This window comes from Daucus carota, chromosome 1 (genome assembly GCF_001625215.2).
Source record: "Daucus carota subsp. sativus chromosome 1, DH1 v3.0, whole genome shotgun sequence".
Lineage (NCBI taxonomy): Eukaryota > Viridiplantae > Streptophyta > Magnoliopsida > Apiales > Apiaceae > Daucus > Daucus carota.
The window spans coordinates 22,443,010-22,515,098 of NC_030381.2; the positions used below are offsets into that span (position 1 = coordinate 22,443,010).

Consider the following 72,089-nt stretch of genomic DNA (forward strand, 5'->3'; position numbering starts at 1 on the left):
TGAAAATAATACTTAAAATCATTTTTAAATTGCGAATGATTAAAATAATCACTTGCAAATTTCAAATATTTTTAAATCCGACAAAAAGATAAAAATACCAAGATTTGAATATTTTGCCAATTTAAATCGGATAAAATCCCTTTGGCACAAATAAAAATAAATATTGAGATCAAAAGACAATTTTGATTTATAAAAAAATAATAATAATATACATCAAAATTCTAAACATCCCACTCGGATAGAAAATATACAATTAAAAATTGCTCATTTAACATGTACCACAATTAAATCAAATAATCACATAATTGTAATAACTCACAAATTTGTTTTCAAAATCCAACAAATTGGAATAAACTATAAAATTTTATTCCTTCTCTTTTTATAAAATCACCAACAAAATAATAAATAATTAATAAAAACCCGAGTCGTTACAGCCATCACTCTTGTCAAAACCCGTAGATGGAGAAACATTATATGTCTATTTGGCTATCTCTGAGAAAAGACTGAGTGCGGTCTTGGTTCGTGAGGATCGAAAAATCCAGAAACCCGTATACTATGTTAGTAAGATTTTGCATGGAGCAGAACTCAACTATTCTGTGATTGAGAAGTTTGCCTTACCCATGATTATAGCTTCAAGAAAGCTGAGACCCTACTTCCAGGCCCACAAAATTGAAGTCTTGACAGACCAGCCCCTTAGGAACATAATGCATAGCCCGAAGGCTAGTGGGAGATTAATCAAATGGGCAGTAAAGCTCGAGGAATTTGAAATTCGATACTAACCACGGGTGGCAATCAAGGCTCAAGCTCTAGCTGACTTCCTCGTTGAATGCACCATCGACAACCAGGAAGTCGGGGGGCAGGAGAGTAAGATAGAGGAACCTGAAGAAGAGGAGAAACCTAAAGAGTATTGGTTACTATTTTTTGACGGAGCTTCAAAAACAAAAAATAGTGGGGCAGGGCTAGTGCTCTGAAGCCCAGATGGGTTCACGGTCGAGTACGCGATCAAGTTAGACTTTCCAACTGCCAACAATGAAGCTGAGTATGAGGCACTTATAGTTGGATTGGGATTGGCGAGAACCCTGAGGGTTAAAAACCTGAAAGTCTATGGGACTCAAGACTTGTGGTGTCACAGGTTAATGGAGAATTTGAGGCACGAGAAGAAACAATGCTGAAATACTTGAGGATTGTTAAAGCCCATATGACACAATTTGAAGAATGTTTGGTAGAACATATACCCAGGGAAGAGAATGCAAAGGCTGATGCCTTATCCCAGTTTGCATCCTCGGAGAATGAGGTGTGCTCGGGAAGTGTTTACTATCAGGTTTTGAAAATCCCAAGTATCAATGCCAAGCTGGTAGCCCCAATTAACATGGGGGCCACTTGGATCGATGAAATCAAATCATATCTCGAAACTGGACGCCTACCACCTGATGCTGGGGAAGCACGAAAACTACGGGTAAGAGCTTTAAAGTATGCACTGATTGAGGGGATTCTCTATAAGAAATCTTTTGTTATACCATATTTGAAGTGTTTAAGGCCAGATGAGGCCCGGGAAGCCCTGAAAGAGGTCCATGAAGGAATTTGTGGACAGCACCTAGGTGGGAGAGCCCTTGCTCACAAAGTTACTCGTCTTGGATTCTTTTGGCCTAATATGCTGAAGGAGGCGAAGGATTATGTTAAGAGATGCGATCGATGTCAGAGATTTGCGCCTATTGTGCGCCAGCCCCCAGAGATGCTGACATCCATTAACTCCCAGATTCCCTTTGCTATGTGGGGGATGGATATCCTAGGGCCGTTTCCACTCGCTAGTGCTCAAAGGATGTTTTTGATAGTGGCTATTGACTACTTTACCAAGTGGATTGTGGCCAAACCCCTGGTCAAGATAACCACCAAGCAAGTTGCTCAGTTCTTCTGGGAAAACTTCATATGCAGGTATGGCATACCCCGAGTCTTGGTTACTGACAATGGAGCCCAGTTCAACAATTCAAAGTTTGTAGGATACTGTAACGACTATAGAATTGAGCTACGATTCACGTCGGTTGCCCATCCTCAAGCCAATGGGCAAGCTGAAGTAGACAACAGGATAATCCTTGATGGACTAAAGAAAAGAGTCGAGAAAGCGCATGGGTCTTGGGCTGAAGAGATTCTCCCTATACTATGGGCATATCGAACAACCTGCAAGTCTCCACCGGAGCAACCCCGTCCCAGTTAGCTTACGGAGCTGAAACCGTGGTGCCACTTGAGATAACTCATACCTCCCCCAGGGTCCAGCAGTATGAGCCCGAAGCCAATGAGGAAGGAATGAGAGTCGCACTCGACATGTTTGATGAGGTCCGAGATGAGGTTAACGCCAGGATCGTTGAGAGCCAAAAACGAGCTTCCTATTATTATAATCTCCGAGTCAAGGAGCGATTCTTCAGAAAAGGGGATTTAGTCCTAAGGAAAGATGAGTCCTCAAGAGTTGGTCCCAAGGGAAAGATGGCCCCAAACTGGGAAGGTCTGTATCAGGTGAAGGATGTTATTGGTCGCGGCTCGTACAAACTTCAGACCCTGGATGGAGTTGAGTTTCCAAGGAATTGACATGCCACCAACTTAAAGATTTATCATATTTGATTATCTTAGTAAGTAGATGACCATTGAATAAGGTCTGATAAACCACTGTCAGTTAGTTTATAACTTAGTTGATATTAGTTGTTTATCTCTTCTACTATAGTTTCAATAAAATTTCTTGAGGATTGCTCCATATCTCATGTTTTTAATGTTTGCCTTGAGTTTTTGTTTGCCTACCATGAACGGATCAACCCAAAACATAGATTCAAACGCAAATAAGTTACGATTAACATTGATTGAGTTCAAATTACAAGCTAAGGCTTGATAAGTCCGATACTACGAGTTAAGGCTAAATAAGTCCGATATTATGAGTTAAGGCTAAATAAGTCCAATACTACAAGTTAAGGCTAGATAAGTCTAAATAAGTAGACCACGCAGGGTCCTTAATAAATCCTACTCATCGGACTCGGAATCAACCTCCGAGCTATCTGTAGACTTGGACTCCCCAACCGGATGCTTTTCAATAACATCCAAAGGTTCGAATTCCTCTTCGACAGGACTATGAGAGTCAAGAACAATCCTCATGGGACAGATATACTCCACGCTAGGGTCGAACATGTCCGAATGATCCTCATGAATGCTCTTAACAGCATCGTTCCACCCGATACTGTAATCCTCTGGAAAGGTGATCTCATTGTGCTTCTCCATCAGCTTTCTGAACTCATCAGAGTCCATATAGTCGTCAATGATGGCATCCTTTCCCTTTCGAGCCTCGACTAGCTCGCTTCGAGCTTCCACCAGCTCCGATTGAGTCTTAGCCACGATCTCGTCCTTTTCCATATCCTTGATTCGAAGGGCCTCCATGCTTTCTTCCAAGGATTCCTTAGCCTTCTTGTGGTTCTCAGCTTGTTTTTTCCAAGCTTTAGCCTGATGAAGGGCAGCCTGGAATTGAGCATTGGCCTGAGACAAGTAGACAAACGGGTTAAGGAAGACTCAAGAACCTAAACAATAAGTGTGTAAAGATACTCACACTAGCAAGGGCTTGAGAGCCAAGGCCATCAATCCCCTCGATCTCCGACTGTAGCACCACATCATGGTAGTCGGCAGGGGTAATAGAGTGAAGGGACTAATCAGAGGCATGAATAGTCGATCCCAGCACCGAATCAGTCCTTCGAAAACCCCAAGTCGGTTTAAAGGTTTGAGACTTGGAAGCCCGAGGCTGACTAGATAATCCGCCCTCCGCCGAATGAGGTTGAAGGAAGGCGGGCAACTCCCGAGGAACCCGAGGGTCCTTAGCCAACCTATGCCGCTTCATCCGCCCCGTCTCCTCTTGGAGGGGCGCATTCTGCTCATTGATTTGTGTGGCAGCTGCAAAAGGGAAACAAGAAATAAATTAAGTCATGAATAATGGGGTAGACCCGAGAAAAGTCCTAGGTGTAAAAAAAGGTTTATACCTTCATCACTAACCCTTGAAAGACGAAGCTTTCTAAGATTAAACTCATCAAAGAGATCCCAGCATTTGGATTGGCCATTGTCTTTGACCAATTCAGCATAGGCTGCCTTCTCGACATCCGATAGGTGGATGGAGTCGACACTCCCATCAACGACCTTACAAAACTTGGATCTGAATAGCGTTCCCCAATCTCCCGCTTCCCAGTGTAGCTTGAAGAATTCTTTCTTCCAACGAGGGTTGATATCCGGAATGGAGGAATTGTTGAAAATATGAGGCTGGTCAGGCCGATGACTAATAAGAACCCAACCCGTAGAATCCGTCGGGTAGTTCTTGAATTGGAAAATCTTACGAAACAATGTGACAGACATGGAAAGGCCTTTAGATAGGCATTGAACCATGAAACGATGGATTATACGCCAAGCATTGGGCGTCAATTGGCAAGGATTGAGTCCCACATCAGCTAAGAGCTTAGGGATGAAGGGATGCAGGGGAAACCTAAGTCTAGCTAGTAGAGCATGCTTATATATAAACAATTGCGTAGGATCCTAATGACAGTACCTATCCCCGGGTTCGGCCCGGACCAGGGAATAAGCCTTGGGGAAGTTAAGCAATCTATGATAGACCTTAGCCAATGAAGGCGAACAATCGGCGCATAGCCATAAGAACCTAGCTCAACTAGAGAGGGGTATTCATCCCGCATAATATTGATCAAATCAAGTTAAGATGAACAAGAAGAGTTTATAATTATAGGAGTACCTCTCTTGGACTTGGAGGAGGTGCCCTTGGCCTTGGAGATCTTGGCCAAGCGTGATGCTTCCCGATCAGCCATTTGAGCTCGAAAGAACCTTGGTGGTGAAAGCTTGAGGCTTGAGAGAATTCTAGAGAGATGTTGTAAACTTGTGGAGTGAGAAGTGAGAAGTGAGAAATGAGGATGCTCACTTATATATAAGATGGCCAACAGGTCATCTAACAGGTCAACAGGCCAAGTGACCTACTACTACAGGTCAACTAGCCCAAGCCCAAGAAAAAACCCATAATCTAGAAGGTTCTAGAAAGATCTAGATTTTCCTAAAACCTGAAAATAAATGAAAATACAATATTTATACATGTTTACATGTATAAAATGTGTATAAAACTCAATAAAACCCTAATCAAGGGATTAGCCTAGAAAAGGCCCCTAAAACCTTTATTAAGGCCTAATCTTATCTCATACCATTAACAAGTCATAATCAAGCATGATTACACTTAATGGTTGTATAATCCATGTTTAAACTATGTATAGTCCCAAAACGCTCGAGAGCGCCCGTGAAGCCCCCTAGGAGCGCCCTATGAGCGCCCCAGGAGCAGCAAGAGCGCCCGAGGTGCGCCTGAGGACCTCACCAGCGTCGACCTGGGCACCCAAGACGCCCTAAATCGACCTGGGTGAGGTCGACAATTAACTTGAGTGTTAAAAAACACCCAACGCTCGAGAGCGCCCTGGGTTTATAGAATTATAATAGGAATTGGAGATGGGTTTTGTGTTTATATAGGGATTTGAGAGCTGAGTTAGGGCTTTGGAGGATATATTTCGGGCTAGGCATGCAAAATTAGGATTGTGGGCTTTTAAAAACGGAAAATAAAATATTTTTGGGAGAAATTCGGGATCCTGGGCAGTCAGTAGCGCGGCCGCGCTAAGTGTAGCGCGGGCGCGCTGTACACTTTAGCGCGGGCGCGCTGGACACTAGCGCGGGCGCGCTAGTGTCTGCAGCCCAGGGCCGAAATTTCTCGTTTTTTGCGTTTTTGAGGTTTACAACGGTACAATGTGGTTCCAATGCGCGGGTTGCCTCCCACGAAGCGCTTGTTTAACGTCGTTAGCTCGACGTGAAGTCCAGAATTAATCCGATTCCGATGAAGTATCCTGTGGAGGATACCTCGTTCCATAACCAAACGAATCCCAAGTAACATTAACATCTAGTGCTAAGAATGCTTCAGCAAGAGAGTCCGTTAATATATCAGCAAAGCGACCAATTCGTTCTTCCACCGCGTCAATACGCCTGATTATCCTTCGGTACTGTGCTTCATTCAATGTTGAATCAGCAGGTGATTGAATTACGGATTGGTTACTCGCATTGGTAGAAAGTAGAGGACAAGTGTCTCCACATGCATTAGAATTTGAGTCTGAGTGAGCTCTAATTCTGTGCCAATTAGTCATCTGAATTTCCTGAGTGACTTCGACCGCTTCATCATCCTCTGATTCTTCCTCTTTTGGAATTTTCCACATTAGGTCTCTGTGCTCAGCCGCAGCCAGGTTCTCTATCAGTTCGTAAGCATCATCGAAGCTCTTGCTCCACAGATTTCCTCCAGCTGCCACGTCTAACACTGCTCTACATTGACCATTAAGACCCCTGTAGAAATAATGAATTGCCATTCCAGGAGGCATGTCATCTTCATTAAGATTTTCGAGAATCTTCTTGAACCGGTCCCAAGCTAGACAAAGATATTCTCCCGAGAATTGAGAGAATTTACTTTCTGTGTTTTTGATAGCTGATACTTTAATTAGAGGATAAAACCTTGTGCAGAATATTTTCTCCAATTTGTTCCAGCTATTAGTAGTGCTTGCCGAGAGAGAGATAAACCACGATCGTAGCGTGAATGGAAAGAGTCTCAGCTTCACCAGATCCTTAGGTCCGATATTGAAATCCAATGCAATAATGAATTCCTCGAATTTCCTTAGATGCAGGTTTGGGTCCTCAAGAACAGATCCCCCAAATTGAATAGTATCCTGCAGCTTGAGAATGATTGATGGCTTGATTCGAATACCACTGGCTGATATCGCTGGCTCAATTGTGTCAGCCATTGATTTTCAACCGAGAAAATTCATGTGACGCCTCAGCAACTGCTGTCCTTGCATATTCCATTGTTTCAGAATCAGAAGAAGAAGATGAATCCATTGCTTCCTTACGAGCTTTAGAACGTGTTAGCATGAACGCGATCCAAGTACCTGAAATAAAGAAAAGAAGAAAAGTGAGAAGAGAATAGAATCCTAGTCAGTGAATTTTAATGCACACTGATGACAAGTACATAAACTAATTAATTAACACCGAGTCCCCGGCAGCGGCGCCAAAAACTTGTTCGCAAAAATCTACACGCAAGCGCACGTGATCATAAGTAATATATTTGTTCGTTCCCACAGAGACTGGTGAATTAAGAATACGCACCTATGCAACAATGTATGAGTAATTTTCACTGCCAAGACAATTAACAAGGATGGGTTCTTTTATACTAATAACTAAATTTATTAATCAAATTCAGAATAGGAAAACACATGGGATTCTAACTTCATTATCGAATTCATCTAGAATTGAAATTACTGATTAACATGCGACTGTTGATCCTAATCAGACAACACGAAAGTAATACATGACAACTCTCGTTGCACACATATCATACCAATCAAAATCCGCAATTAAGACAGAGATTTCATGGACACCAACAAAGCTCAGACCCTATATCTCTATAGCGGTAGTGTAAGCAGAGAGGTTTAATAACAGGTCGTCTATCGTGATTACACAGGGTGATAAAAATAGTTCAAGTCTACCACAAATTATGTTTCATTCACATAATCCTATGTTTACATGGCATAGTTCTAAATTCAATCATCCACTCTCGCTTCAGAAAGAATTAACAAACAACTTAGAAGTTAGCTACGCTCCTAAGAAGAATAAGCACGGCTCATGCAAAGAAATCAACGTACGTCACACAATCAAGCAATTAATATTCGTTACTAGACTACATCGATAAATCCATTAGAATCCCATGAAGGCGGTTAGTTCATAATCGAACTAATCGACATCATGGGTTCTAATGAAAACATGATAAATAAATTACGAGAATTAAACGGAATAAAAATACTTGAATTAATAATAAAGAACGATCCAATACAAACTGATAATGTGCTTGATTACAAAAACTAAACTATGATATTGTTCTATGATACAAGTGAGGCTAGGGTTTTTTTCACATGAGAAATTAAAATACATTGACCAAGTCAACCGGGCCTCGACCGCTGCTAAAATCCATCAGAAAAGCTTCAAAAATCAGCCCGGAACAACTCTGTTGGGCGCAGCCGCGCTAACCAAGCGCGGGCGCGCTAGTGGAACAGGCTGTAGCGCGGGCGCGCTAGGCACTAGCGCGGGCGCGCTAGTGTCTGCCCCCGGATGGCCAATTTCTCCAATTCCGCTCGTTCTCGCGTGCTTGTCCTTCCTCGCTCTAGTACCACTTCCGTAGGTGATCACGGTTGCATTTAGCACATGCAACAAGCCCTTTAAACCCCTAGATAGCTCTAGTGGACGAGTGTGTTCTCGTGAGGGTTTGTAGAAGATGTACCCACAAAATCCCAAGTCGTGATGAATCCACAATTCTCCATTCTTGCAAATAATGCACCAAAAACAACCTAAAATGATAGAAAATCACTTCATCGCCTCAACTCGTGACCTGCACAGAAAAACACTAAAAACACATCAAAAGACACTAAACACTTAAGTACAACCAACCAATTTAAGTGGAAATGAAGGCCTATAAGTGTGTATAAATACCACTTATCACACCCCCAAACTTAAATTGATGCTTGTCCTCAAGCGTCAACGACACTATACAACAATACAATGCAATGCATGAATGCAACTACGTGATGAATGAGTAAATTATGAAGTAATTGCCTTGCCAATTATAATACCTCAGATTGTGCTAATGTTCTCGAATTTCATCTCTCTCGCTACTAAGTCAATTACTCTTCTATTTACAAGCGTGGAGTGCCAGTGTGTGCACGCATGCTCTTTTATTGAGACAAGATAAAAACTACTACTCCCACAGAATTCCAATCAAGAATCGTAAAAGTTTAAAACTAACACCCCGTCACTCAAGTCCAACTAAAAGCCAAGGTCCCAAAGAATGTCCACACCCTTCTATTTTATTCACTATATATTTTTTATTTCTTTTTATTGGTGATTAATTGCTCGGTCTAAGGTCAGAGCGCTTCGCAGTGTAAATGCGTCACGAACACCACAAGACTTCACACACCAATTATTCACTTTATTCTAGTGGTTTATTTAACCGTGCAATGATTGAGATCCCTAAAGATTTATGCACTAGTACCCATGTAGCGAGCGTTGGGTCAACAATCCCAAACCACGAAGGGCTTTAGGTTGTTAGGCACAAAGTCCCCTCAGACTTAATTGCTCGAGTACTAATGAGCTCAACCTAGTTAATTCTACCACTTATTTTTTTTTTGGTGAATTTATTTACTACTATTTTTTTCTCTTTTTTTTTTCTATATATTTTTTTTCTAGAAAGGTATATCTACTCCTCAGTTCCCCCAAACTTAAGATTTACAGACCTAAGCTGAAGGGTGCTCAATTCAATCCTAGAATTCATGGAATTTCGTCTAAATCCTATCTCAAGAACATATGTGAATTACAATTTCCAACACAAGCAATTTCCAAGTACTAACCTAGCATTGCAATTGAAACTACTAATCAAGAACTACGCACATAACTCATCATAGGCAATTAACTTGGCTTAACTTCATAATTCATGCAAATGCTCGTGATACTAACTACGACAATTACCACTAAACATGTAAAATAAAAAAAATGAGAAAAATAGAAAGAAAACATGAGAAAAATAAAAAAAAAATAAAAAAAAACGTGAGAAATAATCAACGCAAAATAATAATAAAAAAACGTGAACTACATGAACTAACTAACACATGCAATAGTAAACAAAATAAAATAACATGCTCTTCCTTAGATTACCACCCCCAAACTTAAAATTTTCAATGTCCCCATTGAAAGCGGTAAAAAGGCTAGAGCACCCACATACCTACTCGGAGTCCGAGTCCTCCCCCTCCTCCACTGGAGGTGAATCAGGTGGAGGATACTGCATCCCTGCTCCGAATACTGGCCACTGAACTGTGACCCCCTGTGCCTGGAAAGCACTACCAAGAGCCTGTGTCAAGTCAAACGCAAACCTCTGGTGGATGTCATGCATAGTGTCCATCCGTCTCGCTAGTCGGCGATAATGAACATCTCCCATCGGTTCGGAGCTCCTCTCCGTCTGAGAAGTACCAGCTCCAGAAGCTCTAGTCTGCTCCCTCCTAATAAATCTGGGACGTCCCCCTGGCATCTCATCATATAAGTATCCGAGGCCTCGAGGGTGGGGAACTCCTCCATCCCACTCCGTCATCCGACTGATCGCCGAATGATCAATAGGTGTTGCTGGCAACTGTAATTGCTCGTTGGCTGGCCAACGAACACCACTTGCTCGACATAGCTTCGTAACAATTGTGCCATATGGAATGGCACCAGTGGTTCCTCCCTGTAAGAACCTCAGAATCCCCTGATGAATAACATGTCCCAGATCAATATACTTGCCCGAGACAATCCCAAAGAGCAGAATAGCTCTATCCACCGTCACCTCATGCCCATGTGAAGATGGCATGATGTTAGCACAGATGAAGGCGTTCCACGCCTTCGCATACCGGTTCAACGCGGCTGCTGGAAACGAAACATGTGCCGGCAAAGGAGGTGCCGTCATCTTCCAAGTCGTATCCGGCACACACATATCATACACCAACCGCTCAAGATCAACCGGATCATCATCAAATCGGCGTTTAGCACGCCCGATCCTCTCAACAACCCAATCTTCTTCATTACGGCGCTTGGCACGCCCCCCAATCACTCTACGGATCGCCTCCGCACTATAATCCACACGGATTCCTCGCACCACCGTGAACCCATCGCGATTCTCCTTGGCATTAGCATAGAACTCACGAATAATAGCCAAGGGAACCGCCTCCGGAGCCTCGCAAAAAGACTCCCATCCCCGTTCTTGAATCATGTTCAAGAGCTCACCATCTTCCGCCGTGGGTAAGAATCCCCTCTCCTTAACTATCGACTTATTCATAAGCCGTTAAAACTCGGTTCGTGCACCATCGGAAGTGAATTCAACCTCACCCATCGAGGAAGAATCGCTAGATGTAGGGGCTTGGGTGCTTGGTCCTTGTGATCTTCGGGCTCTTTTGGGTGCCATTGATAGAGATTTAGAGTTGCAAGAGATTTGTGTGTAGTGGGTTTGAGAGATTTGATGGTGGTTGTGTGTATGGATGTGTGTATATATGTGTAGGGTTTATAGAATTATAATAGGAATTGGAGATGGGTTTTGTGTTTATATAGGGATTTGAGAGCTGAGTTAGGGCTTTGGAGGATATATTTCGGGCTAGGCATGCAAAATTAGGATTGTGGGCTTTTAAAAACGGAAAATAAAATATTTTTGGGAGAAATTCGGGATCCTGGGCAGTCAGTAGCGCGGCCGCGCTAAGTGTAGCGCGGGCGCGCTGTACACTTTAGCGCGGGCGCGCTGGACACTAGCGCGGGCGCGCTAGTGTCTGCAGCCCAGGGCCGAAATTTCTCGTTTTTTGCGTTTTTGAGGTTTACAACGGTACAGTGTGGTTCCAATGCGCGGGTTGCCTCCCACGAAGCGCTTGTTTAACGTCGTTAGCTCGACGTGAAGTCCAGAATTAATCCGATTCCGATGAAGTATCCTGTGGAGGATACCTCGTTCCATAACCAAACGAATCCCAAGTAACATTAACATCTAGTGCTAAGAATGCTTCAGCAAGAGAGTCCGTTAATATATCAGCAAAGCGACCAATTCGTTCTTCCACCGCGTCAATACGCCTGATTATCCTTCGGTACTGTGCTTCATTCAATGTTGAATCAGCAGGTGATTGAATTACAGATTGGTTACTCGCATTGGTAGAAAGTAGAGGACAAGTGTCTCCACATGCATTAGAATTTGAGTCTGAGTGAGCTCTAATTCTGTGCCAATTAGTCATCTGAATTTCCTGAGTGACTTCGACCGCTTCATCATCCTCTGATTCTTCCTCTTTTGGAATTTTCCACTTTAGGTCTCTGTGCTCAGCCGCAGCCAGGTTCTCTATCAGTTCGTAAGCATCATCGAAGCTCTTGCTCCACAGATTTCCTCCAGCTGCCACGTCTAACACTGCTCTACATTGACCATTAAGACCCCTGTAGAAATAATGAATTGCCATTCCAGGAGGCATGTCATCTTCATTAAGATTTTCGAGAATCTTCTTGAACCGATCCCAAGCTAGACAAAGATATTCTCCCGAGAATTGAGAGAATTTACTTTCTGTGTTTTTGATAGCTGATACTTTAATTAGAGGATAAAACCTTGTGCAGAATATTTTCTCCAATTTGTTCCAGCTATTAGTAGTGCTTGCCGAGAGAGAGATAAACCACGATCGTAGCGTGAATGGAAAGAGTCTCAGCTTCACCAGATCCTTAGGTCCGATATTGAAATCCAATGCAATAATGAATTCCTCGAATTTCCTTAGATGCAGGTTTGGGTCCTCAAGAACAGATCCCCCAAATTGAATAGTATCCTGCAGCTTGAGAATGATTGATGGCTTGATTCGAATACCACTGGCTGATATCGCTGGCTCAATTGTGTCAGCCATTGATTTTCAACCGAGAAAATTCATGTGACGCCTCAGCAACTGTTGTCCTTGCATATTCCATTGTTTCAGAATCAGAAGAAGAAGATGAATCCATTGCTTCCTTACGAGCTTTAGAACGTGTTAGCATGAACGCGATCCAAGTACCTGAAATAAAGAAAAGAAGAAAAGTGAGAAGAGAATAGAATCCTAGTCAGTGAATTTTAATGCACACTGATGACAAGTACATAAACTAATTAATTAACACCGAGTCCCCGGCAGCGGCGCCAAAAACTTGTTCGCAAAAATCTACACGCAAGCGCACGTGATCATAAGTAATATATTTGTTCGTTCCCACAGAGACTGGTGAATTAAGAATACGCACCTATGCAACAATGTATGAGTAATTTTCACTGCCAAGACAATTAACAAGGATGGGTTCTTTTATACTAATAACTAAATTTATTAATCAAATTCAGAATAGGAAAACACATGGGATTCTAACTTCATTATCGAATTCATCTAGAATTGAAATTACTGATTAACATGCGACTGTTGATCCTAATCAGACAACACGAAAGTAATACATGCCAACTCTCGTTGCACACATATCATACCAATCAAAATCCGCAATTAAGACAGAGATTTCATGGACACCAACAAAGCTCAGACCCTATATCTCTATAGCGGTAGTGTAAGCAGAGAGGTTTAATAACAGGTCGTCTATCGTGATTACACAGGGTGATAAAAATAGTTCAAGTCTACCACAAATTATGTTTCATTCACATAATCCTATGTTTACATGGCATAGTTCTAAATTCAATCATCCACTCTCGCTTCAGAAAGAATTAACAAACAACTTAGAAGTTAGCTACGCTCCTAAGAAGAATAAGCACGGCTCATGCAAAGAAATCAACGTACGTCACACAATCAAGCAATTAATATTCGTTACTAGACTACATCGATAAATCCATTAGAATCCCATGAAGGCGGTTAGTTCATAATCGAACTAATCGACATCATGGGTTCTAATGAAAACATGATAAATAAATTACGAGAATTAAACGGAATAAAAATACTTGAATTAATAATAAAGAACGATCCAATACAAACTGATAATGTGCTTGATTACAAAAACTAAACTATGATATTGTTCTATGATACAAGTGAGGCTAGGGTTTTTTTCACATGAGAAATTAAAATACATTGACCAAGTCAACCGGGCCTCGACCGCTGCTAAAATCCATCAGAAAAGCTTCAAAAATCAGCCCGGAACAACTCTGTTGGGCGCAGCCGCGCTAACCAAGCGCGGGCGCGCTAGTGGAACAGGCTGTAGCGCGGGCGCGCTAGGCACTAGCGCGGGCGCGCTAGTGTCTGCCCCCGGATGGCCAATTTCTCCAATTCCGCTCGTTCTCGCGTGCTTGTCCTTCCTCGCTCTAGTACCACTTCCGTAGGTGATCACGGTTGCATTTAGCACATGCAACAAGCCCTTTAAACCCCTAGATAGCTCTAGTGGACGAGTGTGTTCTCGTGAGGGTTTGTAGAAGATGTACCCACAAAATCCCAAGTCGTGATGAATCCACAATTCTCCATTCTTGCAAATAATGCACCAAAAACAACCTAAAATGATAGAAAATCACTTCATCGCCTCAACTCGTGACCTGCACAGAAAAACACTAAAAACACATCAAAAGACACTAAACACTTAAGTACAACCAACCAATTTAAGTGGAAATGAAGGCCTATAAGTGTGTATAAATACCACTTATCACACCCCCAAACTTAAATTGATGCTTGTCCTCAAGCGTCAACGACACTATACAATAATACAATGCAATGCATGAATGCAACTACGTGATGAATGAGTAAATTATGAAGTAATTGCCTTGCCAATTATAATACCTCAGATTGTGCTAATGTTCTCGAATTTCATCTCTCTCGCTACTAAGTCAATTACTCTTCTATTTACAAGCGTGGAGTGCCAGTGTGTGCACGCATGCTCTTTTATTGAGACAAGATAAAAACTACTACTCCCACAGAATTCCAATCAAGAATCGTAAAAGTTTAAAACTAACACCCCGTCACTCAAGTCCAACTAAAAGCCAAGGTCCCAAAGAATGTCCACACCCTTCTATTTTATTCACTATATATTTTTTATTTCTTTTTATTGGTGATTAATTGCTCGGTCTAAGGTCAGAGCGCTTCGCAGTGTAAATGCGTCACGAACACCACAAGACTTCACACACCAATTATTCACTTTATTCTAGTGGTTTATTTAACCGTGCAATGATTGAGATCCCTAAAGATTTATGCACTAGTACCCATGTAGCGAGCGTTGGGTCAACAATCCCAAACCACGAAGGGCTTTAGGTTGTTAGGCACAAAGTCCCCTCAGACTTAATTGCTCGAGTACTAATGAGCTCAACCTAGTTAATTCTACCACTTATTTTTTTTTTGGTGAATTTATTTACTACTATTTTTTTCTCTTTTTTTTTTCTATATATTTTTTTTCTAGAAAGGTATATCTACTCCTCAGTTCCCCCAAACTTAAGATTTACAGACCTAAGCTGAAGGGTGCTCAATTCAATCCTAGAATTCATGGAATTTCGTCTAAATCCTATCTCAAGAACATATGTGAATTACAATTTCCAACACAAGCAATTTCCAAGTACTAACCTAGCATTGCAATTGAAACTACTAATCAAGAACTACGCACATAACTCATCATAGGCAATTAACTTGGCTTAACTTCATAATTCATGCAAATGCTCGTGATACTAACTACGACAATTACCACTAAACATGTAAAATAAAAAAATGAGAAAAATAGAAAGAAAACATGAGAAAAATAAAAAAAAAATAAAAAAAAACGTGAGAAATAATCAACGCAAAATAATAATAAAAAAACGTGAACTACATGAACTAACTAACACATGCAATAGTAAACAAAATAAAATAACATGCTCTTCCTTAGATTACCACCCCCAAACTTAAAATTTTCAATGTCCCCATTGAAAGCGGTAAAAAGGCTAGAGCACCCACATACCTACTCGGAGTCCGAGTCCTCCCCCTCCTCCACTGGAGGTGAATCAGGTGGAGGATACTGCATCCCTGCTCCGAATACTGGCCACTGAACTGTGACCCCCTGTGCCTGGAAAGCACTACCAAGAGCCTGTGTCAAGTCAAACGCAAACCTCTGGTGGATGTCATGCATAGTGTCCATCCGTCTCGCTAGTCGGCGATAATGAACATCTCCCATCGGTTCGGAGCTCCTCTCCGTCTGAGAAGTACCAGCTCCAGAAGCTCTGGTCTGCTCCCTCCTAATAAATCTGGGACGTCCCCCTGGCATCTCATCATATAAGTATCCGAGGCCTCGAGGGTGGGGAACTCCTCCATCCCACTCCGTCATCCGACTGATCGCCGAATGATCAATAGGTGTTGCTGGCAACTGTAATTGCTCGTTGGCTGGCCAACGAACACCACTTGCTCGACATAGCTTCGTAACAATTGTGCCATATGGAATGGCACCAGTGGTTCCTCCCTGTAAGAACCTCAGAATCCCCTGATGAATAACATGTCCCAGATCAATATACTTGCCCGAGACAATCCCAAAGAGCAGAATAGCTCTATCCACCGTCACCTCATGCCCATGTGAAGATGGCATGATGTTAGCACAGATGAAGGCGTTCCACGCCTTCGCATACCGGTTCAACGCGGCTGCTGGAAACGAAACATGTGCCGGCAAAGGAGGTGCCGTCATCTTCCAAGTCGTATCCGGCACACACATATCATACACCAACCGCTCAAGATCAACCGGATCATCATCAAATCGGCGTTTAGCACGCCCGATCCTCTCAACAACCCAATCTTCTTCATTACGGCGCTTGGCACGCCCCCCAATCACTCTACGGATCGCCTCCGCACTATAATCCACACGGATTCCTCGCACCACCGTGAACCCATCGCGATTCTCCTTGGCATTAGCATAGAACTCACGAATAATAGCCAAGGGAACCGCCTCCGGAGCCTCGCAAAAAGACTCCCATCCCCGTTCTTGAATCATGTTCAAGAGCTCACCATCTTCCGCCGTGGGTAAGAATCCCCTCTCCTTAACTATCGACTTATTCATAAGCCGTTAAAACTCGGTTCGTGCACCATCGGAAGTGAATTCAACCTCACCCATCGAGGAAGAATCGCTAGATGTAGGGGCTTGGGTGCTTGGTCCTTGTGATCTTCGGGCTCTTTTGGGTGCCATTGATAGAGATTTAGAGTTGCAAGAGATTTGTGTGTAGTGGGTTTGAGAGATTTGATGGTGGTTGTGTGTATGGATGTGTGTATATATGTGTAGGGTTTATAGAATTATAATAGGAATTGGAGATGGGTTTTGTGTTTATATAGGGATTTGAGAGCTGAGTTAGGGCTTTGGAGGATATATTTCGGGCTAGGCATGCAAAATTAGGATTGTGGGCTTTTAAAAACGGAAAATAAAATATTTTTGGGAGAAATTCGGGATCCTGGGCAGTCAGTAGCGCGGCCGCGCTAAGTGTAGCGCGGGCGCGCTGTACACTTTAGCGCGGGCGCGCTGGACACTAGCGCGGGCGCGCTAGTGTCTGCAGCCCAGGGCCGAAATTTCTCGTTTTTTGCGTTTTTGAGGTTTACAACGGTACAGTGTGGTTCCAATGCGCGGGTTGCCTCCCACGAAGCGCTTGTTTAACGTCGTTAGCTCGACGTGAAGTCCAGAATTAATCCGATTCCGATGAAGTATCCTGTGGAGGATACCTCGTTCCATAACCAAACGAATCCCAAGTAACATTAACATCTAGTGCTAAGAATGCTTCAGCAAGAGAGTCCGTTAATATATCAGCAAAGCGACCAATTCGTTCTTCCACCGCGTCAATACGCCTGATTATCCTTCGGTACTGTGCTTCATTCAATGTTGAATCAGCAGGTGATTGAATTACAGATTGGTTACTCGCATTGGTAGAAAGTAGAGGACAAGTGTCTCCACATGCATTAGAATTTGAGTCTGAGTGAGCTCTAATTCTGTGCCAATTAGTCATCTGAATTTCCTGAGTGACTTCGACCGCTTCATCATCCTCTGATTCTTCCTCTTTTGGAATTTTCCACTTTAGGTCTCTGTGCTCAGCCGCAGCCAGGTTCTCTATCAGTTCGTAAGCATCATCGAAGCTCTTGCTCCACAGATTTCCTCCAGCTGCCACGTCTAACACTGCTCTACATTGACCATTAAGACCCCTGTAGAAATAATGAATTGCCATTCCAGGAGGCATGTCATCTTCATTAAGATTTTCGAGAATCTTCTTGAACCGGTCCCAAGCTAGACAAAGATATTCTCCCGAGAATTGAGAGAATTTACTTTCTGTGTTTTTGATAGCTGATACTTTAATTAGAGGATAAAACCTTGTGCAGAATATTTTCTCCAATTTGTTCCAGCTATTAGTAGTGCTTGCCGAGAGAGAGATAAACCACGATCGTAGCGTGAATGGAAAGAGTCTCAGCTTCACCAGATCCTTAGGTCCGATATTGAAATCCAATGCAATAATGAATTCCTCGAATTTCCTTAGATGCAGGTTTGGGTCCTCAAGAACAGATCCCCCAAATTGAATAGTATCCTGCAGCTTGAGAATGATTGATGGCTTGATTCGAATACCACTGGCTGATATCGCTGGCTCAATTGTGTCAGCCATTGATTTTCAACCGAGAAAATTCATGTGACGCCTCAGCAACTGCTGTCCTTGCATATTCCATTGTTTCAGAATCAGAAGAAGAAGATGAATCCATTGCTTCCTTACGAGCTTTAGAACGTGTTAGCATGAACGCGATCCAAGTACCTGAAATAAAGAAAAGAAGAAAAGTGAGAAGAGAATAGAATCCTAGTCAGTGAATTTTAATGCACACTGATGACAAGTACATAAACTAATTAATTAACACCGAGTCCCCGGCAGCGGCGCCAAAAACTTGTTCGCAAAAATCTACACGCAAGCGCACGTGATCATAAGTAATATATTTGTTCGTTCCCACAGAGACTGGTGAATTAAGAATACGCACCTATGCAACAATGTATGAGTAATTTTCACTGCCAAGACAATTAACAAGGATGGGTTCTTTTATACTAATAACTAAATTTATTAATCAAATTCAGAATAGGAAAACACATGGGATTCTAACTTCATTATCGAATTCATCTAGAATTGAAATTACTGATTAACATGCGACTGTTGATCCTAATCAGACAACACGAAAGTAATACATGCCAACTCTCGTTGCACACATATCATACCAATCAAAATCCGCAATTAAGACAGAGATTTCATGGACACCAACAAAGCTCAGACCCTATATCTCTATAGCGGTAGTGTAAGCAGAGAGGTTTAATAACAGGTCGTCTATCGTGATTACACAGGGTGATAAAAATAGTTCAAGTCTACCACAAATTATGTTTCATTCACATAATCCTATGTTTACATGGCATAGTTCTAAATTCAATCATCCACTCTCGCTTCAGAAAGAATTAACAAACAACTTAGAAGTTAGCTACGCTCCTAAGAAGAATAAGCACGGCTCATGCAAAGAAATCAACGTACGTCACACAATCAAGCAATTAATATTCGTTACTAGACTACATCGATAAATCCATTAGAATCCCATGAAGGCGGTTAGTTCATAATCGAACTAATCGACATCATGGGTTCTAATGAAAACATGATAAATAAATTACGAGAATTAAACGGAATAAAAATACTTGAATTAATAATAAAGAACACAACGTTACAGAATTGATGTTCACGATCTCGCTCGAAACTGTCACTTCCTCGCGAAGAACGATCCAATACAAACTGATAATGTGCTTGATTACAAAAACTAAACTATGATATTGTTCTATGATACAAGTGAGGCTAGGGTTTTTTTCACATGAGAAATTAAAATACATTGACCAAGTCAACCGGGCCTCGACCGCTGCTAAAATCCATCAGAAAAGCTTCAAAAATCAGCCCGGAACAACTCTGTTGGGCGCAGCCGCGCTAACCAAGCGCGGGCGCGCTAGTGGAACAGGCTGTAGCGCGGGCGCGCTAGGCACTAGCGCGGGCGCGCTAGTGTCTGCCCCCGGATGGCCAATTTCTCCAATTCCGCTCGTTCTCGCGTGCTTGTCCTTCCTCGCTCTAGTACCACTTCCGTAGGTGATCACGGTTGCATTTAGCACATGCAACAAGCCCTTTAAACCCCTAGATAGCTCTAGTGGACGAGTGTGTTCTCGTGAGGGTTTGTAGAAGATGTACCCACAAAATCCCAAGTCGTGATGAATCCACAATTCTCCATTCTTGCAAATAATGCACCAAAAACAACCTAAAATGATAGAAAATCACTTCATCACCTCAACTCGTGACCTGCACAGAAAAACACTAAAAACACATCAAAAGACACTAAACACTTAAGTACAACCAACCAATTTAAGTGGAAATGAAGGCCTATAAGTGTGTATAAATACCACTTATCAGGGAACGCCCTATGAGCGCCCCAGGAGCGCCAAGATCGCCTGAGGACCTCACCAGCGTCGTCCTGGGCACCCAAGATGCCCTAAATCAACCTGGGTGAGGTCGACAATCAACTTGGGTATTAAAAAACCCTAATGCTCGAGAGCGCCCTAGAAGCGCCCAGGGAGCGCCCTATGAGCGCCCCAGGAGCCCCAAGATCGCCCGAAGAGCGCTTGAGGACCTCACCATGGTCGACCTGGGCACCCAAAACGCCCTAAATCGACCTGGGTGAGGCCGACAATCAACTTGGGTGTTAAAAAACCCCCAATGCTCAAGAGCACCCGAGAAGTGCCCTTGGAGCGCCCCATGAGGGCCCAGGAGCCCAAAGATCGCCCCAGAACACTTGATGTACCCCAAAATGCCTCGGATCGACTGAGGAAATTCCAGAATCGGCCCAGGTGGTTGACTTTACTCAGAATAGGCTCGAGAAGTACTCTAAAATGCTCTAAAACTTTAGAAAAGTTTCTATGAAACTTATCCAAAGTTGGGGGCAAATGATATGGGTCTGAAATTGGCTCTAAAAATTATTGGGTTATTTTGAGCCCGGATCTTATTAAAGGCCTGAGTATGAGGCCCGGATTCTGGGTTTAACACCCAAAATACATAACTATCATATTGAAGTTATAAAAAGCCCGTTGGGCATCCACGTTTAGGAAACGTGGGCTGCCCAATCTCAAGGCTCGAGCCCCCAGCCCGGCCAGGGCCTAGAACTCGAATCCTAGTCCTACTAGGAGTCTGACTGATGAGTCCAGTACTCCGAGAGTCCTACAAGAACTCTGAATTTTGTGGATAACTATCTAGAGTCCTAGATAACCTCCAGCAGCTCAAGATAAGGATCAGGGATCAGTCCTATCCTATCTCTGACTCAAATACCTATTTCTACTAGGACTCTAACACTAGGGATCCTACTTCTAATCAGTCTCTAACCCTGAGACATCTATATAAAGGGCTCTACCCCTCCAAACTAGAACTACATTTTTTGACTTGATTCTTCACCCAGCTGAGGATACGTAGGCACCTCGTAAGGACCCGTCTGAGTTCTGACTCACGAGATCAGTCAAAAAGCACGAAGCTCACCCCTCGATTTTTGATCCATAACAGATACTATGAATAAAATTCTAGCCACAGTATCATCGGAAAATTTCTTAAACACATATCCACCTTTGTCTTATCTTAAAATAATTCAGTTAAAAAATTTTACTATGAGAGATGAGAGCTATGAGAGATTTGCAAGGAAAAATCCGCATGGAGATGGAAAAGTGTACACTGATAGTCAGATGCTGATGAAATATTGATAGAAGATCAGTTATAGATGAATATTCCTGACGAATCCTGACGAAATTACTGATACTGATGATTTTCTACTGACTGTTAAAGAATCAATGGCGTGATACAATTCAGATTTTGATTCTTTCAAAGACAATTTATCAAGTGGAATTTCAAGTTATCAATGATAGTGACTACAAAATCAAGAATGCATGACATCGAATGACAAATGCTATGGAATTCTATGAAGAAACTCTATCACATATAGATTGCTTATTGAGGAAATCCCACAAGAACCTTCACTTCAAAGTAGTGGAGTAGATCAAGTCAATCCTCAAATCCCACAAGAAGCTATGTCTCAAAGTGATGTGCAAATAAAGCAGATGTTGGAGTATGCTATGTTGGACTCTATTAAAGAGAGGTTGGATCAACTGATGGCAAGGAAATCTTCCTCAACTTCACAATCATCAGCCACTGTAGTTCTAACTTCTTTCCCAACAACAACCACAATTCTCAAGGTAATCACACCTGAGATTGTAATTCCATCAAAAAGGGGGAAGGGTGAGCCATCTATCTTTAATGAATTTAAAGCCACCTTCTTTCTTTCCAATTCTGAGTACACAAGGCCTGGGAAAGAATCAAGCTCAATATACTTCCCTCCAGCCAGGCCATATAAGAATGAATATAAACTTTTGGGCCAAGAAATCAAAAGCTACAAGGACAGTGCAGATGAAGCTCTCAAAACTCATTTTGCCATCATCTTCAGAGAAGGCTAAAAGTTATTTATTGGAGCTGGCCACCCATATTACTCTTTTGCAGAAGCTGAGGAGGTGGCCAGAGAATGTGAAAAAAAAAAAAGAAAAGTAATCACAACTTGCTGTTGGCAAAGAAATAGAAGTTGATGAAAGATATGCTATAGAGCTTATGGAAGAATTGGAAGCTGAACTGCAAAATGAGAATAAAGATTCTCCCAAGCAAGCTCCAAAAAAGAAGCCAAGACTAAAAACTAAGACAAAGATGCCTGATGCTGCCAAGAGAAGAGAATAGGAACCAGTTCATTCAAACATCTAAACCTTCATCTCCAATCAAGGCAACTACAATTGAATATCCAGAGGTCAACTTCTTTGAAGAGCCAATCATGCCAAAAGAGGAGCCAATTGATTTTGATAACATTCCAATTCCGACTTTTCTTGTCAAAGAAACAGCAAAGCCGAAGAAAAAGGGAAAGACAATGGCAAGAAAGCTGGTGAATGCTCCGAAGCCACCAAAGGAACCAGAAAACAAAGATGACTATCTCTTCATTACAAATATTGAAGAATTTTCAGAGCTTGAGCTGGATTTGGATGATTTACAAGAAGTGAGAGGAATTGATCAAACATCCAAGCTACCTGAAAGACTTGCTTTTTCATACAAGAGTAAATGAGATGTTGTCTGGCCTATTCACAGAGTACTCAAGACTGAAGGATTCAGTTCTCTCACCAAGATCTTCGCAGCAATGAAAAGAACTTGAGGTTTTACACCCCTACCCAAGCAGATGGAGCTGAAGAGAATTCAAGAAATCAGAAATGAGTGGAATTCTGATGATAGCTTGCCTAGAAAACTGAAAATTTCCTACACTAGAAAGATGATTCATCATGAGCCAACTCCTATCATGGATTTTAGGGACAATCAAGGTGTTAGGAGATTTTTCAGACCTAAAGATCAACTTAAAGCTGCTAGCATCAAAACTCTGAAAACTCTATAGTCCAAACTCAACAGACAAGACAGTGATGAAGAATGGTTCTACAGGATCTTCCAGAAACAGATTGAAATTCTTGAAGAAAAACTTAAGTCCAGAAGAAGATCTTCTAGGAATAAGTGAACTGCTCAGTGTAGAGGAGCAATATCATCTGTAAACTTTCTATCTCTTGCATTTAAATTTTGTACTTTATTTTATTTTGTGTTTTGTTATCATCAAGTGTAAAATTTATGTCTACATCTTTTTCAGTCATAAACTGGGGGAGATTGTTAGGAATCAATAATTTGGATGATAACATAAACACTGTGTAACATGTTTAAATTGGAATCTTTATCATTTTGTCACTTGTAATTGTTATGTTACTTGTCTTGGGAATTATCAACGGATGGATAGAATAGGATGGCTAATTTTAAATATCCAATTCCATGTAATTTTGTCTAAGTGAAGGATATTCAACTGATGAGTTGTATCAATTCAACTGATGAAGAGTGCATTATGTTTCAACTGATGAAGACAAAACTTTCAACTGATGAGACTAAAATAGTGTTCAATCGATAAAGTCTGTAATTCATTCGATGGATGAGGGAACTTTCAACGGATAAAGCAAATAGCCATTGAAAGTGACAAGAGCTCAATTCTGACAAGTCATATGGATCGAATTACACTAAAATGGACATGATAGCCTGATTAGGACAATAAAGAAGAACCAAAAACATACTTATCTTATGCAATGCAATCTGGATCAAATCAAGAAGATTGTCAAATATGAAGACATCACAGAAGACATGCATAAGACAAAGTTGTGCATCATAGTTTCGTTTAGAGTGCAAATTTTGTATTCTAGTTAAACTTTGTAAGCTTAGAGTATATAACCAAGTTAGTAGTATCAGTTGAACTTGTTCAAATATTCTTGTAAGAAAAACCTGAGTGTTAGAAACAGTTCGAGTGTTGAACCTGCAGCTGTGAGAATTGTAATCAATCCACAGATTCTTCTATATAAAATCTCACGGGTGGATCATTAAATCCACCCGTATTTTTAAATACTTGGAGTTTTTCTATATTGTTGTTTTGAGTGTTATTGTTCTTGAATCTTTTATATTTGTAAAAGATTGTATTCAACCCCCCTCTACAATCTTTGTGATTGTCAGTGTAACATAAACATTCTTGATTAAATTAATGTTGTTTGTCGGTTTCAGTGCAATTATGACGGATACTTGGAGATCGCCTAATAATTGAAAATTTTAAATTTTAAGCGGTTAGTTCGTGAAATCTGTAATGAAATGAATAGTAAAATTGCGCAATTTAGTATACAGCTGGTTACCAATCTCGACTAAATTATGTTGTCTGTCGGTTTCACTGCAATTATGACGGATACCTGGATCTTTATAGATCGCCTCGTAACTGAAAAATTCAAAATTTAAATTGTTAGTTCGTGATATCAATAATATTATAAATAGTAAGATCCGGACAATCTAGTATATAGCTGGCTAATAATGTCGATTAAATAATGGTGCTTGTCGTTTTTAATGCCATTATGACAAGTACCTGAATCTTTGGAACGCCCGCTAACCGAAAAAATTCAAAATTTAAGCGGTTAGTTCGTGATAGCTGTCATTAATAATACTGACAAAATACGTTACTAAATCGGATAGGCTATTATAAACTTTAAAATATTAACCATATTTTGACAAATGATATATAATATTAAAATTTTAAAACAACTTTGTATAAATGTATTAGCCGGGCACCTAGGTAGTTCATTATAAGTTAAAAAAAATGATTTCCAATTATAATTCAAGCAGGTTAATAATATTTACGCCATGTTATCTATTTAATTGGTCCCAGGCTTATTTTAATAAAATTAAATTAATGGGTATTGGACTTATATGCATGGCCCAACATTTTACTAATATTTTCCATCGAAAGTTTGAAGGAGGGCCCTCCCGCCTATAAATACAATAGTGTGTGTGGACACACACACAAAACAATATTATAGCCGTATTGTCTCTCTGGTGCTCTCAACATTTCCCCTATATCTTTGAGCTTGTTTTCTTCACCCAAATTCAGTGCTCTCGGAGCTCTGAACACGTGAAGTAAGCTCACATATCCATTGCTCTTATATATGTTTGTGTTTATGTGGGTGTGTGTGTTTCTTTGTGTGTATTCGTTGGTTTCTTGTTTGATCTTTATGTTTTGATTGTTCATAAAAATCCCATCTTTGTGTAAAAGATTTATCTGTGTTTTGTTGGTTATTTGATTTTGTGGGGAGGTGTTTATGTGTTTAGATCTTTGTTGTGTGGTCTTTTTTAAAAGTTGGTAGCTTTTTGGTCTTAGAGGGGCTGAATTAAGGTGTTGGAAGATTGTTTTTTGTTGTGTGCAATCTTGTTTTGTGTGTTGGTGGTGATTCTTGGTCAAATTTTTGGATTTTGCAAACAGGGATGCTATTCTTTTCGAGAAATATTTGAATACATGATTTGTTGTTGTAGTTGTGTAGATTGTTGTCTTGATTGAGATTCTGTTCAAGTTTCAAGAATTTCATTAGAATGAGGAGGCATGTTGATACTTGTTACATGTTTTAGATTTAAAGATTGAGAATTTGATTGTGAAATTGGTCTATGGACTTATGTGTTGTGAATTATATAACAACTCTGTTCAATTCAATGATTTCATTGAATTAAATGAACATGGAGGCTATTCACAACAATTTTAAGTGCAATTAAACTAATTGTTGTTGTTAAATGTTTTAGATTAAAAGATCGAGAATTTGATTGTGAAATTGGTCTGTGGACTTATGTGTTGTGAATTATATTACAACTCCGTTCAATTCAATGATTTCATTGGATTAAATGAAAATGGAGGCTATTCACAACAATTATAAGTGTAATTAGACTAATTGTTTTTGTTACATGTTTTGATTAAAAGATCGAGAATTTAATTGTGAAATTGGTCTGTGGACTTATGTGTTGTGAATTATACAACAAATCTATTCAATTCAATGATTTCATTGAATTAAATGAACATGGAGGATATTCACAACAATTATAAGTGTAATCAGACTAATTGTTTTTGTTAAGGTCAATTAGATATTGAAATCCTCACATAGCCATGCCTCCATTAAGGCTGAACCCTCCACCTCTTGTTACCAAGAGAAGAGGGGTTTCTGTGCGGCTACAGTGCTACGGATTGGAGTGATTTATTTAATGTGTTTGTTGTTGTTGCTCGTTCATTTGTGTTAAAGAAACCTCGTTTATTTTGTAGTTAAAATCTCTGACTCTTTTAATTGTTTACTTATTTTGTTGACTCCTAGATAAATCTAATTGTGAGCGATTAGCCTCATGCTGATGGAAAATTAGTTTTGCTTGTGCAAATTCTGCTGAACAAAGCTTGTTGATGCATTAGATATGTATATAGCATCTATTTTCAGTTTTCGATTCTCTTGTACATTTATATGGCATGTATAATGAACACATTGCAGAATTATTGTTTCTGTTGTTAGCTTTGCTTTTTATCATTCCTCGAATTTGTCACTTAAGCGTATTCTTTCATACACAAATGTGAATGCATATATTAATTCCTTTATTAAAAATGCAAGTATACCACTAGAAATGAAATACAGAGTATAATGTTGACCTTTACTACTGGCATGTGAAATAGTTATGTAACTGTATTGCTTAAGTCGAATATCATGTTATGTTAAACCTATTTCTAATCTGGTAGCTTTAGATTTATGAGTTTCACTAACATCATGGTGATTGTTTTGGTTGCAGGCAAGCCAATATTCTGAAAAAGATACAACAATGAACAAAGAGAATATAATGGCTTCTAACTCTGAACAACCCAATGTTCGAATTACAAGAGTAAGAGCTAAATCATTGGGGACTGTAGGAGGATTACCTGCTTCGAAGCCTCCCGTGATAAATGACCAGAACAAAGTTGCAGGACCAGATTCAGAAAGAGCAGCGACAGATGGCAGCAATGCCACTGTTGGTTACACTGCTTGTCCGCAGGATAAGAAAAGGGGTGCTCTCCAGGATGTCACTAATATGTGCCACAAAAAGTACAATATAGACGGAAGCGGAGCTCAGGTAATGATAAGCTTAAATAAAAACTCAGTGTAATTATGTTGACCATTATGCCTTTGGTATCAACTACATCTTTACTTTATATACATCATCATTGGATTTTGAGATACTCATATTTTGTAACAAGCTTATGATACTTTCTATGATATTTGAGATAACTTACTGTTAATTTTTCTGGTTTAGCAATCCTATAACCAGGCTGGAAATGGTGTGGCGGAGAGGAACACCAAGCCTGTAACTGGAGTTTTCAATCATCCTCATATTCAACAGGGTAGAGAAGCTCGTGTAACCAAAGAAAGTACACAAGGAGTGCAAAAAGTTGGTAATTTGGCAGTGCACGGGCATGGTTCAGCTGATCCGATGGCTTCAAATCAAGCTTCTGTTTTGCAGGCTCAATTTGGGAGACCTTTGAGACAAGGTGGTTAGTAATTCTGTTATTTTATTTATTGTCTTATAGCCATGCTGCACACATCTAGACAGTTTCCAGTTCAAATACTTGTAGAAATCAACTGTAATAGTCCTCAAATCTCAAGTTCTTATACTAGAATGAAGTGTCAAACACATTAACATTATTCAAGCATATAGAAAGTGTTTGACATGGATATCTAGGAAAAACTTATATTCTGTATTAACCAAGTCTTAACGAAACTTTGTCTATATTATGCAGAGGTGGTTCGGCAAGGGATCAAAGGTGAATCATCTAATGGCCTGCATGTCACAGATATTGATTCAAACTACAAAGATCCTGAGATGTGCGCCATTTATGCCCCAGCTATATATGAAAACCACCGTGTGAAAGAGGTTCGTATAGCTAGTACTTGATAGAAGTAGCCCATAGCTGTTTACATGATATAACAGGGTACGGGTCTGGAAATTATTAGTGTCTCTTACACCAATTGGTTTCACACTTATTAATATTTGTTGCATCTACGTAATACTTATAAATGTAACCCTTATCTTTATTATATCTCAACTGATTAGTAGTTTGACATTACAATTTCTCTCATTATTCGATGTACTTGCTAGTCATCTGTCATCCATTAATTCTTTCCTTCTTCTGGAGTAACAGTAGACTTGCATAGGTTTATTCGATTATTTTTGTGGTTACTTGAAAGCTGAGACGAAGTCTTTTTAACTTCTTTCTCACAAATAATAATGTTCTGCCTTGTGCTAATCTGCTTAATTTGATTGATACTCCTCTTCTCAGCTTGACCGCAGACCATATTTTGGTTACATGGAGATGCAGCGAGATATCACCCACGTAATGCGAGGTGTTCTGATCGACTGGCTTGTGGAGGTTACTGCTCACACTTTATTGGCAACTGTTGGATTTTATATTATATGCCATTTTTTTTGCAAGAGGAAAAGATATCTAATTTTAGGGTTTAACAGATTGTTTACAGTGATTTGATATAACTTATAAGTTACTATGTGCACCCAACAGTTGTCTTTCCACTGTGCTCAACTACATCTATCAGTTTGGTGAAACATGACATCTATGATTCTTTAAATCAGATGTGTTTGTAGAAACAATCTATGAGCTAAACAATTTCTTGGGGCTTTTGCATGGTAAATCTGGAAACATATTTACAGTGTTTTTGGTGAATCCAATTAAGTGCGTGTAAAATGCCACCACTTGTCCTAAACAGCTTAGAGAATATTATGGTTTTGCGCTAGATTTTCATTATATTATATATCTACTGGTGTGCTAATACCTTTGGCTATATCTCTGTGTCTGACGATTTTGTGTCATTCCTTTTCTCTTTAGACAAAGTTCTTTTCATATATTATCCATAAATAGCATTTGTTTGTTGTACATAAAAGACCCCCTGCAAGTGCATTAAAATGCAATCCTTATGTCTTCGTGATGACTGTGTTTTTATTGCTATATGGTCTAATGAACACTTGGAAACATAAGAGTGTCTGCTATGGCTTATATGTTTTTTAACCTTCATCTTCATCATATTCATTTTCAGGTCTCGGAAGAATATAATCTGGTACCAGACACACTTTATCTGACTGCTAATCTCATTGATCAATTTCTCTCCAGAAGTTTCATTGAGAGACAAAGACTTCAGCTGCTTGGTGTTACGTGCATGCTAATTGCTTCGTAAGTTCTGATCGCTCTTTACAACTTTTTTTTTTCATAGTGAAAGACCATCGAACACCACTTCTTTCTGTAAACAAGACTTTTCATTATCTGAATCACGCTTGCACGGGAATTAGACAATGTGAACAATATAACAGTTACTACTTAGAACAGTGAATATTCTGAAGTCACCCAAATTAGTTTAATTCATGTAAATACTGTCTTTTATTGTAGATTATACATGTAGTGCCCTCCAATTATTAACATATGTGAACTGGCAAACTATATGAGTGCGACTAGACTCTTCCTAAAGTCTGTAAACTTATCTATGGATAATTACTTCCTTATATTTTTAGTTTACTTGTTTTATAAGATTAGTTAAGAGATTTGGAACTTATTCGGGTAGCCAAAAAGAATTCTCTATAAAGTTTAAAAGTATACTGCCTAACTTTTAATGTTTTACTAATTATATTTGTAATTTACACATACTCATGCCTCCATTGAGGCTTGAGCCCTGACCTCTTATTGCCTACAGGAGAGGTATTAATTAGGCTGAAGCCAAGGAATCATTTCCAAGATTCAGGAACCTTTGTTGTCTGGTGTATCCCCAATTTGTCTGTGGTGTACTAGTCATGTGCTATATATGCTTGAAATCATCCTTTGTAGGTGTATTCCATGCACAAGCATTCATGCTTTACTTGATGAAAACGATTACTTTGAAATTCAATTGGCTGTTTTAATGTTTTACTTGATCTTCTGACATATCCTTGTTTACTTGAAGAAAATTTGAAGAAATTTGTCCACCCAGTGTGCGAGAATTTTGCTACATCACCGACAACACATACAAGAGGGATGAGGTTTGTCTTTAGTTATTCTTTAAAACTTAAAATCATTGTTTTGGATGGTATAATACTTTCTAGAAAAGAGAAATTGTGGGGAGAAACAAGGGGGTTCAGGAATTAAGGCAGCTTCTAGCTTTGTTGCTGAGGCTGAAATTGGTCTATTGATTTTTCTGAAGCATGAGTCAGCAATTGAATGTATTTATCTGCAATTTCATTTAACTCTTTTCTGAAGTCATATTATTTAAGTTCTGTACTCAAGGTTAATACCTAGTGGAATGTTTAATATCAAAATACCATTTTCAATAAAAAGAGTACTCTCCACAAATCCAAAACCAGGTCTTCTGCAGGCCAGTACTTCATTTGTTTCCCCATTAATTTCAACTTCCACTAAAACTTATAATCAGCTCATATAGAAAATATTAGATTTTATATAATATGTCTGTTATTTTGGAAGTAATCATTATCACCATCTATTATGTGATTTTATTAATGTTTGAATCATGGTTATGGCTATATGGCAGGTGTTGCACATGGAGAGCCAAGTTTTGAACATTCTGGGATTTCAACTAGCTGTTCCCACCACCAAAACGTTCCTAAGGTGAATAACATATCCTCCTCGACTTTTGTGATATAACTAGCTTAAACTCCTAATAATACATCTCAATTCTGGTTACAGGAGATTTCTTCAAGCAGCACAGAGCAACTATCAGGTATGGTAATTTGCAAAAACAAACCTGGTATAGAGGTTATTACCAATGTCATCATTCAAGTTAAGATAGTTATCTTTTTTTTTTATGATCTTCAGGCTCCTCGTGTCCAACTGGAATTCTTAGCTAACTATTTAGCAGAATTAACTCTTCCGGAGTACGGTTTCCTATGGTTCCTTCCGTCCCTTATTGCTGCAGCTGCTGTCTTCTTGGCTAGATGGATGCTTGATCCGTCAAGCCAACCATGGGTCTGTACTCTTATGCGCATCCTCTTCCATTTTTATTTGGTTTTTTCTTTTATTGCTAAGTTGTAACTTTTTCTTTTTTTTTATTTAGCAAAAAAAAAAGTTGTAACTTTTTCTGTAATATCCAATAACCCCGAGTAAACTTCCTGCAGAATCCAACACTGCAGCATTATACTAATTACAAGGTCTCAGATCTGAAACTCGCCGTGTTTGGACTGCAACAGTTGCACCTCAACACCAATAACTCCCCGCTGAAAGCTGTACGTGAGAAGTACCAGCAACCAAAGGTAACAGATTCTATCAACGCTTTGATTTTTGAGCAACTAATATAAATTTCTAATAATCAAGTAGTTTGTGTTTTATTACGGGCTACTTTTCTTATGCGTTTTTTTTTCTCTTTTACAGTTCAGATGTGTCGCAAATTTCCCTATACCAAAACCTCTCGAGGAAGCATTCCAGCAATTTTAAACCTTTCCGGTCTCGGCAATGATAGATGTCGGCTTTCTATCCTAAGTCTCGCTTATTTTCCGTCAACAATAAGTTATCTTTCAGTGTTCTCCCTTGGTGTTTTTTTTATCTTCCAGTCTTGTTGTAATGTATGAAGCCCTGGTTCTGCCGGTGCCTTCAGCTTAACGTTACCGTTTTTCGGGTTGTTTGGGAACTTTTCATACAAGTGGAGAGAACAATACATTGAAAGTGTAGCAGTTTGAAAACTAAGGTTTTTTAGACTCTTGTTTAAACCTTGCAGGCTTTTTGGAATAAATCCTTTATTTGGTGTTTATGGCTTTGATAGTTGATTCATATGGGATTTGCCATGATAGTTCCTTGCTATTCTTTTTTGTTATTTTAACTAGTCAGATATTCAATGCATCAAGTTTTTATATATGTGAAACTTGATGGAAATACTTGATGAAAGATGCAAGATGCATCTGCTAAATGGTGGAAGGGCGTCATATTAGCCTGTTAAAAGGCTTCACAATATGACTGAATCCTGATGCATTTGCTAAATGGTTCAGAAGGGATACGCATAAATGCATATCTTGTGGAATAATCAGCCTCAGAGCTGAGATTCATAATGGGAGATTTTGGTTCATCTTCACAAAGAGGTACCTACACTTTCTCTTTCTCTTCAACTTGAATATTTTTAGTACAAAAAATACATGTATGCGTTCTGCGACTCAGATACAGGTACATACGAAAAGTCTCACTAAAACGGCTACTGAGCTACTGAGGATAGTGCACATTCTAAGATGTAGACTCGTGCTTCTAAAGTAGATGAAACAAATTTTTACATTTCCAAAAATTCCCTCAACTTACTATTTGGCTACAAAAGACTTTCTAATAGATATTTGAATTACAGATTACAGAGATTATACAGATAACTAAAAAGTAATCAGTCAACCTAGTGCCGGATGTCAGTTCCTAAAACCCACTTCACAATTCTTATCACTCTTTACTGGAAACCAAATAGCACTTCACTTGGGAAAAAAACTATATTAAAAGGTTACAACAGTCTCTGAATTCTCATTCATCGGACAAAAAGTACCAACCTATGAGCATTTTCCATATCCTGGTTTATCAAGTGAATAAAGGGCCAACTCAAATACATTTGGACTACTGCAACAGATCAGAATGTCACCGAAGATAAAATATTTGTTACGGAGATACCAAGACAGCTGTGTTTCCAGAAATTGGTTGCTGACTAGCTGCATTCTTTATGCGCTTCCATACTTCTTTCCGCTTTTCTGTCTCTACCTTTAGTTTAGATTGTTCCTCCTTGAATTGAGAATGGCAGTTAAGGAACAGTGCGTCATCCATCTCCGAGAACATTTTTCTCACATTGAGAGTTAAGTTAAGAACCGAATGGTTCCAATGACTTTGTGCATTATTTTCTAGGGCAGGGAATATAATTGGCAGGATCACATGCCTATTATGTGCAATTAGGTTCATAATCTGATCATTGTTCCAGAGGAACAGTGCCCTCTCAGCCACCTGAGACGAAAAAAGTGAGCTAATGAGAAAGTGTGTCTATAACTCTCTGTAACAAGTAAAGGATAATCCACAACTCAATATTTGTTTCTGTACAAGTGCTTGGCACTATACTTTGATTTTCATAATTTTTGTACCCCTTCACACATTAAAAACTTCTAAGAGTTTAGTGAGCTAAAAGTTCTATCATTTATTACGTAAAGTGGTACTATTAAAATCCACAGTTTAAATTGGAGCACATCACTTGGCCAAAATGACACCTGGAATGTGTCTCTCATAATACAGTCTTCTCTTTTTCCCTGACAGTTATATAATGAAACCTGACTTGAGAAACAATTCAGTCTACTGTGACCTAATCACCAGACCCAAGGGTAAAATAAATATACCTTACATGTGTGCAGGCCACTCAGCTTAACCTGTTTGGTAAATTATTGCAAAACAGAATATCATAGGCTGTGGGTTCCACAACATATGAGCATTAGGTATTTAGGCGCAATACGAAATTTCCTCTTTATTATCCCAAGTATCTGGATTGATAAATCGCTATACAGTGATGCCATCAAGTCATCAACTAAAACTGGACACAACTTTTAAGCAACACTAAGCACTATAAAAATGCCTAGTAGCCAATAAAAAATTGGTTGGTTTGTTTTTAATGTATAAGATTTTCGGTTTGGTTATGGTTTGTAAAATGAAAAACAAACAAAAATTATGGTTTGGTTGGTTTTACGGTTCTGGCCGGACTGAAACACCCGGTACTCAACCCCTAACTGTAGTAGATATAAGAATGAACCGGACTGAAACACCCGGTACTCAACCCCTAAGTATAGTAGATCTAAGAAATAACGTGAGAGTCAACAATGATGAAGTGAAATTTTGTGTAGAGATACCATAGAACATGTGGTATTTCCAAGAATTTTTTTCTTAATTGCTTCTCAACCACACTTCTGTAGTCAAATAAAATCTATAGCAAGGATTTACGCTCCATTAAAATATGGAAATACTATTCTTCGATTTGTCTGTTGAATAGTAAAGTGGCATAGGTTACCTAATTTGGCTTAAGTATTTTGACTAAGGTCTTATATAGATTGTATCATTTGGTGATAATTATATAATATGAATGTATCAAAACCGGACAAACTTTGTAACAAATGGAAGATATATAAAGCAATTGAAAGAATTCTTAACATACCTGAAAATGGTAACTGTTGATGCAGTATCCAATCCGCCAGAATAATGGACTCATAATTTTCTGGAATTCCGCCATATTGATTGTTTCAAGAATCTCTTCTATCTCACCTAAGAACATAACCTCCTTCTGGCTATTGGTAATTGGCCAGTATTTCAACAACCCGTTGATGACCGTGCTGGCTAACTTCGGCTCCTTTTCAATGAATTGCGTGACACAATATGACAACTGCTGAAAGTAAGCTCCTAAAGACTTTGGCTTGTGCAGAGGAATCAATGCTCTCCATAGAAAGATCTTGTGTTCCTCCTTCAAAGGTAATGCAAATCCAGTAATCACACTGCCGAAAATCTCTAGCAACTCAGCAATCCCATTGCACCGATCAGCTTCATTTACAAACCGATAGAAGATATGGCTGATGTTCTTGCGAATGAAAGGCCGATGCACCATAAACTTCCCATAAATCCGGTGCATAATAGCTTTCAAACAATCTCGTTCTCGAGGATCCTCGGAATTAAATAGATCAAGCAATTTCAAGATAAACGAATGATTAATATACTTTTTGGCAACCTTAGCTTCCACGGAGGAAGAAGTTACAAACTTCAGAAATATATCATACACTAGCTGCAAATGTGTCCAAGCAGGATCAAATGTAGGTTCGTCGTCATCATTTTCACCATTTTGCGTATTGGATCGATAATTTGGTGGGAAAACTCGAAACAAGTTAACAGAACACATTTTGCACATTGCTAGAATTGCTGGCTCGGTATATCTTTGAGATCCAGAAGACACAAAATCTAGAAGCTCAATCAATGTAACACGTTTGAGATCTTTCTCATTAGTATTCTTGGTTGGATCAATAAAATCAAACACCACACAGCATAGACTTAACTTACTGATAAAAAGATTCATTTTTTCCGAACTAGGAACATCTTTAAATGGCAAAAGGGGCTCAATTCCAGACATCAGACCAGCAGGAAAAACTGCTGATGATGTTCGTTTAACTAAGTTTGATCGGCCAGCACTCGTGTTTCCACTGCTTTGGCCAACAGAACCAGCCTCACTTCTCGGAGTATCAACAGATTCAGATTTCAGTGACTTCTTAGGAAGTTTACTAAGAAGTTGCTTCCACATTTTGAATGCAGTAAACTACTACAGCTATGAGCACTCAAGTCAAAGTGATTACCATTGATTCCACAAATATATATTCCCCACAAAACCCTTAAAAGGGGTGGCCCAAAACCCTAAACCTTATGTCAAAATTGGTGCAATAACTCAAGATCTGCAAGAAAATGCCCTAGATCCGCACTCCAATCCACAACCCCATTTCAATAAGAACAATATCTTGAAAATGTGGACCACAACAAAGCTTCCAAACGAGCATATCAAATTATCTATTCCCAAGCAATATAAGCCCATTCAACACCAACAACTTGTACTCTATAGATATCATTCACCAACACCAAAGAGGGCAAGACACACACATAAATAATAACCCAAAATGAAAAGAAAGTTCAGATCTTGATATCAGAAAATGAACCTGAGCCACCACCTGAAGCAAAGGTCTTCACCAAGATGAAACTCCAAGAATTGCAAAACTAGACGATGACCCAGATGCTAAAAAGTACCAAAGATGCAATCTTTTTCATACACAGAGGGACAGGAGATAGAAATTTCAAATTATGATTGCAAAGCTGAGCCTTTTAAATTAAAGAACTCAAAAAGAAAACTATATACATATACATATAGAGAAAGACAGGGGAAAAGCAAACACAAGGAAATTTGACAAGTGGGGTACAAAAGTTATAGATTCAAGAACTCAAAAGATCAACAAAGAATTAAAAACAATAGTTGGAACATGCATATGTTGTCTAGCTAGAGAGGGGTGGGGGGGGTGTTATCTAATGTTGTTCTTCTTCTTCTGCACCATTGAAAAAGGAAGAAAATAAAGAAAGATTTATTGATTGCATTATAGACTTTATTTCTCGATCCAAGAGATGTTTATGGCGTTTTCTTAGACAATGCAGGTGAGTCTCAGGTGCATAGACTAGGCGACAATTGTTATTATTTAATACAAGGATTTTGACAAAAATATATTTTCAAAACAATATAGAATATTGCTCCACTATAAAATGTTTGAATTTAAGAAAATATGTCATGGCTTCATGTGGCACTGTGCATGTATGTGTATGTGAGTTATTATTATCACCGTAGTATATAAAGCCTGAAGGCCTTTTAACAGGTTAATTACTGATAGGTCCTCCTGAATGGGGCCGTATTTACAAAGCTTGCCACTACTGTACATAATGAATACCGTATACACTGCACGTGTAAGCTCCTCCGTTCCTTTGCTTTCTTTACAAGTATGTTGAAAACGTGAGACAGCTGTAGATGGACACCGACTGTACCTCCTACACCTGTTTCTGCTCATCTACTCTCCATTCTTTTTGTGTTTCAACCGGTCATAAAATACGCCCCCCCTTAAGTGATTTTCGAATTGTCATGTTTGATTTAATTTAAATTTTTTTATTATTTATCTGTAAAATAATTTTATAACTAAAATTTATTTTTTATCAATATTATTAATATGATATTAAAAATACAGTAATTTATCTTCTAAAGTAGTTTTTTTTATAATTTATAAAATCAAGTTCAAAAATAAAAATATGTTGTTAAAAAAATTCTAACATTTCAAACTTCTCATAACCACGATAATAAATTATCAATTGTCTTATAAATTTTTTATAATAAACTGTACAAATAGGATAATTGTGAGAGTGTTCTGAAAATCACCGATTTAAGTGATTAATCTCCTATAATGTTGCCGGCCGATTCGATTAAACACTATAAATTTATTTTAATCGAAATATATATAAGAATTTATTAAAATTTAATACTATATCATTTGAAATATGAACAATGGAATTTATGATATGATAAAGAAATATTTATTAATAAATAACCAATACACCACCTAAGTAATTATAAATCTAGAAATTGGAATTACAATACGGAGCCAAACACCACCTAAGTAATTTCTTTCGACAACACGTGTCCAAGTAGATTGTCCAGCTGTCATTTTTTCCTGGTTCATTTCTTCAATTTTTGTTCGAGTCCATGATAATCAAACATCATGTCCGTAAATCATCTTTATACAAAATTAAATTTTAAAAATAAGAACAAGTCAATAAAAAATATTATAATTTTCAATCTTTCATATTCATGCTTATAAGTCGGAACATTGTTTACAAAATTTTTATACAAATGGTACGATTAATATTAATATTTAAATATTTTATAGCGATTAATTTTGATTTTAAAAAATTATAATATATCTGTAGTTGAAAGATATATTCAGTTTTAAAACAAAAAGTTAACATTTACCCATCTAAATAATTAATATACTCGTTAATATTCAATCATCATTCACTGAGGCTCAAATATTTTTTATGTGAATTCAAGTTATTTTAAAATTAAAATAAAAAATTACACACACACACACTTCCGTATATATATTTATATATATAGAGGTGGGATCAACGGAGACCAAAAATTTTGGAGTCCTTAGAGACTACAAGATTTACCGTTGAAATAATCTGGCAATAATAGACATGATTAAATATTCATGTCCTGCATTTCTGGTAATATTGCTACAAGATCGTCGACATGAGTTTTAGTTTTTAATTCAAAGCTATCTTTATAATTTACACTATTCTTGTCCTGCATTTCTAGTAATCTAATATAGAGTTGGGCTCAACGGAGACTGTTGTGAGAGGAATTGATACAACACCCCTGGAACCGTACAGCACAATTATAGGGATATTCGTTATAACTACGTAAAATACGACTAGCTTTTAGGGGCTATCGTTAATATAAACTAAAGAAAAACTAAATATGTTTAAGGGCTAAGCTTGCAAAGATCCGAACAACGAGGCCGGAATTGTGGAATTTCGTCCTGCAATTGCCCGGAAAAGTACGTCACAAACGTTACACGTGCCTCTCTTTAGATTGTAGAACTCGTGAGTAATGAATCCGAATCCGTCCCTTTGCAAGGTGCCTACATACCCTATTTATAGGGATCAAGCCCATGTAGTTCTCGATTTAGGACTCTGAAGAGATAAGCTCTTATCCCCTCTAGTTTAGGATAAAACAACTTCCTCTTGTGGTTATCTAGCGGTATCCCACTCCAAGTAGGTCACTTGAAGCTTTCATCTTCAATATATATCCGAGTTACTCGTGAATTATCTCCACCGATTGTAATTATCTCTATAATACACGTATTTATCCCTTAATTTATAGATAAATGATAGCTGATATACTCCCAATATACTTCCAATTCGTCATCCTAGAAGCAAGGAAGAAGAGTCCTGCTTGGAGTCTGCCTGCCGTTCTGCCCAGGCGGCGGAAGTCCTACCAGGGGCATCCCTTAATTGCAGCCCTGTAGCTGCAAGCCAGGATGCATTTAGTGGTAACCCCTAGCAGAGGTAACTGTTAGGTCCTGGAACGATTGTAGAAGGGAGGGTTGAATACAATCGTCACTTAAAAATAATCGCGGCGGAATAATCTGATTGAATATAAATTTGTTAATCAGATTTTAATTAATTAATATAACAATGTGGAAGTCGTTATATAATTAATATGGTTTGTTTTAATGCCCACTAGTTCGTAGAATAAATTTGACAGAAAGTATTCTAACTCAGCGGAACAAAACAACCGAATGATCAAAGCACAGTAAACTGTGGATTTAACGAATAGCAAGTTTAGCACAACTTGAAAGCTTACTAGCACTTTGAAAAACTTTCAAATGAATGAGAATGAGCCATATTTATAGGCAAATCTCAAGAACTAGGCAAGACAATGGTGGCAAAGACAATCTATAGGTTGCTAAGACAATTAAGCACTTTGTCTTGTTGAAAAACTCAAGGCAAGACAATCATAAGCATTGTCTATAGCTTAGTAAGACAATCTGGAGTGATAAGACAATCCATTAGGCACGGTAAGACAATTAGGACACGGTATGACAATCTTCAAGATTGTCTTACAAGCCATTCGGCAAGACAATATTAAAGATTGTCTTGGAAGCAACAAACAGCAAGACAATTATAGAGGACAGTAAGACAATCTGTCAGATTGTCTTACCGTGTGTTGGAAGTGTAAGAACACGGTAAGACAATCTGGAGGATTGTCTTACCTTGTTGTTTTTGCAAGACAATCATCCTGATTGTCTTACCTTGTATTCCAACAAGACAATTGCTTATTTTCCTTTAATTAATTAACCAATAATATCCACTTAATTATATTAAATGCATAAATTCATAGATTAAATTAATTCGAGATAAAATTAATTTAATAAATAAATTACACATCCTATATAATTATTTTGAGAAGTGGATTAAATAATTAGATAATCAATTATCCTTTTTCTTCTTCTTCAGAGTCTTCAGTCTTCTGTAAACAATTAAGATCTTCGACTTGATTGAACGACCACTTTCTTTTAACGTAGAATATTTAATCCGATAAGCTGATACAGAAATGTACTGTCTGGTTCATCTGTAACTAGCTCAATTAAATATTCCTTGTCATTTAAACAATTAGGCTGTGACTTGTTCGTCGATTCTTCGTCTTCTGAGTTCTTATTCATTTGTAGACACAATAATGGAATCTTCTGAATAAATAAAGTATTGAAACTTTATACCTTCTGATCTTCTGGACGTGCAACAAAAGATTATTTGTACACTGAGGCTTGATCATATTAATGAACTTCTTCCAGTGGTTTGCAGCAGCATCCTGAAATTCTTCTGACATAAAATCTTTAATAAATCATTTGACGTTCTTCGTACGGATTCCGGATCACAGTACTTGCTATTTACTTGCTTTCTTATCAGAGTTGAGTTGATTCCTCTTAAATACAAATAGGCTTAACATATGCCTTTCAATCTCCCCCTCTTTGTTTGTTAACATAACATGCAAATTATCGAGAGGATAACTCAACTAACTGATAAGACAAAGGATTAAACATTGAAAGATAAATAGCAAAAGTTTCTGGTATTCATTAAACATTCACCAGATTCAAACATAAACAATAGATTACATGTTAGGTCCAGATATGATTGTAGAAGGGGGGGTTGAATACAATCAATACCAAATTATCACGGAAGTGAATCTGATTGAATATGACTTGTTAATCAGATTATAATTAATTAATATAACAATGTTTGAAGTTGTTATATAATTAAAATGGTTCAGTTTTAATGTCCACTAAAGTTCGTAGAATAAATTCGACAGGGTATATTCTAGATTTAGTGATTAAAACAACCGGGTTATCAAAGCACAGAAAACTGTGGATATAACGATCAAGCGAGTTACGAACAACTTGAAAGCTTTACAAATGCTTTGAATATCAAAGTGATGAACACTTTCTAATGAAGAAACTAAGCCATATTTATAGGCAAAGCTTTGTACATGAAAGACAATCACTAGACAAGACAATTACAAAGAGGGCATGACAATCTAGGCTTGGGCAAGACAAATCAAGGCAAGGAAAGACAATCACAGATTGTCTACCAAGCTTTAACGAAGTCAGAAAGACAATTAGAAGGAAAGGTATGACAATCTCATTGACAGAAAGACAAACACTACAATCGGCAAGACAATTGAGGATTGTCTTGCACACCTTCAAGCATTCGGCATGACAACAAGATTGTCTTGGCAGAGAAGACACTCTTGGCAAGACAAACCCATTGTCTTGCTGCCACACTAAGTCCTTCAGCAAGACAATTCAGTTGAATTGTCTTGCACACCATTGAATCACACGGCAAGACAAGACAATTGAATTGTCTTGCACACTGACTTCATCCCAAGAGGTCAGTTCGGTAAGACAATCACAGATTGTCTTGCTGGGCTGTTTTGAAGATAAAGAATTTAATATTGTAGTATATATAAAATAGAAAATTATTCACTTAATTAAGTTAATCATATAAATTCATAAATTAAATTAATTCGAGAGTGAATTAATTTAATAAATAAATTACATAATTAATATAACTATTTGAGAAGTGAAATAATAGTCTATTAAATATTTAATCACCCAATCTTCAGTAGAACTGCTTCCTGTCTTCTTTAAACTTTAATAACTTCTTCTTGATTTGTCGAACGAACGAACTACCACTTCTGCTTGACTTCAAATATTTAATTTGAATAACTGATACACAGATGTACTGTCTGGTTCATCTGTATCTAGTTAAATCAAATATTCTTCGTCATATAAACAATAAGAATTTGGTTAGTTCGTCGAGTCTTCGTCTTGTACGTACATCTTCATTAAATGGAATATTCTGATGAAATAAAGTATAGAAACTTTATGTCTTCTGAACTCCTGGACGTGCCACAAAAGATTATTTGTGCACTGAGGCTTGAACATATTAATGAACTTCTTTCAGTGGCGTGCAGCAGCATCCTGGAACTTATCTGACATATAATTTCCATAAATCATTTGACGTTCTTCGTACGGATTCAGATGAATTGCTATTTACGGAGCTTTCTTATCTGAGTTGAGTTGTAGCTCTTTAAATACAAATAGGCTGAACATATGCCTTTCAATCTCCCCATATTTGTTTGTTAACATAACATGCAAATTTCCTATAGGATAACTCAACTAACAGATAAGACAAAGATTTACATATTGGAAAGTAAATAGCAAAATTTTATGGTTTTGCATTAAACATTAAACCATGATCATTAATAGATTACAAAAGGATGTTCTTCGAACATATCTAACAAATATCCTAATCAATCTATTTCACTCAGTACGAGTGACTTCTCCTTCTTCTATATCTGACACATGAATGACTAGAGTAGAAGGCTCATTCTGAATAGGCTCTTCAGCTGGAGTGGATTCTCCACGCTTCTTTCTTTCACGAGCCAGAGCTAGCTGGTGAAGTACTTCCAGTTCCACAGGGTCTTCACGGAAGTCAGATGGCTGAGATTTTGTTACACCCTTCATCCTCCGAAAGTATTGAGTAATATTTCTTCGAGTACAGTAGGATGAGATTACATCATCAGCATCAGACTTGGCTTTAGAAGCGAAGCCCTTGGTTCTTAGTAAGGTGGATGCTAGAGCCAGACGTTTGGTAGGGTACTTTGGCAAAGCCTCTTCGTTTAGATAGACAGTGCAGAGGATTTCCTGGTGAACGAACTTGACACAGTATGGGTTCTTAACAACCTGAGGACTGTTGAAAACAGCACAATTCAACAGTTTGTCACGAAGAAGTTCATTCAAGTTGGAACAACGCTTGACTTTGTTGCGAAGTACCCAGAGCTCAGATACAGAGAATGATTTGAGAAATTCGACAGATAGTCTGAATGAACCATTCCTCTGTGTGTAGACAATCAGCTCCCACTCTTCTAGCAATCTCTTAACAGCAATAGTTACATATTCCAGCTCTAAAGCAAAGGCATGCATAAAAACATCCTCATCAGGGTTTACCTCTCGCAGATCATAGATCAGAGATAAGAACTTCCTATCATCGAAAGTTTCCCTTTGAGGTCCATTGAATATTCTTCTTGCAATGTCCCAGCTTTTTCCTTCTTTTCTTTTAATCTCAAGATTCTTCTGCTTGATCGCAGCATCATAGATTTTCTGCTTTTCAATTTTGATTTGTTCCTCTGTGATCAACTTGTCCTCCAGAAGTTTATGATAATCACGAAGCTTACGCTTCCTAGCCCCATTTTCTGCTTTGAACTTCCGGACATTCTCCTCGTGTTCAAGATCAACAGGTTCTTCCTGAAACAAATAGCTTTCATCAAATTTACCTTCTTCTTCAGCCTGACGATAGGTAGCATCGAATACGTCATCATCATCCATGTCTTTGGGATAATCATCATAATTGTCAGTGTTGAAGACATTTTCAGATTGATGTAATGGTTCTTTGCCTTTAGACCTCTTATAGCTTTTATCAGCTTCAGAAGATTCTTTGCCACTTGCTCTTTCTCCACCCTTGTCACTCCTATCAGCATCACCATCCTTATCACTCCTATATGCAGCATCAGCATTGCTGTTATCATCTTTGTCTTCCTTGTCCTTCTCCCCCTTAGTTGAGGGATCCTCTGGAGTAGACTGAGATGTAGACTGATTGATCTTCAAATGTTGAACAACTTGAGCCAAAGTTTGCTCCAAGTTATCAAGCTTAGTCATACAGAGCTCCTGGTTCTTGTCAAACTTGTCCATCCTAGAGTGAATACCCTTGACATGATCATTCATTTCCTTTTGCAGAGAAGTAAAGGAAGTATCAACAATTTTCTCTTGTAGAGTCACCAACTCTCCACTTCTGAATCTAGCACATTTTCAGCATTCAACCTCTCAATCTCAGCTTTCATAGCAGCCATTTGTTCCTGAAGTAGATCAGTGTTGGTGTGTGCACTCACCTCACGAACACTCAAAGATTTGTCACTATCCTCTCGTGCATGTGTTTCGCTCGGTGTTTGCCTGAATTCACTCGTGTTTGTCACACCGTCACCAGTACCTGTATATACAACCATAGTTCCCTGAGATGGAACTGTAGGTTGTGAAGGAACAAATTGTCCTTCAGATGCCTGTGAAGGCTGATGTACTTGCAGGTTGCCAAGTAGATCCTGATCCAAAAAGAAAGAGTGATCAGAAAATTTTTCATATGATATGTTTTGAAAGTCTGTGCTCTCTCTAAGTGTAGAATCAAAAGATAAAGGTTCAGTGTTTACTAGCGTGGGTGCTAGTTGTGTGCTTGACTCTTTACAGGATACCGCGGTCGGACGGCCAATTTCAATAAATGCATTCTGTGGAGAGAATGAATCTAGAGACTGTATATTTACCATTTCAGTATCCAAATCCTTTTGGGAGGAAATGGATGCGGCTGTAGTTGTCTCTGGTTCTGCCACCCTTTGCTTCTTATGAGACAGAGCTGCGGGATCTCTCAAAATTGCACTCCCACTCCGTTTCCGGGCAACCTTTCTAACAACAGGGGTTGAAGTAGTGTTGTTTGAAGTGTTTGATGAAGAATCAGTGGTTGAAATGGAAACGTCAGCTTGGATATGAACCTGGGTGTTTTCAGGTTCAATGCTGGGAGTCTGGAAATCAAATCCAATATCACAATCAAAATCTGCAATATCAATATTAAAGGTATCAGTGAGATTAGAAAGTACCTGAGCTACCTGTAAATCAGCCCTGAAGTCCTGTAGGCCTGGATTGATAGCAGAATCAGCAGGCAGTGGCTGAGAGGTAGATTGTGGTTGAGGAATGGTATGTAGATGTGCAGGTGAAGGTGTTGGTTCAGACTGAGAGGGAATGATGGAGGCTTGTTGGTCTGGGAAGAAGTTGTAATGTGGAGTGGATTGGTTTGGAGATAGGTGAGGAGAGTTGTATGATGATTGGTGAGGTGATTGCTGTGGTGAGTTGTAAGGAGGGTTGTATAGAGAGTAATGTGAGGATTGGCTGGATGATTGATAGTCTTGAAGCAGTTGAAGTGGTTGGAAGTTTTGAGGAGGAGATTGTTCTTGAGGTTGTTCTTCTTGAAGTTCAGGTTGAGCCGGTTGTTGTTGATCAGGTTGATATTGTTGCTGTTGTAGAGGCTGAGGAACTTGGACAGGTTGAAGGGGAACATTAAACTGTTCCAACATGTAGGGAGTCACAACAAGAGGCACATTCTCATGCTTCTTTTGATTAGCAAGCCTTAATTGAATCTTGGTGCAAGTTCTTAGAATAGGCACCACTGCAGAATCAACGTACATGGCTCTATCTGCATCATTCATTATGTCACTTAAGAATAGCATTAAGAATCTTGGAAAGTGACACTCAACCTTTTCATTGTCATGAATGGATCTCTGAGTGACAGAACCCATTTTTCTGATAATCTCCTTGAGTAATATCTTCCCGAAGTTAATTCGACGATTATAAGCCACAGAGAATCCAAAGATTTGTAGCATAGAAGATATGTTGTGAAAATTCTGCCTTGTAGTTGGAGCAAACACCTTTGCCAAGGTATCGAAGAAGACATCCCATTCAGCCTTCAATTTGCTTTTAGACATTCTAGGAAGAAAAATATGTCCCTGGTAGTGGATGTCTTGGAAGAATTGAGTAATCTCGGCACTGGTTGGTTCCACTTGAAAGTTGTTCCTTGGAAACCCTAGAATCCGTTTCACATCATCGACAGTTATAACAATCCTTCGTCCATTTGGCAGATCACCAATCAACTTATAATTCTCGAGAGTTGTAGAGTTGACGGCATTAGAGTAGAAGTCGAAGAGTGGTTGCACTTGTATGGGAATATCAGCAGTTAGTGCAGTACTGACGAGGCTTTGTTGAGTCAGGAAACGGATCCACTTCTTGAATCTATCAGAACAATCCTCGAAGTTCAGATTAGCGCAATAATTTGTCTCAGCAATCTCAAATTCTTCGGCCATTTTAGAATAATTAGAAATTGAATTTAAGCGAGAATTTTTCAAATAAAATGATAATTCTCAAATGTCTCGTAAAGTTCAATTAATAATTAAAATATGATTAATTAATTAATAATTCGAAATATTAGAATAATATTGAATTAGAATTTAATTAATTAAAATGGCACTTCTGAAACAAACAACTCAAAACTCTAATTATCACAAGCCAAACGTGTCCTTAGGTAAAAGTCCAAATAGTCTCTAAACCAAACACGCCCTTAAAATCAAAAACCCCCAAAATCAACAAAAACCCTAACTCACAAACGACCTCAGATCAATTCACAACACAAGCTCAGGCTTCAGTACACACGAAATCGGTTCAAAATAAGCAGAATCGTCGAGGAGAAAATTCGATTTTTGGGCAGCAGTTCGTAACCAATACCACGAAATAATGCGTAACCAGCAAGCACAAAAGCTTGAGTACTCGAAAACCAGCAAGTTTTTGATGAAAAACTTGAAAAACACAGTCGATCGTGTGTGTGTATAGCAGCGTGTGTGTGTGTGTGTATCGAAGGAGATGAGACAGTGGGCAAGACAATGAGATTGTCTTGCTCGATTGTCTTGAGAGGTTATATATACACTACACTAAGACAACGGACGAAAGGGAGTCTCGGTAAGACAATTTGAAATTGTCTTGCCGAGATAATGCAAAGCAGTAGATAGTCAGACAATTTGAATTGTCTTGAGAGAGAGAACAGTCTCGGTACGACAATATAAATTGTCTTGCCGAGAGTTGATACACCGCAGTGAAAAGTGTAGTCAGTAAGACAATTCCATTGTCTTACTGAACTGAGCGAATACAAATAGAGAAAGACAAACCATTGTCTTGCCGAGTTGAGCATATAAAAACGGTTCATCAAGACAATTAAATTGTCTTGCCGAGCCAGGAAGAAGACAAACACATTGTCTTAAAGAAATAAAGTATTTATAATATGATTTTTGATTATTTTAAGATAAAACATTTTGCAATTAAAATCAAAAACCTATAATTAAAACAATACTATATATTACACGAATATTTTGTAAATTTCAACTTTAGTTAAATATAAATATTTATGAATTTAACTTTGATTCAATACAATGAATTAACTTAAACTCAAATATTTATGCTTAATTAATTTTGAAAAATACAAAATAAATACAAATAATTATCTAAATGCTTAGAGAAAATTACAGGGGAGTGTATGAGCACTTAGAGAATTACACACTAATATACGAGCATGCATAACTACTCAGAATATAATCAGATAATATACAGAATATCATATAAAGTCTAATAAAATAGAAATAATTACACAGAAAATTCTCAAAAAATATACAAAAATATATAATACATATGAATAATAATATATACAAGAGAACTATGTCATATTTAACATCCCTAACTCACAAACCAGCTTAGAGAAAGTGGATTCATCCAGTGGTTTAGTGAAGATGTCAGCAATTTGCTCAGTCGTGGGTACAAAATGTAACACCACTGTACCATTCATGACATGTTCTCGAATGAAATGATACCTGATATCAATGTGCTTGGTTCTTGAATGTTGAACCGGATTGTTGGAAATGGCTATGGCACTTGTATTATCACAAAATATTGGAATTTTGTTTACTACAACACCATAATCATTCAGTTGATTCTTGATCCACAAGATCTGAGCACAGCAGCTACCAGCAGCTATATACTCAGCTTCAGCAGTAGAAGTAGACACAAAGTGCTGCTTCTTGCTATACCAGGAAACCAACCGACGTCCTAGAAATTGACAGCTTCCAGACGTACTCTTCCTATCAATCTTGCATCCTGCATAATCAGAGTCTGTATAGCCAGTTAAGTCAAAACCAGTATTCTTAGGGTACCAAATACCTAAACCAGGTGTACCCTTAAGATATCTAAAGATTCTTTTGACGGCTATAAGATGTGATTCTTTAGGATCAGCTTGGAACCTAGCACACAAACATGTTGCAAACATGATATCTGGTCTACTTGCAGTGAGATAAAGTAAAGAGCCAATCATACCTCGATAGCTTGTGATATCAACTTTCTTACCAGATTTATCCTAGTCAAGCTTTGTGGCAGTGGCCATGGGTGTCTTTGCCGGTGAAGAGTCTTCTAGATTGAACTTTCGAAGAAGATCTCTGACATACTTGGATTGGCAAATGAATATTCCATCTTCCTTTTGGCTTACTTGAAGACCAAGGAAGTAGGACAGCTCACCCATCATACTCATCTCATAGTTACTCTGCATCAACTTAGCAAATCTCTTGCACAAGTTATCGTTAGTAGAACCAAATATAATATCATCAACATATATTTGTACAAATATCATATCCTTATCATGCAATTTGTAAAAGAGAGTTTTGTCTATGACACCTCTAGTAAAATTGTTTTCAATTAAAAATTCAGAGAGAGTGTCATACCATGTCCTTGGTGACTGCTTGAGTCCATAGACAGCTTTGAATAGGAAGTATACAAAATCAGCAAACTCTGGATTTTCAAAGCCAGGGGGTTGTTCCAGATATACTTCTTCTTCTAGCTTTCCATTGCACTTTTCACATCCATTTGATAAACCTTGAAGTTGGAGTGTGCAGCAAATACAAGAAATATTCTGATGGCTTCAAGACGAGCAACTGGAGCATAGGTTTCATCATAATCAATTCCTTCTTCTTGTGAATAACCTTTTGCAACCAGTCTGGCTTTGTTTCTCACAACAATGCCATCACCATCTAACTTGTTACGGAAGACCCATCTAGCTCCAATGGTAGATTTTCCTTTTGGTCTTGGAACCAGGGCCCAGACTTCTTGTCTCTCAAATTGATTGAGTTCTTCTTGCATGGCGAGAACCCAATCAGGATCAGCAAGTGCTTCATCTATTTTCTTTGGTTCTAATTGTGATAGAAAACCAGAGAATAGACATTCATTTGTCGTAGCACTTCTAGTCCTTACACCAACATCAGGATCACCAATAATTAAATCAAAGGGATGATCTCTGCTCCAAATCCTTTCCCTTGGAAGATTTGTCCTTGATGATTCAGCAGTATTATCATTGAGCTGAAATGTGTGACTAGTTGATCCATCAGCTCCCCCTGAGTTGTTGCCAGGTTGACTTGATGATCCACCACTAGCACTAGTGGAATCTCCAGTGTTTCCACCATTTCCTCCACCATTGCCTGGATCATTACCATCATTATTGTCATCTCCTGTTGCAACCTCAGGTGGTATATCATCATCTAAATCGGAATCTGGATAGTTGTCAAACTTCAGAGATTCAGATGGATCAGCAGATTGTAAACTTTGGAGTTTAGTGTCATCAAATGTAACATTGACACTAACTTTCATTGACAGAGTATCAATTACAAAAACTCTATAAGCACTTATTGTATAACCAACAAAAATTGCTTCAAATGCCTTTGGCTCAAACTTGTTCAAGTTCTCTTCACCATCCTTGAGAACAAAACACTTGGCTCCAAAAACATGAAGATGTTTGACATATGGTTTCTTGTCTTTATACAAATGAAATGGAGTTTTCATATAATCCTTGTTGATCAAAGTTCTATTCTGGGTATAGCAGGCAGTAGACACAGCTTCAGCCCAAAAGTACAGAGGAAGCTTTGCTTCAGCAATCATAGTCCTTGCAGCTTCGATCAGTGTACGATTCTTTCTTTCGACGACTCCATTCTGCTGAGGAGTCCTTAGAGTTTGATTCTTGAATTCCGTGCCATTATCTGACCTTACAGCCTTCACTGGCACACCCTTTTCTAATTCAACTGACTTTATATGATCAATCACTGTCATCGGGGTTTCATCCTTAGAAGCTAGGAAGTAAACCCAGGTAAATTTCGAGAAGTCATTCACAATGACTAAGGCATATCTTCCTCCATCAATTGATGCAACATTCACAGGACCAAACAAATCCATATGCAGTAAGTGAAGTGGATTTGTAATGGTATTGATGGTCTTGCCTTTGTGAGATGCTCTCTTCGCTTTTCCTTTCTGACAAGCTTCACAAAGATCATCAGATGATAATTTCAGGGAAGGCAAACCTCTCACTAGATCTCTCTTGACTAGAGAGTTCATGGTTTTGAAGTTGAGGTGTGAGAGTTTCTTATGCCATAACCAACTATCTTCAGCAGACGCTTTGGCGTAGAAACAGTGAACTTCGTTTCAAGGTCCTGAAGACAAATCAGCTATGAATATATTGCCTTTCCTTATGCCACATAGTGAAGGACGTTTATCCTTGATATGTTTAATGATACATATCTCCTTTTCAAAATGAACATAATATCCCTTGTCACAAAACTGACTAACACTCAGGAGATTATGTTGAAGTCCTTCCACTATAGCAATTTCTTCTATGATGATCTTTCCAATTTTGTACTTGCCATATCCCACAGTACGACCTTTGCTATTATCAGCAAAGCTCACTGTTGGGCCAGCTCCTTCTCTTATGTCTTCCAGCAGGGATCTATTGCCAGTCATGTGCATTGACGCTCCACTGTCAAGCACCTAGGTAACACGAACAATTCCACTGGCACCCTGCAAAAGACAACTTGATTAAACATTCTTTGGGACCCACACTTGATTGGGTCCAGCAAACTTAAAGAACTGATTTCTATCAGGTGTAACAACAGAGCCTCTCGGACTGATACTTGGTTCAGACTTGACTGAACTTACTTCCTTAACAACAGCCTTATAAACCTTAGTTTTAGACTTTGGAACATAAGTCTCCTTCCTAACACGAGTAGGACTAGCAGTCTTTGATTTAGCATGCTTGTTGTTTGTGTGTTGTCTAGGTGATGTGTTTTCATTTTTAGCATGCAAATTTTTAAAATAAGAAGACATCAAATTGAAAGCACAAGTCATACAATTATCAACACTACAAGATTTATGACATGCATCAAAAGCAGGAACAACAGGAGTATCAGTCATAGTAGTAGGAACATCAATAGATTCTACTCTAACCTTGTTATCAGATTTAAAGTTTTCAGTAGAATGACATCTATTGTTCTTGTTCTTACTATTCACAAAATTATTAGGCTTGTTGAATTTAGTTCTCTCAGAGTTGACACCCAAACCAGCTTTAGGCAACCTAACATTGCCTTTCACTTTGATTGGTTTCAGTGATGTCAGGATCTCATCTCTCTTCTCATTACTCTCTTTCAACTTAAGGTCTTCCTGTTTGAGTTCATATCTAATGACAACAGGAGTCTCTAAAAGAGGTTCAGCTTTTGAGGTTTTAAACAAAGGTTTAGGGGAATCTTTCAAAACAAAAGGAATCCCTCTCTCTTCAGCACTCTTCTTAAAAGGAGTAATGTTACTAGCCTTACCTACAGATTTGTTATAGTCAAAACCTATTCCAATAGTTCTCTTGATCTCTTGTTTATCATTAAGTTCTTTGACTATCATGGAGGCATCCTTAAAGGCTTTACATTTCACTTTCTCTTCGTCTAGCTGAAGTCTTAAAGCAATCTCACCTTTCTCTAGAACTTTGACTTTAGCACATTGTAATCCTAAATCCATAGTCAATTGTTCTATTTTAGGTTTTAATACTTTCATCTCATTCATCTTATAAGCATGAATTTCTAAGACTAATGTATCAATTTTAAGATTGGCAGCTTTCATCTTTTTAATAGCATCATCTCTTTCAAGTCCTAATTGCATAAAAAGTTTAGGGCATGTAGGATCTACCTGAAAGCTTCCAGCAGGAGGAGGTGAAGATGATCCAGCATTAGCCATGAGAGCAACATTCCCAATCTGCTCTTCTTCATCACTATCTGTATCATCCCAGCTTTTCCCTTCTGCTAGATATGATTTGCTCTTGAAGCTTTGACCTCTAGAAGTACCCTGATGCTTTCTAACCAATACATCATACTTCTGCTTCAGCTCATCGTACGAATCTTTTCTCTTTCCTTGAACCTTGGGCTGTTTGCATTCAGTTGCAAAGTGTCCAGGTTCACCACAGTTGAAGCATTTGAATTTGCTTCTATCCACCATCCCAGTCTTGTATCCTCCTTTGCTTGTAGAAGATGAGTAACCTCCTTTTTGAAACCTATTGACAGTAGGTTTGTACTTGTAGGAGGGGTTCTTCCTGAATCTCATGTTTCCAAATTTCTTGGCAAACAGTGATAGAGATTGATCTTCTAACTGTTCTAACTCTTCCATCGTATAGAACTCTTCATCACCACTGGAAGAAGCAGTCTGACCCATCTCAGGTACAACAAATTCCTGAGTGGTCTTAGAAGGAACAACAACATCCTTCTTTTCTTCCGGTGTAGGTGATTCAACAACTAGAGATCTCGAATGGTTCAGTGTTTCACCCCAGCCATATCTCTGCTTACTTTGAACTTGCTCAAGTTCATAAGTTTTCAAAACTCCGTAGAGTCTTTCCAGAGAAATCTCATTCAGATCTCTACTTTCCCTGATGGCAGTGATTCTGTGTTCTAGATGTTCGGGAAGTGTTAAAGAAAACTTCATGTTGACCTCTTTCTTGTCATAGAATTTCCCATTCAGATTTAAATTATTTATCAAATTATTAAGTCTGATAAACACTTCTGAAATCCCTTCTCCGGGATTGGAACCAAATTGTTCATACCGAGCCATCAGTATCTCTTTCTTGTTTTCCCTAACTTCTTTTGAGCCTTCATTGATAATCTCTAACGTATCCCAGATTTGCTTTGCGTTCGTACAATTAACAACAGCATTGTACATCACTGGATCTAGAGATTCAACCAAAATCAGTTGAAGAGCGTCATCTAAGTTCATCTGTTCACTCTCTTCATCTGTGTACTCAGAAAATTCTTTCGGAATAGTCTGATGAGGTATTAACACACCATCTTCTTCGTGTGCTAGTATGACATTCATCGGAGTAGAAACACCCTTGTTTCATATCCCGATATATTTTCTGTTGGCGGTGCGGAGGAACAATAATATATGCCTCTTCCATAGGCCAAAGTGTTCTTTGCTGAACGGTGGGATTTTAATGCTACTAATCTTTTGTGTACTCATTTTTAATGATTTAAAGTGAATAGTGTTTGGATGAGATTTGGATTACTGAAAGAAAAAAATTTTAAATCAAAATTAATTTTTTAAAAAAAAAATTTAATTCGAATTAAAATATTTAGATTTGAAGTGAATAGTGTTTGGATGAGATTTGGATTTTTGAATGAAAAATATTTTTAATCAAAATTAATTTTTGGAATAAAATTAATTCGAATAAAAAATATTTGAACGTTTACAGAGTGTGTATAGGATCTGATACGGAAAAATGGTATCAACCGCTCTGATGCCAATTGCTAGGTCCAGATATGATTGTAGAAGGGGGGGTTGAATACAATCAATACCAAATTATCGCGGAAGTGAATCAGATTAAATATGACTTGTTAATCAGATTATAATTAATTAATATAACAATGTTTGAAGTTGTTATATAATTAAAATGGTTCAGTTTTAATGTCCACTAAAGTTCGTAGAATAAATTCGACAGGGTATATTCTAGATTTAGTGATTAAAACAACCGGGTTATCAAAGCACAGAAAACTGTGGATATAACGATCAAGCAAGTTACGAACAACTTGAAAGCTTTACAAATGCTTTGAATATCAAAGTGATGAACACTTTCTAATGAAGAAACTAAGCCATATTTATAGGCAAAGCTTTGTACATGAAAGACAATCACTAGACAAGACAATTATAAAGAGGGTATGACAATCTAGGCTTGGGCAAGACAAATCAAGGCAAGGAAAGACAATCACAGATTGTCTACCAAGCTTTAACCAAGTCAGAAAGACAATTAGAAGGGAAGGTATGACAATCTCATTGACAGAAAGACAAACATTACAATCGGCAAGACAATTGAGGATTGTCTTGCACACCTTCAAGCATTCGGCAAGACAACAAGATTGTCTTGGCAGAGAAGACACTCTCGGCAAGACAAACCCATTGTCTTGCTGCCACACTAAGTCCTTCGGCAAGACAATTCAGTTGAATTGTCTTGCACACCATTGAATCACACGGCAAGACAAGACAATTGAATTGCCTTGCACACTGACTTCATCCCAAGAGGTCAGTTCGGTAAGACAATCACAGATTGTCTTGCTGGGCTGTTTTGAAGATAAAGAATGTAATATTGTAGTATATATAAAATAGAAAATTATTCACTTAATTAAGTTAATCATATAAATTCATAAATTAAATTAATTCGAGAGTGAATTAATTTAAAAAATAAATTACATAATTAATATAACTATTTGAGAAGTGAAATAATAGTCTATTAAATATTTAATCACCCAATCTTCAGTAGAACTGCTTCCTGTCTTCTTTAAACTTTAATAACTTCTTCTTGATTTGTCGAACGAACGAACTACCACTTCTGCTTGACTTCAAATATTTAATTTGAATAACTGATACACAGATGTACTGTCTGGTTCATCTGTATCTAGTTAAATCAAATATTCTTCGTCATATAAACAATAAGAATTTGGTTAGTTCGTCGAGTCTTCGTCTTGTACGTACATCTTCATTAAATGGAATCTTCTGATGAAATAAAGTATAGAAACTTTATGTCTTCTGAACTCCTGGACGTGCCACAAAAGATTATTTGTGCACTGAGCCTTGAACATATTAATGAACTTCTTTCAGTGGCGTGCAGCAGCATCCTGGAACTTATCTGACATATAATTTCCATAAATCATTTGACGTTCTTCGTACGGATTCAGATGAATTGCTATTTACAGAGCTTTCTTATCTGAGTTGAGTTGTAGCTCTTTAAATACAAATAGGCTGAACATATGCCTTTCATTACAAAAGGGGTGTTCATTAAGAACATATATTACAATACCCTATATAATCTAAGTATCAACTTCTCCTTCTTCGGTATCAGAACTGTGAAGAACAGGAGTTGAAGGTTCATTCTTGGTTGGCTGTTCTGCAGTAGTGGCTTCACCACGTTTCTTTCTTTCATTAGCCAGAGCCAGTTGGTGCATAACTTCCAAATCCACAGGGTCCTCCTGAAAGTCAGCAGGCTGAGTCTTCGTGACTTGCTTCATTTTCTTTGTGTATTTAGAAATACCAGTCCGAAGACAGTAGTCAGCTATAACACTATCAGCATCAGCCTTCTCTTTCGAAGCGAATCCCTTGGTTCTCAGGAGAGTAGATGCAAGGATCAGTTGGTTCACAGGGTACTTTGGGAAGGACTCATCATTCAGATACAAAGTTTTTATGACGTCGTCATTGATGAACTTCAGACAATAAGGATTCTTGACAATCTGAGGGCTATTGAAATCAGCATGTTCCATCAGCTTGTCTCGAAGGAGTTCATTCAAATTAGAGCTTCTCTTGACTTTGTTACGAAGCACCCAGAGCTCAGTCACAGTGAATGACTTTAGAAATTCAACTGAAAGTCTGAATGTTCCGTTTCTCCTTGTGTATATGATGAGCTCCCATTCATCTAGCAGATTCCTGACTGCAACAGTAATGTACCACAACTCAAGAGAAAGGGCATGCATAAACAAATCCTCATCAGGGTTTACCTCCCTTAGATCATAGATAAGAGACATGAACTTCCTGTCATCGAAGGGTTCCCTCTGAGGTCCATTGAAAATTCTGCGAGCAATGTCCCAATTCTTACCAACTTTATGCTTAACATCAAGATTATTCTGCACACAGGCAGCATCATAGATCTTCTGCTTTTCCTTCTTGATTTCCTCCTCGGTTATCAGCTTGTCTTCCAAAAGCTTTTGAAAGTCCCTAAGCTTTCTTTTTCTAGCTTCATTCTCTAGCTTAAACTTTCTCACAAGCTCCTCATGTTCTTGATCCACAGCTTCCTCTTCAGTTTGGAACACATAAGCTTCATCAAATGCACCATCTTCATGATTTTGGCAGTAAGTGGCATCAAACACATCATCATCATCCATTTCCTTAGGAAAGGCATCATGATTGTCTTCCTGTTGATGCATGGGTTGCTTGCCTTTAGACTTCTCAGTTTCTCTGCCAGGTGCAGAATCAGAAGTATTGGTGTTTGTGTTCCCCTTGTTACTTTGGTTGGAGCTGTTTCCTTTGTCTTCACCTCCCTTGTCTCTATTCTCCCCCTTAGTTGAGGGATCCTCTCCGGAGGTTGGAGCATCAGACTTGGAGTTCCTGAGAAGTTGATCCAGTTTGCTGTCGATTTCATCAAATTTAGACATATAGAGCTCATGGTTGGATCTCATCTCGACAGTCAAACAATGGATATCAGCTTTGAGGTCATCCCTGTAAGAACTGGATGGCTCCTCCTCTACTTTCTTCTCTAAGGTGACCAGTTGTGCACCTTTCAATCTCTCATTCTCAGCAATCATCCGGGCAAGTTCAGCTTGTAACTTAGCAATTTGTTCCTCAAATAGAGCTGGGTTAGTGTGCACTCACCTCACGTACACTCAAAGCTGTTTCACTAGCCTCACGTGAATGTGTATCGCTCGGTGTTTGCCTCACGTCACTCGTATCATTCACACTTCCAGCGGTACCTGTGTATACTACCAATGTTCCCTGGAATGGGTTCAAAGGTAGTGGAGGAACAAATTGTCCTCCGGAAGCCAATGACGGCAAATCTACTTGCACATTGCCAAGCAGTTCCTGATCATGAAAGAAAGAGTGATCAGCAAATTTTTCATACATAGTAAAGTTATTTTGAAAAGCTGTGCTCTCAGAAAGTGTAGTAACCTGTGTATTGGCTTGATTTTGCACTAGCGTGAGTGCTAGAGCAGTGCTAGACTCTGTACAGGATACCGTGGCTGGACGGTCAACTTCAATGGCTTCATTCTGTTGAGAGAATGAATCCAGAGACTGTATTGCCATATCAGAATCCAAGCCCTTTTGGGAAGGCGAGGATGTGGCTGCAGTTGTCTCCGAGGCTTCTACTCTTTGTTTCTTTTGAGAAGACAGAGCTGCGGGTTGACTCATCAAACTACTCAAACTCCTCTTCCTGGCAACTTTCTTAACAGGTTTTGAAGTAGTGTTGGTTGAAGTGTTTGGAGAAGAGACAGTTTGTTGAAGTAAATCATCAGCAGGGTTATGAACCAGTGTGTTGTCAGGTTCATTGCTGGCAGGCTGGCAAAACAAGTCAAAGTTACAACCATAATCAGAGATATCAACATTAAAGTTAGATGATAAGTCAGAAAGTTTCTGAGCTACCTGTAGGTCATCTCTGAATGCCTGAAGATCAGGGTCGATAGCTGAATCTGACGGCAGTGGTTGTGAGGTTGATTGAATTGGTGGAGAGTATTGTGGTTTAGTGGTAGGTTGTGTGGGTGCAAATGAAGATGGTTGAGCTTCGAAGAAATCAAATGGTAGAGGCTCATCTTCATATGGTGGATATTGTCGTTGGGGGATAGGTGATTGAGCAGGTGATGGTTCAGGGGTGTGATGTGGTGATTGTTGTTGTTGAACTTGAGGTTGAGGTGGTTGTTGGAGTTGAAGTTGAAGTTGCTGGTCTTGTTGCTGTTGTTGTTGATGTTGTTGTGGTTGAGCTACTTGAACTTGATAAGGAACAAGTTGAGCATTGAACCTTTCCGACATGAAAGGAGTGACAATGAGTGGAACCTCGTTGTACTTGGTGCCTTTAGCCAGTTTGTTGATCAGCTTGAGACTTGTCTGTTTGACATGTACTCTTTCAGCATTGAAGTAGAAGTTCTTTTCGGCTTCCGTCATCTTATCATTTAATAGCAACATAAGGAATCGTGGATAAAAGCATTTAACTTTATCATTTGTTTCCACGTTCCGACTTCCAAGTGGTCCCTTCTTTCTCAGAATCTCCTTCAGAAAAGCTGTACCAAAATCAATTTGACGATTGAAAGCAATACATACTCCAAATACTTGCTGTATGTTGGATATGTTGTGAAAATTCCTCCTATCAGTGGGAGAGAACACCTTAGCAAGCGTGTCGAAGAAAATCTCCCATTCTGGCTTTAGTTTCCCTTTCGTCATCTTTGACAAGTGAATTTCCCCCTGATATTGAATAGTTTCGAAGAACTGCATCAACTCCGGTTCTTCAGGAGCATCAACAAAGTTGGCTCGGGGGAAACCCAAAACACGATTCACATCATCAGCAGAAATTGTGATCGTCCGGCGTCCATTAACATCACCTACCCTTATATCTCCCGTAACCCTGTGATTGTCCAGAAGGGTAGTGTTCAGAGCAGTGGAGTAAAAGTCGTACAATGGTTGAATTTTTAAATCAGCTGAAGCAGTGATAGTAGTACTAGCAAGGCATTGCTCGTTCAGAAATTTGACCCAGGGTCTGAACCGGGCAGCAACAGCTTCAGGGTCTTGAAATCCATTGTAGTTCGTCTCCATAATTTTGAATTTTCCAACCATTTTGTTAATTAAAAGGTGAATTAAGCGAGAATTTTTCAAATAAAATAATACTCCCTCCATCCCTTTTTATATGTCCATTTTGGGAAAAAAAACACATACCAAGGAATACTTGATTGTATAAACTTTTTCATTAAATACCTTTGATTAATATCTTGAAAATGGTGGAATACCCCTACTTTATGTCTTGAAAACATGAATTCAACCAAGTTTTAAATAAGTCAAGCCTTGAAAATTGAAATTATGGAGATATATTTGAAAAACTATCATTAAATTAGTTTTGAAAGTATAAATGGACAGATAAATAGGGACAAATTTTTACTTACAAAGTGGACAGATAAATAGGGACGGAGGGAGTAATTCTCAAATGTCTCGCAAATTTCATGTAATAATTAATTTAGCGATTAATTAATTAATTAATTAATAATTCGAAATATTAAATAATTCCGAATTAAAATTTAATTAATTTTAACGGTTGCAAAATCCAATATTAATCCAATGCAAGGGTTCAAAACAGTCGAAAAGTCTCCACAAATTCCTCAAAAATCGAAATCCTCAAAAACCCCAAGAACACGAAAGAGGGTTTGAATTAAACTTTTCGAAATCCACCCAACTCGGCCAAAATCGAAGTGAAATAGTCCAATGCACGCTTAAACACCACAAACCAGTTCAAATCAGTCGATTAAACCCCCAAGATACTTCAAAATCAGTTCGAAACAACCTCTAAAACGCAGCACAAATGGTTCGATCGCTTTGTAATCTCGAGATTAAAATTTGGCAGAGTAACGGTATGAGAAAGCTCGATTAAATCAATCCGAACCAGCAAGTTTATGAGAAAAACTTGAAAAACGTGTGTGTGCAGAGGTCTATGTTCGTGTGTGTATAAGTGAAAGTGAAGAAGATGATAATGGAGGGGGTAAGACAATATAAGATATTGTCTTGCCGTTTTGAATCTCGGTAAGACAATCTGGCTGATTGTCTTGCCGTTTCAAAACTCGGTAAGACAATCAGCGGGATTGTCTTACCGAAAACCAGTACTGGGTAGGTGAATGGGACGGTAAGACAATCCGTGAGATTGTCTTGCCGTTTCGTTTGTAGCGTACGCAAGAAGGAATGCGGTAACACAATTTGTAAAATTGTCTTGCCGTGGTCAGAAATTAGGAATAAAAGAAAAAAAATGAATAAAATTTCGGTAAGACAATGAAGTAGATTGTCTTGCCGCGAATTTCATCCAGAAAACTAAAGAAAATTAGTAAAATTATGATTTTTGATTTATTTTAAAAGATAAAATGTTTTACACATTAAATCAAAAATAGAATATAAAAACAATACTATATAATACACATATATTTTGTAAAATTCAACTTTAATTAAATATAAATATTTATGAACTTAACTTTAATTCATGAAGATGAATTAACTTAAATTCAAATATTTATACTTAATTAATTTTGAAATATACAAAATAAATACAAATAATTATCTAAATGCTTAGAGAATAATACAGGGGAGTAAGCAGGCATTTAGAAAATCACAGGTAAACATATAAACATGCATAATTATACGGATAATTATCAAATAATATACAGACAATCATATAAAATCTAATAAAATACCTATAATTACACAGAAAATTTACAAAATTATAAAAAAATATATAAAGCATATTAAAAATATATACAAAAAGAATCATGTCATATTTAACATCCCTAGATCACAAACCAACTTAGAGAAAGTGGATTCATCAAGTGGTTTAGTGAAGATGTCAGCAATTTGATCAGTCGTGGGTACAAAATGTAACACCACTGTACCAGTCATGACATGTTCTCTAATAAAATGATACCTGATATCTATGTGCTCGGTTCTGGAATGTTGAACCGGATTGTTGGAAATGGCTATGGCACTTGTGTTGTCACAAAATATTGGAATTTTGTCGAAAGAAATACCATAATCATTCAATTGGTTTCTGATCCACAGTATCTGAGCACAGCAGCTTCCAGCAGCTATATATTCAGCTTCAGCAGTAGAAGTAGACACGGAGTGCTGCTTCTTGCTATACCAGGAAACCAACCGACGTCCTAGAAATTGACAGCTTCCAGACGTACTTTTCCTATCAATCCTGCATCCTGCATAATCAGAATCTGTATAGCCGATTAAGTCAAAACCAGTATTCTTAGGGTACCAAATACCTAAGCTAGGTGTACTCTTAAGATATCTAAAGATTCTTTTGACGGCTATAAGATGTGATTCTTTAGGATCAGCTTGGAACCTAGCACATAAACATGTTGCAAACATAATATCTGGTCTACTAGCAGTGAGATAGAGTAAAGAGCCCATCATACCTCGATAGCTTGAGATATCAACTTTCTTACCAGATTTATCCTGGTCAAGCTTTGTGGTAGTGGCCATGGGTGTCTTTGCCGGAGAAGAGTCTTCCAGATTGTACTTTCGTAGAAGATCTCTGACATACTTTGACTGGCAAATGAAGATGCCATCTTCCTTTTGGCTTACTTGATGACCAAGAAAGTAGGATACCTCACCCATCATACTCATTTCATAATTGCTCTGCATTAACTTAGCAAATCTCTTACACAAGTTATCGTTAGTAGAACCAAATATAATATCATCAACATATATTTGAACAAATATCATATTATTACCATCTCAATTTGTAAAAGAGAGTTTTGTCTATGACACCTCTAGTGAAATTGTTTTCAATTAAAAACTCAGAGAGAGTGTCATACCATGTCCTTGGTGACTGCTTGAGCCCATAGACAGCTTTGAATAAGAAGTAAACAAAATCAGCAAATTCTGGATTTTCAAAGCCAGGGGGCTGTTCCAGATATACTTCTTCTTCTAGCTTTCCATTCAGAAATGCACTCTTCACATCCATCTGATAAACTTTGAAGTTGGAATGTGCAGCAAATGCAAGAAATATTCTGATGGCTTCAAGACGAGCAACTGGAGCATAGGTGTCATCATAATCAATTCCTTCTTCTTGAGAATAACCCTTTGCGACCAGTCTGGCTTTGTTTATTACGACAATGCCATCACCATCTAACTTGTTACGGAAGACCCATCTAGTTCCAATTGTAGACTTTCCTTTTGGCCTTGGAACCAGGGCCCGGAGTTCTTGTCTCTCAAATTGATTGAGTTCTTCTTGCATGGCAAGAACCCAATCAGGATCAGCAAGTGCTTCATCTACTTTCTTTGGTTCTAATTGTGATAGAAAACCAAAGAATAGACATTCATTAGTCGTAGCACTTCTAGTCCTTACACCAACATCAGGATCACCAATTATAAGATCAAAGGGATGATCTCTGCCCCAAATCCTTTCCCTTGGAAGTTGTGTCCTTGATGATTCAGCTGTATTGTCAGTAAGCTGATGTGTATGACTAGTTGATCCACCAGCTCCCCCTGAGTTGTTGCCAGGTTGACTTGATGATCCACCACTAGCATCAGTGGAATCTCCAGCATTATTTCCATATCCTCCACCATTGCCTGGATCATTATCATCATTGTTGTAATCACCTGTTGCAACCTCAGGTGGCACATCATCATCTGAATCAGAATCTGGATAGTTGTCAAACTTCAGAGATTCAGATGGATCAGCAGATTGTAAACTTGGAAGTTTAGTGTCATCAAATGTTAAATTGACACTAACTTTCACTGACAGAGTATCAATTACAAAAACTCTATAAGCATTAATAGTATAACCAACAAAAATTGCTTCAGTTGCCTTTGGTTCAAATTTGTTGAAGTTCTTTTCTCCATCTTTGAGAATATAACACTTGGCTCCAAAGACATGAAGATGTTTGACATATGGTTTCTTGTTGTTATACAGCTGAAATGGAGTTTTCATATGATCCTTATTGATCAAAGTTCTATTCTGGGTATAGCAGGCAGTAGACACAGCTTCAGCCCAAAAGTACAGAGGAAGCTTTGCTTCAGCAATCATAGTCCTTGCAGCTTCAATCAATGTACGATTCTTTCTTTCGACGACTCCATTCTGCTGAGGAGTCCTTGGTGTTGAATACTGCCTTCTAATTCCCTTTTCAGAGTAAAAGTTGATTAGAGTTTGATTCTTGAATTCCGTGCCATTATCTGACCTTACAGCTTTCACTGGCACACCCTTATCCAATTCAACTAACTTTATATGATCAATCACTGTCAACGGGGTTTCATCCTTAGAAGCCAGGAAGTAAACCTAAGTAAATTTCGAGAAGTCATCCACAATAACCAAGGCATATCTTCCTCCATCAATTGATGCAACATTTACGGGGCCAAACAAATCCATATGCAGTAAATGAAGTGGATCTGTAATGGTATTGATGGTCTTGCCTTTGTGAGATGCTCTCTTCGTTTTTTCTTTCTGACAAGCTTCACAGAGATCATCAGTTGAGAATTCCAGGGAAGGCAAACCTCTCACTAGATCCCTCTTGACTAGAGAGTTCATGGTTTTGAAGTTGAGGTGTGAGAGCTTCTTATGCCATAACCAACTATCTTCAGCAGACGCTTTGGCGTAGAAACAGTGAACTTCGTTTCCTGGTCCTGAAGACAAATCAGCTACGTATATGTTGCCTTTCCTTACGCCACATAGTGAACGACGCTTATCCTTGATATGTTTGATGATACATATCTCCTTTTCAAAGTGAACACAATAACCCTTGTCACACAACTGGCTAACACTAAGGAGATTATGTTGAAGTCCTTCAACTAAAGCAACATCCTCTATGATGATCCTTCCAATTTTGTACTTGCCATATCCCACAGTACGACCTTTGCTATTATCAGCAAAACTGACTGTTAGGCCAGCTCCTTCTCTTATGTCTTCCAGCAGGGATCTTGTGCCAGTCATGTGCATTGACGCTCCACTGTCAAGCACCCAAGTAACTCGAACAACTCCACTGGCACCCTGCACCAGACAACTTGATTAAACATTCTTTGGGACCCACATTTGATTGGGTCCAGCAGACTTAAAGAATTGATTTCTATCAGGTAATACAACAGAGCCTCTTGGACTGATATTTGGCTCACTCTTGACTGAACTTACTTCCTTAACTACAGCCTTGTAAACCTTGGTTTTAGGCTTTGGAACATAAGTCTCCTTTCTAACATGAGAAGGACTAGCAGTCTTTGATCTAGCATGCTTATTGTTTGTGTGTTGTCTTGGTGATGTGTTTTCATTTTTAGCATGCAAATTTCTAAAATAAGCAGACATAGTATTGAAAGCACAAAGCATACAGTTATCAACACCACAACATTTATGACATGCATCAAAAACAGGAGCAACAGGCATATCAGTCATAGTAGTAGGAACATCAATAGATTCTACTCTAACCTTGTTAACAGATTTAAAGTTCTCAGTAGAATGACATCTATTGTCTCTGTTCTTACTATTCACAAAGTTATTAGGCTTGTTGAATTTAGTTCTCTCAGAGTTGACACCTAAACCAGCTTTAGGCAACCTAACATTGCCTTTCACTTTGATTGGTTTCAGTAATGTCAGGATCTCATCTCTCTTCTCGTTACTCTCTTTCATTATAAGGTCTTCCTGTTTGAGTTCATATCTAATGACAACAGGAGTTTCTAACAGATGTTCAGCTTCTGAGGATTTAAACAATGGTTGAGGGGAATCTTTCAAAACAAAAGGAATTCCTCTCTCCTCAGCACTTTTCTTAAAGGGAGTAATGTTACTAGCCTTACCTACAGATTTGTTATAGTCAAAACCTATTCCAACAGTTCTCTTGATCTCTTGTTTATCATTAAGTTCTTTGACTATAGTGGAGGCATCCTTAAAGGCTTTACATTTCACTTTCTCTTCGTCTAGCTGAAGTCTTAAAGCAATCTCACCTTTTTCTAGAACTCTAACTTTAGCACATTGTAATCCTAAATCCATAGTCAGTTGTTCTATTTTAGGTTTTAATACTTTCTTCTCATTCATTTTATAAGCATGAATTTCTAAGACTAACGTATCTATTTTAAGATTGGCAGCTTTCATCTTTTTAATAGCATCATCTATTTCTAGTCTTAATTGCATAAAAAGTTTAGGGCATGTAGGATCTACCTGAAAGCTTCCAGCAAGAGGAGGTGAAGATGATCCAGCATTAGCCATGAGAGCAACATTCCCTATCTGCTCTTCTTCATCACTGTCTGTATCATCCCAGCTTGTCCCTTCTGCCAGATAAGACTTGCTTTTGAAACTTTGACTTCCATAAGTACCCTGATGCTTTCTCACTAGTGCATCATACTTCTGCTTCAGCTCATCGTACGAATCCTTTCTCTTACCTTGAACCTTGGGCTGTTTGCATTCAGTTGCAAAGTGTCCCGGTTCACCACAATTGAAACATTTAAACTTGCTTCGATCCACCATCCCAGTCTTGTATCCTCCTTTGCTTGTAGAAGATGAGTAACCTCCTTTTTGAAACCTATTAGCAGTAGGTTTGTACTTGTAGGAGGGGTTCTTCTTGAATCTTATGTTTCCAAATTTCTTGGCAAACAGTGATAGAGATTGATCTTCTAACTGTTCTAGCTCTTCCATTGTATAGAACTCTTCGTCACCACTGGAAGAAGCAGTCTGACCCATCTCAGGTACAACAAATTCCTGAGTGGTCTTTGAAGGAACAACAACATCCTTCTTTTCTTCCGGTACAGGTGACTCAACAACTAGAGCTCTCGAATGGTTCAGTGTTTTACCCCAGCCATATCTCTGCTTACTTTGAACCTGCTCGAGTTCATAAGTTTCAAAACTCCGTAGAGTCTTTCCAGAGAAATCTCATTCAGATCTCTACTTTCCCTGATAGCAGTGATTCTGTGTTCCAGATGTTCTGGAAGGGTTAAGAGAAACTTCATGTTGACCTCTTTCTTGTCGTAGTATTTCCCATTCAGATTCAAGTTATTAATCAGATTATTGGGTCTGATAAATACTTCTGAAATCCCTTCACCGGGATTGGAACCAAACTGTTCATACTGAGCCATCAGTATCTCTTTCTTATTTTTCCTAACTTCTTTTGAGCCTTCGTTTATGATCTCTTGTGTATCCCAGATTTGCTTCACGTTCGTACAATTAACAACAGCATTGTACATGACCGGATCTAGAGATTCAACCAAAATCAGTTGAAGAGCGTCATCTAAGTTCATCTGTTCACTCTCTTCATCTATGTACTCAGCAAGTTCTTTCGGAATAGTCTGATGAGGTATTAACACACCATCTTCTTCGTGTGCTAATATGACGTTCATCGGAGTAGAAACACCTTTGTTTAAAATCCCGAAATATTTTCGGTTTCCGGTGCGAAGGAACAACAACATATGCCTCTTCCATAGGCCAAAGTGTTCTTTGCTGAACGGTGGGATTTTAATGCTACAAATCTTTTGTGTACTCATGTTTAAGGATTTAAAGTGAATAGTGTTTGGATGAGAAATGGATTTTTGAAAGAAAAATATTTTAAATCAAAATTAATTGTTTAAAAAAAAATTCGAATTAATAATATTTGAATTTGAAGTGAATATGTTTGGATGAGATCTGTATTTTTGAAAGAAAAATATTTTAAATCAAAATTAACATTTGGAATAAAATTAATTCGAATAAAAAATATTTGGACGTTACAGAGTGTGTATAGGATCTGATACGATAAAATGGTATTAACCGCTCTGATACCAATTGTTAGGTCCTGGAACGATTGTAGAAGGGGGGGTTGAATACAATCGTCACTTAAAAATAATCGCGGCGGAATAATCTGATTGAATATAAATTTGTTAATCAGATTTTAATTAATTAATATAACAATGTGGAAGTCGTTATATAATTAATATGGTTCGTTTTAATGTCCACTAGTTCGTAGAACAAATTTGACAGAAAGTATTCTAACTAAGCGGAACAAAACAGCCAAATGATCAAAGCACAGTAAACTGTGGATTTAATGAATAGCAAGTTTAGCACAACTTGAAAGCTTACAAGCACTTTGAACAACTTTCAAATGAATGAGAATGAGCCATATTTATAGGCAAATCTCAAGAACTGGGCAAGACAATGGTGGCAAAGACAATCTATAGGTTGCTAAGACAATTAAGCACTTTGTCTTGTTGAAAAACTCAAGGCAAGACAATAATAAGCATTGTCTATAGCTTAGTAAGACAATCTGGAGTGATAAGACAATCCATTAGCCACGCTAAGACAATTGAGACACGGTAAGACAATCTTCAAGATTGTCTTACAAGCCATTCGGCAAGACAATCTTGAAGATTGTCTTGGAAGCAACAAACAGCAAGACAATTGTAGGGGAAGGTAAGACAATCTGTCAGATTGTCTTACCGTATGTTGGAAGTGTAATAACACGGTAAGACAATCTGGAGGATTGTCTTACCTTGTTGTTTTTGCAAGACAATCATCCTGATTGTCTTACCTTGTATTCCAACAAGACAATTGCTTATTTTCCTTTAATTAATTAACCAATTAATATCCACTTAATTATATTAAATGCATAAATTCATAGATTAAATTAATTCGAGATAGAATTAATTTAATAAATAAATTACACATCCTATATAATTATTTTGAGAAGTGGATTAAATAATTAGATAATCAATTATCCCTTTTCTTCTTCTTCAGAGTCTTCAGTCTTCTGTAAACAATTAAGATCTTCGACTTGATTGAATGGCCACTTTCTTTTGACGTAGAATATTTAATCTGCTAAGCTGATACACAAATGTACTGTCTGGTTCATCTGTAACTAGCTCAATTAAATATTTCTTGTCATTTAAACAATTAGGCTGTGACTTGTTCGTCGGTTCTTCGTCTTTTAAGTTCTTCTTCATTTGTAGACACAATACTGGAATCTTCTGAATAAATAAAGTATTGAAACTTTATACCTTCTGATCTTCTGGACGTGCAACAAAAGATTATTTGTACACTGAGGCTTGATCATATTAATGAACTTCTTCCAGTGGTTTGTAGCAGCATCCTGAAATTCTTCTGACATAAAATTTTCAATAAATCATTTGACGTTCTTCGTACGGATTCCGGATAACAGTACTTGTTATTTACTTGCTTTCTTATCGGAGTTGAGTTGATTCCTCTTAATACAAATAGGCTTAACATATGCCTTTTAGTAACCCCTAAAGCGCCTTCAGGTGCAACCCCATTCTGATGGCAGCCTTCATTATGTTTCCAAAGCAAGTCCGCATACCTCCTTGTATGTCCTCAGTGGTTCACCCATCCATGGTGAAGCCCAATACCATTCACCAAATAACTCTAGTAAGCCCAAGTATAGCCCAAATACTATGATGGGCTATAAAATAAGCCCAGGGAGATTTTATGGCACAACAACTACCCCCCGGTTCCTTGAAGTATTAAATACGAGAGGAACCTAATAATGGTAACCCTCAAATATCCAGCTGCAAGCCCTTGAATTATGTTAGGAGTTAATCGTAAATTATCTCTAAGCTTACGTGGGCGTAGCCCGGTGTAAGAAACAAGAAATAATTAAGATATACCTCATACATAATTATAAAACCAATTATATTAATTTACTGCAACCACCGTAAGCCTTGAACGTAATTTCCCGAATTAATCGAAATTATTTCCCAAAATTTTGCTTGAACCTCCGCTAATTTAGCTCCGCCCTTTCAATTTCCCGCGTGTGTCACAGCATTTTGAGATAAGGCTGATCCCAATTATCTAGGGGTTTAATTTAAATTCAAATTGATTTAAACCCCAACCGAACTCCTAATTATTTGTCTAGTTGTAGAGTCCCAGCCAAACTCTCCCTCTTCACCCACCTAGCTTCACCTCGGGAAGCCGTGCGCCATCAAGGCTATCCCTGCGCCTTTCCAATCCAGTCACGCCACCTGGCGCGTGTGTCTCCCACTCACCACTGCTATAAATTCACACCCCCGAAGCCCTGTTTCACTTTTTATTTTTAACTCTCAAAACTTCTCTCTTACACTTCTCTTGCACTCGAAGCACTCCAGGCGCTAGCTACTTCTTCTTCCGGCGACCCTTCGGCTTTTCACTTACTTCCGACCAAAGGTATGTTTTTTAATCTCTAGTTTTTTTTTCCTCTGCATTCACCCATGTTTTCGGCTAAATGCTCATATGATCCATGCTTGTTCGCTTTTCCTCTGTTTCCCAATTGTTCACCTCGGTATGCGTGCACACACCCACATTTAACCATCTGAGATTATTATAGTAGATTAAACTGCCAATCCGTTTTGCATGCCAGTATAGTTGAATATGTACACTTGTTTTCTGAATGCGCACACACCACATGCTTTGATTTGACCCTGATCGTGTTATGTGCATTCCATAACCTGACTACCACTCTTGGCGTTGCTTCGACACCATGTCGATCCGAAACCCAATCGCAACCCTATGCCTTAAACTCTAGGTTCCCAATCGGCCTTCAGAGGAAACCCCTCTTCGACGAACGTAACCCATTTTGTGCTTTTTTGTCTTCCTTGGATGCATCATTGTGTAATTTTTGTGTTGTACTTGCTTAGTTGGTAGTTTTGGATATCGATTGGATGTTGTTTGCTGTGGTTGAGGTTAGGGTTAGAATCAGGCTTCCTGCTCTGGGTACCTTGTTAGGCTTCCTGTTGGTAGCCGGAGAGCACGATCCGTCATCTGTAACCCACATCCTTCCCCTCCGGGGGAGACTGTTCCCTTGGGGCTTCAACCGGAGCCCCTTCGCGCCTATGTCATACTTGCAGGGCTTCATCCTTGCAGCCCAACCTTTCACAGACCCTTTTTTTCCATTTTTTCTTCTCTCTTCCATTTCACCTTTCTTAAGTTGTTTTCCCTTCCTGAGATCCTTATTGATTCCTCCCTTTCCTCTTGTAGATGTCTCAAGGATCTATGTCCTCACACTCTTCCCAGTCTGCCACAAGCAAGGCTCCCGTTGTCGTGGTTGACACGGGATCCTCCCCTTAGCCTGGACCTTTAGCCTGCTCAGCCGAGCTTAGGGGTTAGCTCCAGGACCCGTTCCAGGTGCAGCTTGGTGGTGTAGGAGCTGAACTGGACTACCTCCGGGTCTAGCAAGGCAGAGGGAGGCTTGGGTCCCCAAGTGGATGCTGTTGCTGATGCCTGTAAGGGGAACCCAGAGGAACTTGAGCGGGAGGCCGAGGCTTCCGTGGAGGTTATCGAGCCTCCAGCTGTAGTCCTTGATTGCGAGCACATGTACTCCATCATGACTCCCGCCAGGCTGCAGTCCCTCCTGGAATCCTGCAACCCCGGTTGCACTCTTGTGATTCCGAAGCCCGGGGAGAGGTGTCACTGTTTCGACACCCTCAAGCCGGACACCAACTACCCTAACGCCGTGCTCTCCTCCCAGTTCTTCAGACTGGGCCTATCTCTCCCCCTTCATCCCTTCATCCTGGAGATTCTGGACTTCTACGAGGTCTCTCCCATGCAGCTCACCCCCAACTCCTATCGCATGGCGGTTTGTCTCTACATCCTCTACGATATCCATCATAGGGTGAGAATGTCAGCCTTAGAACTGGGCTGGTTCTTTCAGCTGAAGCTCACCGGGAGGACTCCAGGGTTCTTCAACCTCACTGCATGGAATACCCACCATAAGAAGGGTATCAAGGGTAACCGTCAGTCGATGTCTGATTGGCAAAAGCTCTTCGTTTACTGCTACGACTGCCCAGTCTACAGGAAGGACTTCAATCTCTCCCCCAGTAAGGCAGCCTTCCCCTTCTCCATTGCTTGGTTTAGTTTTTAGGCTTCCCGTTTAGTTTCCCTATACTTGTGTTTGTTGTAGACATGCCAGTGCAGACCCCTTTGGCGGGAGAGTCCCTTGAGAGGGCCAAGCATGTGTTGGGGCTGTCCACCAAGCTAGGTGATGGCTCCAGCCTGCTTACTCCAGAAAATCTGGAGAGGTTCGGCTTTTCCATCACGGTGGTCGATGCATCCCCCGTTGACGAGGGGGGTGCTGGTGTTGAGGTGACGGGAAGCCCAGGTTTCTCCTTAGCTTACAACCCTGAACTTGTTTGCCTTATATGATATGTGTCTTGTAGATTTCCTGCTACGTATTATGCCTGCCTTGTAATTTTTATGCCATCTATTATGCTTACACTTTTTCATATTCCCATTGATAATTGCATAGTTTCTGACTGCTTCCTTTGTCTTCCTTATGCAGATATGGCTTCCAATATTCCCTCCTTTGTCAAGAGATCCACCAAATACGAGGATCTGTTTGGGGAGGCTTTTGGCTCCCAGGCTCCTACCTTTGTAAAGCCGATCTCCCAGCTGCCTACTCCTTCCTTGGAGAAGAAGAAGGCCTCCTCCGGGGGTCGCAAGAGGGACTCCTCCACGGATGCCCGTTCCAGCAAGAAGCCCAAGTTGGCTTTGGCGCGAAGCTCTCCTTCCTCCTCCTCCTCCCAAAAGACTCAACTGTTCCAGCGTATGCTCAACGATCAGATCCCCGAGGCCACCATCCGGGAGTGGGATAGGCTCTCGCTGACTGAGGCCGCCAAGGAAAAGGTGGTGGCCAACTCCAAGAGCTTCTTCCTCGATCTCAAAATCTCCGAGCAGGTGGCCGACACCGCTCGGATTGATGAGGGGCTGCGGGCTGATCTGAAGCAGGTGAAGGCGGACCTGGCTTCCGCTATTAAGGAGAGGGATGCCTATTAAAAGGCAAACCTGAAGTTCAAGGAGGCGGAGACCAGGGCCCTTCAAGAGAAGAGGAAGGAGGACATGCTGCGCAGAGGGGTGGAGGAGGAGGTAGACGGCCGGCGGAGGCAGGTTAAGGAGTTGGAGCTCCAGGTAAAGAGTCTACAGGGTGCGGCCTCCACGGCTAAGGCAGGGAGGAAAGAACGAGAGGCCACCATCTTCGAGGCCAGGGTTACCGCGGGCATCAAAGACTGCGTCAAATCGGCCTACCGGTTCTTCCCGGAGAATGACTGGGCCAAACTGGGGCCTGATGCTGCGGTAGCCCTGAAAGAGGCGAAGGCCGAGGATGCTGCCGGCCTAGATAAGGTTCTGCCGACTTCCCATGGTCTTTCCGTAGACGGCGCCGATAAAAGGGTTGCGGCTGAAGACGAGCCGAAGCCTGCAGAGTTGATCTCTGCGGTTCTTGAGGTGACGCCCCCGGAAAGGGTTCCGGTCGTAACCCATATGATAAGCCAAGCTTCTCAGGATCCCCTTGCCGGCGACGAGAAGGACTCCTCTTCCCCTGCTGCTCCTTGATCTCTTCTCCCTCTATTTAATCAACTTTTTTAATTACGAATATTTTGGCTTGGCGCTTGTCGCCATGAATTGAATTTTTTGATGAGGGTGCGGGCACCTCGGAATGCCCCGCAAGTAGGGCTGTAAAATGATCCGGGTGATCCCGGGTACCCCTCTGCTCAAGTACCGGATCATATTATTTTTAGCTTGTCCAGATTTGGGTCCGGGATCGTTTTATTCGGATCTAAACCGATCCCGGGTATTTGAGATTCGGATCTGAACCGGATATGATCCAGTATCGTATTTTCTATTTTTTAACCAGGTAGTTTATGATCCATCGAATATGAGCCGGATATGATCCACTAACACTAAGAGGGGTGTATTGGATTGGGATTTTGAAGCATTTTTTTGCATTCATGAAATCCGAGGGTATACGATTGGGATTGTTTGAAATCCATTAAAATCTTGAGGTATTCAATTGGGATTTCAAATTATGCTACAAAATCTGATGGTATTCAATAAGGATTTTAAATTATGTTTTAAAATCCGATGGTATTCAATTGGGATTGTTTAAAATCCATTAAAATCTGATGGTATTCAAATACTGATGGATTTTTTTTCATTTCATAAAATGATGGATTTTGTGGCATTCTTCAGTGTATTTTAAGTTTTTTGAAATCCCACCAAAATCAATGGGATTTTGAAGTATTGTACCTAAATCCTATCAACTCTGCGACATTTTATTAAGAATCCGTACAAAATCAAAATCCCATACAATCCATTAAAATCCAAGCACTAAAAACAATCCTTTAAAATCCCAATCGAATACACCGCCGTAAGTATCATTATTATTTCATTTGTTCAAATAACTATCATTAGTCTAAGTAAACATAATATTATAAAGTATAATAATTTTAAATTAAAACT

The 72,089-nt window shown here is 38.9% G+C and overlaps 2 protein-coding genes across 2 annotated transcripts; one reads left to right on the forward strand and one right to left on the reverse strand.

The window, feature by feature from the left end:
- Positions 1 to 26,848: 26,848 nt before the first annotated feature.
- LOC108219245 (cyclin-A2-2) lies at positions 26,849 to 31,348 on the forward strand. Its single transcript, XM_064082850.1, has 10 exons — positions 26,849 to 27,136; positions 27,317 to 27,554; positions 27,801 to 27,934; positions 28,341 to 28,430; positions 29,110 to 29,243; positions 30,004 to 30,079; positions 30,586 to 30,662; positions 30,741 to 30,774; positions 30,870 to 31,019; positions 31,169 to 31,348. Exons 1-10 carry the CDS (start codon positions 26,849 to 26,851, stop codon positions 31,346 to 31,348), a joined length of 1,401 nt encoding a protein of 466 aa, XP_063938920.1.
- Positions 31,349 to 32,672: 1,324 nt separating this feature from the next.
- LOC108198652 (serine/threonine protein phosphatase 2A 57 kDa regulatory subunit B' kappa isoform) lies at positions 32,673 to 35,325 on the reverse strand. Its single transcript, XM_017366429.1, has 2 exons — positions 34,198 to 35,325; positions 32,673 to 33,008 (listed from the first exon to the last, which is right to left on the reverse strand). Exons 1-2 carry the CDS (start codon positions 35,323 to 35,325, stop codon positions 32,673 to 32,675), a joined length of 1,464 nt encoding a protein of 487 aa, XP_017221918.1.
- Positions 35,326 to 72,089: the final 36,764 nt, after the last annotated feature.

Bases quoted from the DNA above. Each gene is read 5' to 3' on its own strand.
- LOC108198652 (XM_017366429.1), bottom strand. From the start codon at position 35,325: ATGTGGAAGCAACTTCTTAGTAAACTTCCTAAGAAGTCACTGAAATCT. The intron at 33,009-34,197 runs GTATGTTAAGAA...TTTTCGTCTCAG, and splicing joins TCAACAGTTACCATTTTCAG to GTGGCTGAGAGGGCACTGTT.
- LOC108219245 (XM_064082850.1), top strand. From the start codon at position 26,849: ATGAACAAAGAGAATATAATGGCTTCTAACTCTGAACAACCCAATGTT. The intron at 27,555-27,800 runs GTTAGTAATTCT...TATATTATGCAG, and splicing joins GAGACCTTTGAGACAAGGTG to AGGTGGTTCGGCAAGGGATC. The intron at 30,080-30,585 runs GTTTGTCTTTAG...GCTATATGGCAG, and splicing joins ACACATACAAGAGGGATGAG to GTGTTGCACATGGAGAGCCA.